A 71,366-nucleotide genomic window follows, 5' to 3' on the forward strand; every position below is an offset into this window, starting at 1 on the left:
CATACTGAGAATCCCCGGGGAAGGCCCAAGACCGAGTGTGGAACACAACTAAGGGGGAAAGAGGAGGAGAGAACGGGAGGTAAATCAAGGAGTCGGGACTGAGGGACACCAGGCTTCAGTTTTAGAGCCTGTAGACTTCAGGAGGGGAAGAGTGAGTTCAGTAGTTTTAGGACCCAGGGAGAGAACAAGGAGCAGATGGGGAGACTGGTGTGGATTCCAGCACAGTGAGGATGTCGGGGGAGGGAGATTGTGTCGGGCCGTGTAGTAGGGACAAGAGAGGAAAGGTCAGAGGAGCAATTACTGCAGCAGTGCCCATAAATAGAGAGAGAGAGAAGGTGGGGGTTCGAGTGGACCAGGGACAGTCTGTTAAACTCTCGGTTTGCTGTGACCAGTTTTCCTTCGGTTAAAAATGGCCTCCTGTAGCCCAGTGACACAAACAGCCCATTAAACTCCACCAATGGCCTTTGGTCTGGTGAGGTCTCCCTTTGTGAAACATCGGCTGTTGTTAAAGCTTTTCATTCTGACACGCTCACACTGAGAAATGAGCTGCAGAACTGCCGACATCGTCAGCTTTAAGGAGACGTTTCCCTTTGGAGATCGGATTGCCCATTGAGTTTGATTAAACTGATGTTAAAGTAACAAGGCTGCTTTGCCCCGTGACAATAACAGATTATCAGAATATTTCCCATAGGTTAAAATCCAATGTTACAGGGACTCACTGCCCTGGAGGGTTGAAGTGGACCCTGTGATATAATAGAATTTTCTGTCCTGTCAGACTTGGACATCTTGTAGATCCATCTTTTAACAAGTTGTGGGATCTCAGTTCTCAGGTGGATTCCATTCAGTTTGTAACTAGTCCTCAATCAGCTCGTCGTATTGTCGAGATATCAAGGACCCGACACACCGCGTGTGTGAAACAAAGCTCATTTATTTGACATTGATACAGATTAAACACCAGCCCAGTTATAAGGGTTATTAACATCAGCTGAAACAAATCCCAACTGTCCGAATGAACACGGTTCAATCCTGGATGTGATTAACAGCAGCAATAACAGCAGAATCCAACCACCGCAGTCACTTGTGAACTCGCTGGTGTCTCAGCAGGTGGGAAGAACCATTGAACCCCTTCACACACACAAAGCAGGTAAACGGGATCTCCCCGGTGTGAGTGCATCAGTGAATTTCTTCCCGCAGACCCAACATATACACCGTTTCTCTGTGGTGCGGGTGTCCTTGGGTCTCTCCAGGTTGGATGATCAGTTGAAGCCTCATCCACAAACAGAACACATGTACGGTTTCTCCCCGCTGTGAACGGTGCGATGTTTTTTCAGGCTCTATAACGAGTTAAAGCTCTTTCCACAGTCAGTGCACTGGAACACTCTCACTCGGGTGTGTGTGTCTCGGTGCTTTTCCAGTCACATTGATGCTTGAAATCTTTTTCCACAAACATTCCTCCTTCCACGTTCAAAGGGTTGATGATACTCAGCCTGTTAATTGAATTGGACTTGTCTCCCTTCCCGTGGCGAGGGGATTGCTGTACCAGATGGGAGGGGCAACATTTGGGGACTCTCGATTCTCCACCAATTCCCATTCCCCTTCTTTCTGGTGGATAATGGAGGTGCCACTGTGTGTAATGTGCAAGTCAGTAAGAATTGTCAGCGAGGATTAATCAGCACTTTCTAATTGAAGATGTTAATCAGCGGAACTTTTCAAACACTGAATTGTACCAAAGATTATTAAAGGGTTGAAGTAAAATGTCTAATTTTATTGTAAACAAATTTCTGATGAGAGTCCCTGAATTAAGGGGAAAGATCACAGACAGCGGTTCTTAAAGAGACACTGCAGCCCGGAGAACACAATCAGTTATATCTAGAATATTAAACTCCAGCCCAGTTATAGGGTTATTAACATCAGTAGAAACAAACCCCAACTGTCAGAATAAATATGGTTCAGTCCTGGATGTGATTAACAGCAGCAAGAACAGCAGAATCCAACCCCTGCAGTCACTTGTGAACTCGCTGGTGTGTCAGCAAGTGGGATGACTGAGTGAATCCCTTCCCACACACGGAGCAGGTGAACGGCCTCTCCCCAGTGTGAACTCGCTGGTGTGTCAGCAGGTTTGATGATTTAGTGAATCCCTTCCCACACAAAGAGCAGGTGAACGGCCTCTCCCCAGTGTGAACTCGCTGGTGTGTCAGCAGGTTGTACGACTTAGTGAATCTCTTCCCACACATACAGCAAGTGAATGGCCTCTCCCCAGTGTGAGTGCGTTGGTGTACAATGAGATTGGATGACAGTTTGAATCTCTTCCCACAGTGAGAGCAACTGAATGGTTTATCGTCAGTGTGAACTCGCTGGTGTTGAATGAGTTCCTCAGAGCTTTTAAAACAGTTCGCACAGTTGGAGCATTGAAAAGGTCTCTCGTCAGTGTGAACTCGCTGGTGTCTCAGCAGGTGAGATGAATTAGTGAATCCCTTCTCACATACGGAGCAGGTGAATGGCCTCGCCCCAGTGTGACTGCGCCGATGAGTTTCCAGCTGGGACGGGTAATTGAATCCCTTCCCACAGTCGCCACATTTCCACGGTTTCTCCATGGTGCGGGTGTCCTTGTGTCTGTCCAGGTTGGATGATCAGTTGAAGCCTCGTCCACACACAGAACACGTGGACGGTTTCTCCCTGCTGTGAACAGTGCGATGTTTTTTCAGGCTGTGTAACTGGTTAAAGCTCTTTCCAGTCAGTGCACTGGAACACTCTCACTGGGGTGTGTGTATCGCGGTGCTTTTCCAGTCACACTGATGTTTGAAATCTTTTCCCACATACAGAACTGGCAAACATTTCTCCTTCCACATTCAAAGGCCGATGATATTCAGGTCCAGATGAATTGAGTGACTGTCAGATCTTGACCTGATGATTGGTTTGAGTTTCCCGTCTGCAAATCCTCCCCTTCTAATACCCTGTAAAAGGAGTTTGCTAAAGTCATCACTGTAAGTACAGGATAGAAATTCAGAACAGACAATTCTAGTTTCTATGGAACATCTTTCCTCTCTTGTTCCCCTAAAGCTGTAAATCCCCATCCCACACACTCTCCCTCCTCCCTGTGCTGAAATCCAAATCCATCGCACCATCTCCAACATTTTTCCTTTCGGTCAACTTCTCTCCCTCTCCTCCCCTGAAGGTGCTGACTCTGGCTGGGTTCAGTTCTACACTCACTGGTTCCCCTCCCTCTCCTCCCCTGAAGGTGCTGACTCTGGCTGGGTTCAATTCTACACTCACTGGTTCCCCTCTCTCTCTTATCCTGAAGGTGCTGACTCTGGCTGGGTTTAGTTCCACACTTAGTAGTTGCTCTGCCTCTCCTCCCCTGAAGGTGCTGACTCTGGCTGGGTTCAGTTCTACACTCACTGGTTCCCTTCTCTTTCTCTTCCCCTGAAGGTGCTGACTCTGGCTGGGTTCAGTTCTACACTCACTGGTTCCCCTCCCTCTCCTCCCCTGAAGGTGCTGACTCTGGCTGGGTTCAGTTCTACACTCACTGGTTGCCCTCCCTCTCCTCCCCTGAAGGTGCTGACTCTGACTGGGTTCAGTTCTACACTCACTGATTCCCCACCTTATGTGGGAGAAATGGGTTTTGCTTCCTGGGACACTGGCACCAGTACTGGGGCAGGAGGGAGCTGTTCCGTTGGGACGGGCTTCACTTGGCCAGTGCTGGGACTAGAGTCCTGGCGGATCATATAACTAAGGCTGTAGAGAGGGCTTTAAACTAACTAACTAGTGGGGGGGAGGTTCCTAGAGAGCAAATAATAAAAATGACAACAGAGAAGGTCATAGACTTAGGTAACAGTGGGGAAATTAAAAACCAGAGCGTGTCAGGAAGGGGCAGAAGGTATGGAGTAAAAGGTAAAATAATAAAAAGGGCAAAAGCAGGAACTAAGTGTCACAAAACATCTTTCAAAGTTCTCTATCTGAATGCACATAGCATTCGTAACAAAATAGATGAGTTAATGGCACAAATCACTACATATGGGTATGATCTTATGGCCATTACAGAAACATGGCTGCAGGGTGACAATGCCTGGGAATTAAACATACCAGGTTATTTAACGATCAGGAAGGCCAGGCAGGAAGGAAGGGGAGGTGGGGTGGCTATGTTAATAAAGGAAGGAATCACTGTAATACAGAGAAATGATATTGGGTCAAAAGATCAGGATAATGAAACAGTTTGGGTGGAGGTAAGGAATAATAAGGGGAAAAAAACACTAGTGGGCGTAGTCTATAGGCCTCCGAACAGTGACAACTCTGTTGGACGGAGTATCAATCAGGAAATAGTTGAGGCTTGTAATAAGGGAACATCTATAATTATGGGGGATTTTTACTATCATATTAATTGGACAAATCAAATTGGGCAGGGCTGCCTTGAGGATGAGTTCATTGAGTGTATTAGGGATGGGTTTCTTGAGCAGTATGTAACTGAACCGACCAGGGGGCAAGCAACCTTAGATCTGGTCCTGTGTAATGAGACAGGATTAATTAAAAATGTCCTAGTAAAGGATCCCCTTGGAATGAGTGACCATAACATGGTTGAATTCCATATTCAATTAGAGGGTGAGAAGGTTGGATCTCAAACAAGCGTGCTAAGCTTGAATAAAGGAGACTATGAAGGTATGAGAGCGGAATTGAGTAGAGTGGATTGGGAAAATAGATTAAAGGGTAAGACGATACATGATCAGTGGTGCACATTTAAGGAGTTATTTTACAACTTCCAAAAAATATATATTCCACTGAGAAGAAAAGGGTGTAAAAGAAAAGACAGCCATCCGTGGCTAAGTAAAGAAATTAAGGATAGTATTCGACTAAAAACAAGGGCATATAAGGTAGCCAAATCTAGTGGGAGGATAGAGGATTGGGAAAACTTTAAAAGACAGCAAAAAATAACAAAAAGATTGATTAAGAAAGGGAAGATAGATTATGAAAGTAAATTAGCAAAAAATATAAAAACAGATAGTAAGAGTTTTTATAGTTATATAAAAAGAAAAAGGGTGGCTAAAGTAAATGTTGGTCCCTTAGAGGATGAGACCGGGAAATTAATGGTGGGAAATATGGAGATGGAAAAAGCACTGAATGAATATTTTATATCAGTCTTTACAGTAGAAGACACTAAGAATATCCCAACACTGGACAAACAGGGGGCTAAAGGGGGGGAGGAGCTAAACATGATCAAAATCACGAAGGAAGTGGTACTCGGTAAAATAATGGGACTCAAGACGGATAAATCACCTGGACCTGATGGCTTACATCCTAGGGTCTTGAGGGAAGTGGCGGTAGGGATTGTGGATGCATTGGTAATAATTTTCCAAAACTCCCTGGACTCGGCAAAGGTCCCGGCAGACTGGAAAACTGCTAATGTAACACCCTTATTTAAAAAGGGCAGTAGACAGAAGGCTGGAAACTATAGACCGGTTAGCCTAACATCTGTGGTAGGTAAAATTTTGGAGTCCATTATTAAGGAGACAGTAACAGGACATTTGGATAATCATAATTTAATAGGACAAAGTCAGCATGGTTTTATGAAGGGGAAGTCATGTTTGACAAATTTGCTGGAGTTCTTTGAGGAAGTAACACATAGGGTGGATTAAGGGGAACCAGTGGACGTAGTGTATTTAGACTTCCAAAAGGCATTTGACAAGGTGCCACACAAAAGATTATTGCTTAAGGTAAAAAATCACAGGATTGGGGGTAATATTCTGGCATGGATAGAGGATTGGCTATCTAACAGAAGGCAGAGAGTTGGGATAAATGGTTCATTCTCAGACTGGCAATCAGTAACTAGTGGTGTTCCGCAGGGGTCGGTGCTGGGTCCCCAACTCTTTACAATCTATATTAACGATTTGGAGGAGGGGACCGAGTGTAACATATCAATGTTTGCAGATGATACTAAGATGGGAGGGAAAGTAGTGAATGAGGACATAAAAAACCTGCAAGGGGACATAGACAGGCTAAGTAAGTGGGCAGAGATTTGGCAGATGGAATACAATACTGGAAAGTGTGAGGTTATGCACTTTGGCAGGAAAAATCGTACAGCAAGTTATTATCTGAATAGCAAGAAACTGGAAAGTACTGAAGTACAAAGGGATCTGGGGGTGCTGGTGCACGAAACTCAAAAGGTTAGTATGCAGGTGCAGCAAGTGATTAAGAAGGTCAATGGAATGTTGGCTTTCATTGCTAGGGGGAATAGAATATAAAAATAGGGAGGTATTGCTTCAGTTGTACAAGGTATTGGTGAGACCGCACCTGGAATACTGCGTACAGTTTTGGTGTCCATACTTAAGAAAGGACATACTTGCTCTCGAGTCAGTACAAAGAAGGTTCACTCGGTTAATCCCGGGGATGAGGGGATGGACATATGAGGAGAGGTTGAGTAGATTGGGACTCTACTCATTGGAGTTCAGAAGAATGAGAGGCGATCTTATTGAAACATATAAAATTGTGAAGGGGTTGGATCGGGTGGATGCGGGGAAGATGTTCCCGATGATGGGTGAAACTAGAACTAGGGGGCATAGTCTTAGAATAAGGGGCTGCTCTTTCAAAACTGAGATGAGGAGGAACTACTTCACTCAGAGGGTGGTAGGTCCATGGAATATGCTGCCCCAAAAAGCTGTAGAAGCTACATCATTACATAAATTTAAAACAGAAATAGACAGTTTCCTAGAAGTAAAGGGAATTAAGGGTTACGGGGAGCGGGCAGGAATTTGGACATGAGTCTAGGTTCGGAATGGTCATGGCCCTGTGGGTAGCGGAGCGGGCCCAGGGGCCGTGTAGCCTGATCCTGCTCCTATTTTGTGTGTCTAATTCTGTTAGATTCAGGAGATGGTTCTGTGATAGTGGATTGGCGGTTATGATCAGATCAGCCATGATCTTATTGAATGGCGGAGCAGGCTCGAGGGGCCGATTGGCCTACTCCTGCTCCTATTGCTTATGTTCTTATGCTCTGCCTCTCCTCCCCTGAAGGTGCTAACTCTGGCTGGGTTCAGTTCTACACTCACTGGTTGCCCTCCCTCTCCTCCCCTGAAGGTGCTGACTCTGACTGGGTTCAGTTCTACACTCACTGATTCCCCACCTTATGAACTGCTTCGGGCACTTTGTTAAAAACACACACAGCAGATGCACATTAATCTGATGGGAGATCACTGACAGATAAGCCGCCAGCGGTGTGGAGCCTCCTGAGAGTCTGGCCCCTTTCCAGCCAGTATTTACAGGAGCTGGGGCACGGAAAAGAGTCCAATTGAAATTAGTGATATATTTATTCACACAAACCAAGCCCCAAAATAAGGAATAATTTATCCTTTATTTAGAGATTCTCCCTGACCAGTCACTATTTCTCCTCCATTTACAGACGCTCCCTGACCAGTCACCATTTCACCTGCATTTAAAGACGCTCCCTGACCAGTCACCATTTCTCCTCCATTAAGAGACATTCCCTGACCAGTCTCCATTTCTCCTCCTTTACAGACGCTCCCTGACCAGCTCCATTTCTCCTTCATTTACAGGCGTTCCCTGACCAGTCACCATTTCTCCTCCATTTACAGACGCTCCCTGACCTGTCACCATTTCTCCTCCATTTACAGACGTTCCCTGACCAGGCACCATTTCTCCTCCATTTACAGACGCTCCCTGACTCACTTCCTGTCTCTCCCGGAGTTTGGCGCTTTGTTGAGATTCGGGCCGGAGCGAAACGGAAACCCGCGGGTGGGGGCGGATAATGTTCACTGCTCTTATAATCGGGCCTGGGGCCGCACTCGGGGTGTGTGAAGCCCGCGTCCCCCCGGGGTTCATTAACCCGCCGCCCTCTGACCGGCTGCAGCCTCGCCACCCGCGCATGCTCAGCTCACACTGCCCAACAATCAGCCTCTCCCGCGCATGCCCAGCTCACTTCCGTTGTTCCGGTTTAAAGGTCAGGCCCCGCCCCTCACACACTCCGATTCGTTGGAGGACCCGCCGCCCGCTCGGTCCACCAGTCCCGCCCCTTTCTTCCTATTGGTCAGAAGCTCACGTCAATCACCCGGGCAGTTTGAGCTGAGCCTGCGCGGAGTTCGTCAGCAGCTGCTGACACATCAGGTGAGAGAACTCAGGGAGTGGGTTCATGAACCCCGGGGGGCCGCGGGCCGCTCACACCCCGAGCTCAGGGAGCGGGTTCATGAACCCCGGGGGGACGCGGGACGCTCACACCCCGAGCTCAGGGAGCGGGTTCATGAACCCCGGGGGGACGCGGGCCGCTCACACCCCGAGCTCAGGGAGCGGGTTCATGAACCACGGGGGGACGCGGGCCGCTCACACCCCGAGCTCAGGGAGCGGGTTCATGAACCCCGGGGGGACGCGGGACGCTCACACCCCGAGCTCAGGGAGCTGGTTCGTGAACCCCGGGGGGACGCGGGACGCTCACACCCCGAGCTCAGGGAGCGGGTTCGTGAACCCCGGGGGGACGCGGGACGCTCACACCCCGAGCTCAGGGAGCGGGTTCATGAACCCGGGGGAACGTGGGCTGCAGACACCCCGAGTGCAGCCCCAGGCCCCATTCTTAAAACACTCAACATGATCTGCTCCACAAACACCCGGGGTGGGCCTCAGGCCGCGAACAAGAGCCTCCGGGCCGGGTGTTTGCCCCGAGCGGGGCGGCAGCTGCGGGGCTTTCTCCCGGTTACAGGCCCGGGGTAACGGCCGCCATCTTGAGAGGCTCAGGGGGCAGCAGGGCGCATGTGCGGCCCCCTTGGCCAGGAACCAGGAGGAGAGAATCTTGTCAATTTCTATCCTGGACTCACAGTGATGGCTTTTGTAAACTCCTTTTACAGGCTGTGAGAAGGGCAGCATTTACACACCGCAAACTCCAACCAACAACAACAACTTAACTTTATATAACACCTTTAAAATATCACAGTAGCGCAGCCAGACAATAATTGACACACATACTTTGTTTGTGGTCCAGTGCACTGACACAAAGTTCCTTCACAACTGTAACAATTTTATTACGGTTGCTGTGAAGGCTGCGCTCACTCTGCTTGTACACCTGGTCTCCAAAGGAGGCAAAACAGGACTAATGCTGCCGAGCCCAGCTCCTTTTGATCAGAAAATATCAACTGTTTAGCCTCACCAGGAAATGCACAAAAGAGGCAGCAGTGCTCATTGGCTGCCCAGGAAAGTCCTATTTAGATTAAACTCCTTCACCCAGAGAGTGCTGAGAATGTGGAACTTGCTGCCACAGGGAGTAGTTGAGGCGAAGAGCAGGGATGCATTTAAGGGGAAGCTGGATAAACACATGAGAGAGAGGAATAGAAGCAGATGCTGATAGGGTGAGATTCAGAGAGATGGGAGGAGGCTCGTGTGGAGCATAAACACTGCATGGGCCAGTTGGGCCGATTGGCCTGTTTCTGTGCTGTACAATCTATGTAATTCTATGTAATAAGAGAGGAAAGAATGTTTTAGAGAAACTGGAATTATCTGTTCTGCATTTTAATCCTGAACTTAGTGATGACTTTTGTAAACTGCTTTTACAGGTAAAAACATCAGCCTTTGAATGTGGAAGGAGAAATGTTTGTCTGTTCTGTCGGTGGGACACACACACCCAAGTGAGAGTATTCCAGTGCACTGACTGTGGAAAGAGCTTTAACCAGTTACACAACCTGAAAAAACATCACACCATTCACAGCGGGGAGAAACCGTACATGTGTTCTGTGTGTGAACGAGGCTTCAACTGATCGTCCAACCTGGAGAGACACAAGGACACCCGCACCATGGAGAAACCCTGGAAATGTGGGGACTGTGGGAAGGAATTCAATTACCCGTCCTGGCTGGAAACTCATCAACGCAGTCACACCGGGGAGAGGCCGTTCACCTGCTCCACGTGTGGGAAGGGATTCACTATCTCCTCCAGCCTCACTGCGCACCAACTTATTCACTCTAATAAGAGACCATTTAAATGTTCTGACTGTGAGAAGAGCTTTAAAAGCAGAAAGCATCTGATGAAGCACCAACGCACTCACACCGGGGAGAGGCCGTTCACCTGCTCAGTGTGTGGGAACAGATTCACAAATTCATCCAACCTGCTGACACACCAGCGAGTTCACACTGGGGAGAGGTCGTTCACCTGCTCCATGTGTGGGAAGGGATTCACTCTGTCATCCAACCTGCTGACACACAAGCGAGTTCACACCGGGGAGAGGCCGTTCACCTGCTCAGTGTGTGGGATGGGATTCACTCGGTCATCCTAACTGCTGAGACACCAGCGGGTTCACACCGGGGGAGGATGTTCACCTGCTCAGTGTGTTGGATGGGATTCATTCAGTCATCCGACCTGCTGAAACACCAGCGAGTTCACACTGGGGAGAGGCCGTTCACCTGCTCCGTGTGTGGGAAGCGATTCACTCAGTCATCTCACCTACTGACACACCAGCGAGTTCACAAGTGACTGCAGGGCTTGGATTCTGCTGTTGCTGCTGTTCATCACATCCAGGACTGAACCATGTTCATTCTGACAGTTTGACGTTGTTTCTGCTGATGTTAATGAACCCTATAACTGGGCTGGAGTTTAATATTCTGGATATATGTCAAATCAATCAGCTTTGTTTTAAACATATTGTTGTAGATTTTCTTCTTTCCCACCTGAGTGTTTAGCATCACCTGGCTGGAGCTCAGAAAGGACAATCTGGGGGAGGATCGTACGGCGGGAACAGAACTTCAGCCTGGACACAGTCCTTCAGGGCCACACTGAGAGGGGCAAACGGCACTTTGGTCTTTCTCGTCTCTCTTCACCGACAGCAAAGTCACCGTGCGGGTTAATCTCGAGGCGTGTGAGAAACGTGTTCCAGCCGCTGTCTGCCATGGTTCAGATTCCTAGGCACGGAACAGAAGGTTCCTTTAGGAATGTGCCCCAGTGCTTTTCTTTTTAATGGCCTTATTAACCTGTGTCGCTACTTTTAGTGATTTGTGTATCTGTATCCCTGGATCCCTCTGCTCCTCCAGCCCATTTTGACTCGTGGGGGGTGGGGGGAATTCGTTGGCGCCCCCTTTGGGTCGCTAACGTCGCCGGGGCTAATTTTAGCCCCCCGAAAAAGTTAGCTCCCCTGTGCATTAAATTCAGTGGTAGTGCCCCAGGCAGGAGGCGGAGTGCTATTGGAAGCGCTCCCCTCCCTCTTGGGGCGCTACCAGTGAATTTCGTGGCGCTTCGTGTAACAGCGCCACGCCTGTCGACACATAGCACCGCGTCATAGCCGACCTCCCTCCCCGATTAAAGGGAAGGGGCCTAGTACTGCGCACACCGGGGCCCTGCTGGACCACCGGGGAGCGGGGTGTCGGATCAAGAGGAGCGCCGGGCTGAGCGATCGTGGCTGACACCCCGAAGAAGAAAGGGGAAGGGGGCAGGTGCTGGCAGTTGGCCAAAATAAAAAGTTGCCGCCCGACACCTGCCCTTTAAGTGGCACCGCCGCGGCTGCAAGAACGACCCTTGACCCTGTCGGACATATCGTCCGGTGATAGGTCAGGGGTCGCAACCCAAGGTTGCAGCCGGGGTACTGCACATGGCGATGATGTCATTGCCGGCGGTGCAGTGCCACGGGGAGCTACCGGCTATCGCCGCTGCTAACCTCCCACTGAATATCGCGGGAGGCGCAAAGCAACCCAATTTCACCCCCTTGTCCAAGTAGTGTGTGGCCTCCTTATTCTTCCCACCAAAACACACCACCTCACACTGATCTATAGTGAAATTCATTTGCCAATTACACGCCCATTTTGAAATTTATTAATATCTTCTTGCATTTTGTCTACCTCAGTATTAACTCTACCTCCCAATTTGGTGTTATCGACAAACTTTGAAATTGTTCTTCTGATTCCCGAGTCCAAATTGTTTATGAAAAACAGTGATCCCAGCACCAATCCCTGTGGAACACCACTTCCCACCTTTTGCCAGTCTGAGTAGCTACTCCCAACCCCTACTCTCTGTTTTCTGTTTTGTGACCAGCTTGCTATCCAAAAACAGTAAGTAAGATCTAGAAGATGACCCAGGTCAGGCCGTGTGGAGTGAAGGGCCAGGCAGCAGAGTGGATGGAAAGATGGCTACAAAACAGAAATCAGAGGGTTGTAGTTAAGGGAAGTTTGTTGCGACCTTTCCATTTACACTCACTGGTTCCCCTCTCTCTCCTCTGAAGGTGCTGCTCTGGCTGGGTTCAGTTCTACACTCATTGGTTCCCCTCTCCTCCCCTGAAGGTGCTGACTCTGGCTGGGTTCAGTTCTACACTCACTGGTTCCCTCGCCTCCCCTGAAGGTATTGACTCTGGCTGGGTTCAGTTCTACACTCACTGGTTCCCCTCTCCTCCCCTGAAGGTGCTGACTCTGGCTGGGTTCAGTACTACACTCACTGGTTCACCTCTCTCTCCTCCCCTGAAGGTGCTGACTATGGCTGGGTTCAGTTCTACACTCACTGGTTCCCCTCTCTCTCCTCCCCTGAAGGTGCTGACTCTGGCTGGGTTCAGTTCTACACTCATTGGTTCCCCTCTCCTCCCCTGAAGGTGCTGACTCTGGCTGGGTTCAGTTATACACTCACTGGTTCCCTCGCCTCCCCTGAAGGTATTGACTCTGGCTGGGTTCAGTTCTACACTCACTGGTTCCCCTCTCCTCCCCTGAAGGTGCTGACTCTGGCTGGGTTCAGTACTACACTCACTGGTTCACCTCTCTCTCCTCCCCTGAAGGTGCTGACTATGGCTGGGTTCAGTTCTACACTCACTGGTTCCCCTCTCTCTCCTCCCCTGAAGGTGCTGACTATGGCTGGGTTCAGTTCTACACTCATTGGTTCCCCTCTCCTCCCCTGAAGGTGCTGACTCTGGCTGGGTTCAGTTCTACACTCACTGGTTCCCTCGCCTCCCCTGAAGGTATTGACTCTGGCTGGGTTCAGTTCTACACTCACTGGTTCCCCTCTCCTCCCCTGAAGGTGCTGACTCTGGCTGGGTTCAGTACTACACTCACTGGTTCACCTCTCTCTCCTCCCCTGAAGGTGCTGACTATGGCTGGGTTCAGTTCTACACTCACTGGTTCCCCTCTCTCTCCTCCCCTGAAGGTGCTGACTCTGGCTGGGTTCAGTTCTACACTCACTGGTCCCCCTCCCTCTCCTCCCCTGAAGGTGCTGACTCTGGCTGGGTTCAGTTCTACACTCACTGGTTCCCCTCTCTCTCCTCCCCTGAAGGTGCTGACTCTGGCTGGGTTCAGTTCTACACTCACTGGTTCCCTCGCCTCCCCTGAAGGTATTGACTCTGGCTGGGTTCAGTTCTACACTCACTGGTTCCCCTCTCCTCCCCTGAAGGTGCTGACTCTGGCTGGGTTCAGTACTACACTCACTGGTTCACCTCTCTCTCCTCCCCTGAAGGTGCTGACTATGGCTGGGTTCAGTTCTACACTCACTGGTTCCCCTCTCTCTCCTCCCCTGAAGGTGCTGACTCTGGCTGCGTTCAGTTCTACACTCACTGGTCCCCCTCCCTCTCCTCCCCTGAAGGTGCTGACTCTGGCTGGGTTCAGTTCTACACTCACTGGTTCCCCTCTCCTCCCCTGAAGGTGCTGACTCTAGCTGGGTTCAGTTCTACACTCACTGGTTCCCCTCCCTCTCCTCCCCTGAAGGTGCTGACTCTGGCTGGGTTCAGTTCTACACTCACTGGTTCCCCTCTCTCTCCTCCCCTGAAGGTGCTGACTCTGGCTGGGTTCAGTTCTACACTCACTGGTTCCCCTCCCTCTCCACCCCTGAAGGTGCTGACTCTGGCTGGGTTCAGTTCTACACTCACTGGTCCCCCTCCCTCTCCTCCCCTGAAGGTGCTGACTCTGGCTGGGTTCAGTTCTACACTCACCAGTTTCTCTCCAATGTGTGACCCATGTGCCCAATCTCCATGTGTGAACCTCGACAGTGAGTGTCGACAGGCTGTTCCACTGTCCTCACCTGAGGCCTCACACGTGCGTTTTCCAGCAGGGTCACTGGACCCTCCTCCCAATGGCTCAGTGGGTAAATGCACCGCCCAGTGCGACTGAGTCACAGTAACAGGAGGGGCCCAGGTTTAATCCCGTCTGTGTATCCTCCCCGTCTAATTCCCGGTAAAAGCTGTTTACAAAAGTCATCACTGTAAATAGGAACATAGGAGCAGGAGTAGGTCATTCAGCCCCTCGAGCCTGTTCCGTAATTCAATGTGGTCATGGCTGATCTGTATCTTAACTCTTCCCACCTTCATTCTGTAACCCTTACTATCCTCGCCTAACAAAAATCTCACACACATAGTTTTGAAATTTTCAATTGGTTCTCAACCTCAGCAGCTTTTGGGGGGGAAGAATTCCAGATTTCCGCTACCCTTTATGAATATAAGAAATAGGAGCAGGAGTTGGCTATAGGGCCCCTCGAGCCTGCTCTTTCCCGCCCTATCCCCATATCCCTCGATTCCTTCAGTGTCCAAAATTCGATCTCAGTCTTGATTATTCTCAATGACTGAGCACCCACAGCCCTCTGGGTAGAGAATCCCAAAGAGTCACATGCCTCATCTCAGTCCTAAATGGCCGACCCCTTATCCTGGGACTGTGACCCCTGGTTCTAGACTCTCCAGCCAGGGGAAACAGCCTCTCAGCATTTGTGTGAAGTTGTGCTTCCTGACATCACTCCTGAATGGCCTGGGTCTAAATTCAAGGTTGTGTCCCCTTGTTGTGGACTCCCTGATCAGAGGAAACAGTTTCTCTCTATCTACCCTGTCACCTCCTTTAATCATCTTAAACACTGATATACCTATCAATTCCTCCAATAAAAGGCGAAGAGTTACGAAGGTGACTAAAGGTTTTTATTGACTAAATAACAGAGCCCACTCTCGTGGGTGATCCGATCCAAGCAGGAGGAATACCAGCCAGTCGCTCACCTTTATACCTGGCCTGGTGGGTGGAGCCAAGGCGGAGTCGGCAGTGGTCATCCCAGGTATAGCAGTGTGGCAAGAGGCGACCTCGTACCGTGATACAATAGTGGTCAGTGATACAGTTATAACGAACAGTGGTGAACAGTGCTAACTACTAACAGTGATACGATAGTGAACGTGGTTTACCACATTCACCCCTTGTTTAGAATTAAGTCCGGCGGGGTGAAGTGTACTACCAATTCTGGTAGGTCAGTCTGTCCGGAGGCTTCGTAAGCCTCTCCGATCGCCGCAGCGGTGGTGTTGCCTTATCCGGTGCTGGTGCCTTATCCGGTGTTGATGCTGGTGTTTGCGTGGTCGGCGAGGGCTCGTGGGGTTCCGGCATGCCGTCTACCTGGACTGAGGTTGGGGGGGGTGGTGGCGGTGTTTCCGGATCGGCTGAGGGTGCGAGGTCTCGTAGGGAGACAGTGTCCTCCCGCCCGTCTGGGTACGCCACGTAGGCGTACTGGGGGTTGGCGTGCAGGAGGTTCACCCTCTCGACCAGGGGGTCCGTTTTATGGGTCCTCACGTGTTTCCGCAGCCAGACCGGCCCCGGGGCGGTCAGCCAGGTTGGTAGAGTGGTTCCCGTAGTCGACTTCCTGGGGAAAACGAACATTCGTTCATGGGGGGTGGTGTTAGTGGCCGTGCAAAGTAATGACCGGATGGAGTGCAGCGCTGTCGGGAGGACTTCTTGCCAGCGGGAGGTTGGGAGGCCCTTAGACTTTAAGGCTAAGAGGACGGCCTTCCATACCGTCGCGTTCTCTCTTTCCACCTGACCGTTACCTCTGGGGTTGTAGCTGGTGGTCCTGCTTGCTGCAATACCTCTCTCTAGGAGGAATTGCCGGAGTTCCTCGCTCATGAAGGAGGAGCCCCGGTCGCTGTGTATATAGTTCGGGAACCCGAACAAGGCGAAGAGGGCATTCAGGCACTTAATGACCGTGCTACTGGTCATGTCGGGGCAGGGGAAGGCAAAGGGGAAACGGGAGTACTCATCAACGATGTTGAGGAAGTACACATTACGGTCAGAGGACGGGAGGGGCCCCTTAAAGTCGATGCTCAGGCGCTCGAAGGGGCGGGTGGCCTTGATCAGGCTTGCTCGGTCCGGCCTATAGAAGTGCGGTTTGCACTCCGCACAGGTCTGGCAGTTCCTGGTCATGGTCCTGACCTCCTCGATGGAGTAGGTCAGGTTGCGGGCCTTAATGAAATGGTAGAGTCTGGTGACTCCAGGGTGGCAGAGCTGGTCGTGGAGGGTCTGAAGCCTATCGATATGCGCGCTGGCGCATGTCATTCGTGAAAGGGCATCAGGGGATTCGTTCAGCTTGCCTGGCCGGTACAAGATCTCATAATCGTAGGTGGAGAGCTCGATTCTCCATCTCAAAATCTTGTCATTCTTGATTTTGCCCTTCAGCTTGTTATTAAACATGAAAGCCACCGAACGCTGGTCGGTGAGGAGGGTAAATCGTTTGCCTGCCAGGTAGTGCCTCCAGCGCCGTACTGCCTCCACGATCGCCTGGGCCTCTTTCTCGACCGACGAATGTCGGATCTCGGGGCCCTGTAGGGTCCTTGAGAAGAAGGCCACTGGCCTCCCCTCCTGGTTTAGGGTGGCGGCTAAGGCGAAGTCGGATGCGTCGCTCTCCACCTGAAAGGGGATGGACTCGTCCACTGCGTGCATCGTGGCCTTGGCTATGTCTCCCTTAATGAGGGAGAAGGCCGCGCACGCCTCCTCCGTGAGGGGGAAGGAAGTGGCTTTCAGGAGGGGTCTGGCTTTGTCCGCGTAATTGGGTACCCATTGGGCATAGTAGGCGAAAAGCCCCAGGGTTCTCCTAAGTGCTTTAGGGCAGTGGGGGAGGGGTAGCTCCATGAGGGGGCGCATTCTTTCTGGGTCGGGGCCGATGATTCCGTTCTCCACTACGCAGCCGAGGATGGCAAGGCGCGTGGTGTTAAACACGCATTTCTCCTTATTGTAGGTGAGGTTCAGCCGTTGGGCCGTACGGAGGAATTTCTCCAGATTCGCGTCATGTTCCTGCCGGTCGCGGCCGCAGATAGTGACGTTATCTAGGTAGGGGAATGTAGCCTGCAGTTCGTTCTGGTCAACCATCTGGTCCATCTCCCTTTGGAAGACCGAGACCCCATTAGTGACACCGAAGGGGACCCTAAGGAAGTGGTATAGGCGCCCATTCGCCTCGAAGGCGGTATACTGGCGGTCCTCAGGGTGGATAGGGAGTTGGTGGTAGGCCGACTTCAGGTCGATGGTCGAGAATACTTTATACTGTGCAATCTGATTGACCATGTCAGATATGCGGGGGAGGGGGTATGCGTCCAGCTGGGTATATCTGTTTATGGTCTGGCTGTAGTCGATGACCAGGCGGTTTTTATCGCCGGTCTTTACGACTACGACCTGGGCACGCCAGGGGCTGCTGCTCCCCTCGATAATGCCCTCTTTCAGGAGGCGCCGCACCTCAGAGCTAATGAAGGCTCTGTCCCCGGCGCTATACCGCCTGCTCTTGGTAGCGACGGGTTTGCAGTCAGGGGTAAGGTTAGCAAACAGAGAGGGTGGCGGGACCTTGAGGGTGGAGAGGCTGCAGGTGTTACGCGGTGGGCGGTTTAACGTTTGCTGGTTGTTGACTGTGAGTGGGGGGAGGGGTCCACCGTATGCTAGGGTTACGCTTTGGAGGTGGGATTGGAAGTCCAGCCCTAGTAGGACGGCAGCGCAGAGATGGGGGAGGACGAGGAGTTTAAAGTTTTTATACTCCGTGCCCTTAACCGACAGGGTCACGACACAGTAGCCGCTGATGTCCGTGGCGTGGGACCTCGATGCCATCGAGATTCGGCTGCGCGTTGGTAGGACAGAGAGGGAGTAGTGGCTCACCGTGTCTGGGTGGATGAAGCTCTCCGTGCTTCCGCTGTCGAACAGGCAGGTCGTGGCGTGGCCGTTCACTTTGATGTCCATCATTGACTTGGACAGATGGTGCGGGCGGGCTTGGTCCAGGGTGACGGAAGCTAGTGTGTAGCTGAGCGAGTCGTTGTCATCTGCGGGCGAGGCGGTCGGGCGTGGTGAGTAAAATGGCGTCTCCCACGAGGTAGGGCCCCATGAGGCACTATTGGGGTCGGTTGCCTTAATCAAAGATGGCCGCCCCCATGAATCATGTGTGGGGATGCTGGCCTCAGTTGCCCTAAACAAAGATGGCCGCCCCCATGACTCATGTGTGGGGATGCTGGCCTCAGTTGCCCTAAACGAAGATGGCCGCCCCCATAGTTCGCATGCGGCACTGCTGGCCTCTGAGGATCCGCTCCTGCAGGCCTTGGAGAAGTGGCCTTTCTTCAGGCAGGTTTTACATATGGAGTTCTTGGCTGGGCAGCGCGACCTCGGGTGCTTCTCCTGGCCACAAAAAAAACAGCCGGCGGCCCGATCGCGGATGCCCGATGTCGGGGCCGGTGCCGGGGGTGGCGGGGCCGGTCGGGTCCGGGACGCCGACGCAGAGGTAGGTCCCGGGGGCGGCGCTGGGAAGGGTGCTGTGGTAGGGGTCGGGCCCGAGTCCCAGGGTCGCGAGCAGTACCTGGTGAATGCTTCCTGATCTTGGTGGGCCACTTCCAGGGAGATAGCGAGGGCTTCAGCTTTTTCCATGCTGAGGTCTTTAGCTTCCAGCAGTCTTTGCCGTGAGTACTCGGACCGTAGGCCTTTCAGGAATGCGTCGCGGATATTATCTTCAGTATTTTCGGCTGCCGACACCGATTTAAAGTCACAGTTCCTGGCGAGTGCATATAGCGCCTGTGAGAATTCGGCTACTGATTCTCCTGGCTGTTGCGGCCGTGATCTTAGGAGGTGCCTAGCGTACATGTAGTTTACCGGGGTCCGGTACTTCTGTTTCAGCAGGTTGATGGCGGTCTCGTAGGTAGTCATGTCCTCGATGAGAGTGTATACTCTCGGGCTCAGTTGTGCCTGCAGGACACTTAGTTTGGATGCCTGAGGGACGCTGGATTCTCTCAGGTATGATTCGAAGCAGACCAGCCAGTGTTTAAAGTCTGCGGCTGAGTTTGCTGCTCGTGGGTTCAGGTCCAGGTACGGCGGTCTGAGGGCTCGCAGCCAAGCTGGCTGGTGTGGCTGTGCTCCTGGGAGCTGCGCTGGTGGCTCCTCCGCCGGTTGTGACTCGTTGTCGGACATCATTAAATTTAGTCAATAAAATTGATATACCTATCAATTCCTCCAATAAAAGGCGAAGAGTTACGAAGGTGACTAAAGGTTTTTATTGACTAAATAACAGAGCCCACTCTCGTGGGTGATCCGATCCAAGCAGGAGGAATACCAGCCAGTCGCTCACCTTTATACCTGGCCTGGTGGGTGGAGCCAAGGCGGAGTCGGCAGTGGTCATCCCAGGTATAGCAGTGTGGCAAGAGGCGACCTCGTACCGTGATACAATAGTGGTCAGTGATACAGTTATAACGAACAGTGGTGAACAGTGCTAACTACTAACAGTGATACGATAGTGAACGTGGTTTACCACAAACACCTCAATTAGATCACCCGTAATCTTCTATATTCAAGGGAATACAAGCCCAGTCTGTGCAGCCTGTCCTCATAATTTACAAATCTCAGCTCTGGAAGTACAGGATAGAAATTCTCAACAGACAGTTCTAGTTTCTCGGGAACATTCTTTCCTCTCTTGCCCCTCCTAAGCTGCAAACCCCCCGTCCCACACACCCTCCCCCATCCCGCACACTCTCCCCATCCCACACACACCCCCCCGTCCCACACACTCCCCATCCCCCACGCTCTCCCCCGTCCCGCGCGCTCTCCCCGTCCCGCGCGCTCTCCCCCGTCCCGCGCGCCCTCCCCCGTCACACACACTCGCTGTTTCCGCGCGCCCTCCCCCGTCACACACACTCGCTGTTTGAAATCCAGATTCATCGCAGGCTCTGAATTTTCTCCCTTTCCTGACAGTGCTGTGTGATGGTGAGGTTCGGCCCCAGTCACTGTCTGCCCTCCAGTACCTCACTGAGTGGTTATTCTGAGCTGTGAGCCTATACTGAAGGTGCTGTGTGATGGTAGGGTTCGGCCCCAGTCACTGTCTGCCCTCCAGTACCTCACCGAGTGGTAATTCTGAGCTGTGAGCCTATACTGAAGGTGCTGTGTGATGGTAGGGTTCGGCCCCAGTCACTGTCTGCCCTCCAGTACCTCACCAAGTGGTAACTCTGAGCTGTGAGCCTATACTGAAGGTGCTGTGTGATGGTGGGGTTCGGCCCCAGTCACTATCTGCACTCCAGCTCCTTGCCAATTGGTAATTCTGAGCTGTGAGCCTATACTGAAGGTGTTGTGTGATGGTGGGGTTCGGCCCCAGTCACTGTTTGCCCTCCAGTTCCTCGCCAATTGTAAATTCTGAGCTTGTGGGCCTATAGAGTGAGCTGACAGCATTTCGACCATGGGGAGCAGCACAGCCGCCGTCCCTGGTTGATTCTGTCTGGCAAAGTTGAGGCCAATGGTAGCACAGCAACAACAACTTGCATTTACATAGCGCCTTTAACGTAGTAAAACGTTCCAAGGTGCTTCACAAGAGTGGAATCAGTCAAAAATTGACACCGAGCCAGAGAAAGAGACATTAGAACCGGTGACGAAAAGCATGGTCAAAGATCTTAGGGCCTCGGCATCTGAAGGAATGGCCGCCAATGGTGGAGCAAAGGAAGTGGGGTTGCACAAGAGGCCAGAGTTGGAGGAGCGCAGGGGTCTCTTGGGTTGTAAGGTTGTAAGATGAGAATTTAGATGGCTGATGCCACCAAAATAGAAAGCAGTCTCCCCCAGTACAGAATGTGGCTCACTCCTAACAGGAAGGATGTTACTTTAACTACTGTAGGTGCAGAGAGGTGAGCCATTGTCCTGGTGTCAGCAAGTGGCTCAGTTGGTAGCACCCTCGCCTCTGAGTCAGATGGATTGTGGGTTAAAATCCCACTCCAGCGACTTGAACACAAAACATAGAAACATAGAAAAATAGGAGCAGGAGTGGACCTCGGCCCTTCGATCCTGCTCCGCCATTCAATATGATCAAGGCTGATCCTCTATCTCAATACCATATTCCCGCTCTCTCCCCATCCCCCTTGATGCCTTCTGTGTCTACAGATCTATCTATCTCCTTCTTAAATATATTCAGTGACTGAGCCTGCACCGTCTTCTGTGGTAGAGAATTCCACAGGTTCACCACCCTCTGAGTGAAGATATTTCTCCTCATCTCAGTCCTAAATGTCCTACCCCGTATCCTGAGACTGTGACCCCTCGTTCTAGACTCCCTAGCCAGGAGAAACATCCTCCCTGCATCCAGTCTGTCTAGCTGTTAGAATTTTATATGTTTAAATGAGATCCTCTCTCATTCTTCTAAACTCTAGTGAATACAGGCCTAGTCGACCCAATCTCTCCTCATACGACAGTCCTGCCATCCCAGGAATCAGTCTGGTGAACCTTCGCTGCACTCCCTCTGTGGCAAGTACATCCTTTCATTGGTAAAAAGACCAAAACTGCACACAGTACTCCAGGTGTGGTCTCACCAAGGCCCTGTATAACTGTGGTAAGACATCCTTGCTCCTGTACTCAAATCCTCTTGCAATGAAGGCCAACATACCATTTGCCTTCCTAACTGCTTGCTGCACCTGCATGTTTGCAAATCTCGCATGACACTCCAGTGCAGTGCTGAGGGAGTACTGCACTGTCAGAGATGGGATCATTTAGATGAGATACTAAACCGAGGTCCCGTCTGCTCATTCGGTGGACGTAAAAGATCCCAGGGCACTATTTCGAAGATGAGCAGGGGAATTATCCCCAGTGTCCTGGCCAATATTTATCCCTCAATCAACATCACAGAAACATTATCTGGTCATTATCACATTGCTGTTTGTGGGAGCTTGCTGTGTGCAAACTGGCTGCCGCATTTCCTACATTACAACAGTGACTACATTTCAAAAAGTACTTCATAACTGTAAAGAACTTTAGGACGTCCGGTGGTTGTGAAAGATGCTATATAAATGCAAATCTTTCTTTCTCTAAAAATTACGGTGTGGCGATGCCGGTGTTGGACTAGGGTGGACAAATGTAAGAAGTCACACAACACCAGGTTATAGTCCAACAGTTTTATTTGAAATCACAAGCTTTTGGAGCACTGCTCCTACATCAGGTGAAGTGGAGAGATGCCTATAGACACAGATTATATAGTCAGAGAATAATGCCAGATGATTACAGGTAATCTTTCTAACTGCCATTTATCACACCTCGGCAGAGAGATAATCACAGCAATCAAAGGTGTGAATGCTGTCCAAACAGGTCAGTCAGGAAAACATTACATCAAAGAACAATGAGGTGGGGTCACAAGGGGCAAAATGTTGCAGATGCTGGGGTCTGTATGAAAAACAAAAAACAGACAAAAAACATTTTCTTTGCTGGAAATCACAGCAGGTCCGGCCGCATCTGTGTAGAGAGAACAAGCCAATGACGACTCGAGTCTGGATGACCCTACATCAGGTGGGGTTACATGTAGCGTGACATGAACCCAAGATCCCGGTTGAGGCCATCATCATGAGTGTGGAACTTGGCTATCAGTTTCTGCTCTACGATTTTGCACTGTCGTGTGTCTCGAAGGCCGCCTTGGAGAATGCTTACCCGAAGATCGGAGGCTGAATGTCCTTGACTGCTGAAGTGTTCCCCGACTGGGAGGGAACACGCCTGCCTGGCAATTGTTGTGTGGTGTCCATTCATCCGTTGTCGCAGTGTCTGCATGGTCTCCCCGATGTACCATGCTCCAGGGCATCCTTTCCTGCAACGTATGAGGTAGACAACGTTGGCCGAGTCACATGAGTATGTACCATGTACCTGGTGGGTGGTGTCCTCACGTGTGATGATGGTATCTGTGTTGATGATCTGGCATGTCTTGCAGAGGTTGCCGTGGCAGGGTTGTGTGGTGTCGTGGTCGCTGTTCTCCTGAAAGCTGGGTAATTTGCTGCGAATGATGGTCTGTTTGAGGTTAGGCAGCTGTTTGAAGGCGAGTAGTGGAGGTGTGGGGATGGCCTTAGCGAGGTGTTCATCGTCATCGATGACATGTTGAAGGCTGCGAAGAACATGGCGTAGTTTCTATGCTCCGGGGAAGTACTGGACGACGAAGGGTACTCTGTTGGTTGTGTCCCGTGTTTGTCTTCTGAGGAGGTCTATGCGATTTTTTGCTGTGGCCCGTCGGAACTGTCGATCGACGAGTCGAGTGCCATATCCCATTCTTACGAGGGCGTTTTTCAGCATCTGTAGGTGTCCATCGCGTTCCTCCTCATCTGAGCAGATCCTGTGTATTCGCAGGGCTTGTCCATAGGGGATGGCTTCTTTAACGTGGTTAGGGTGGAAGCTGGAGAAGTGGAGCATCCTGAGGTTGTCCGTGGGCTTGCGGTAGAGTGAAGTGCTGAGGTGTCCGTCTTTGATGGAGATTCGTGTGTCCAAGAATGAAACTGATTCGGAGGAGTAGTCCATGGTGAGTTTGATGGTGGGATGGAACTTGTTGATGTTATCATGTAGTCTTTTCAGTGATTCATCGCCGTGGGTCCATAGGAAGAAAATGTCGTCGATGTATCTGGTGTATAGCGTTGGTTGGAGGTCCTGTGCAGTGAATAAGTCTTACTCGAACTTGTGCATGAAATGTTGGCGTATTGGGGTGCGAATTTGGTCCCCATGGATGTTCCGTGTGTTTGGGTAAAGAACTGGTTGTCGAAGATGAAGACATTGTGGTCAAGGATGAAGCAGATGAGTTGTAGGATGGTGCCTGGAGATTGGCTGTTGTTGGTGTTGAGTACTGAGTCTGTCGCAGCGATGCCGTCATCGTGGGGGATACTGGTGTAGAGTGCCGAGATGTCCATCGTGGTGAGGAGTGTTCCTGGTTCAACTGGTCCATGGGTGCTGAGTTTCTGTAAGAAGTCTGTAGTGTCATGACAGAAGCTGGGGGTTCCCTGTACGATGGGTTTCAGGATGCCCTCGACGTATCCAGAGAGGTTCTCACACAGGTTTCCGTTGCCTGATACGATAGGATGTCCGGGTGTGTTGGCTTTGTGTATCTTTGGGAGGCAGTAGACAAGATCCCAAAAGGGCTACAGATCATGAACCCACTCAAGTCGACCTACAACACAGACTACGCTGAGAGACTCTGCTGTCATACCTCTCGCACACTCCTCAACCATCTCGTACACCAGCTCTACAGCAGACGCCGCAACCTCGAAACCGAGGTAGAGTCCATGTTCTCAGCCTGTGCACAGGACACAGCAGACCAGCTATGAGACACTGCCAAACAGATGAGGCAACGGAACTACACTGCCTACATGCACACCAAGAACAGGAAGCTTGAAAAACTCGGCATCACCACCAGCAGCAACCAAGCCTCCCCCGGTACCATGGTTGAAACCACAGGGAAGTCCATCGTCAACTTGTCCGACCACACCCTTCAACCAGACAAAATTGAAGTTCTCAGCCGAAGGCTCAATTTCTGCCCCACCACCAAAATGAACCCCATCGGTCTCGCGGCAGACACAGAGGAATTCATCAGGAGACTGAGGCTCCGGGAATTCTTCCACAAATCCCAAGATGTCAGCAGCGAACCCAATAAGACAACCAATGGTCTGGAACAGCAGACAGAGGGATCCGCAGTGCAGCAACCGAAGAAGAAAGAGTCAAATTGGACCCCTCCGGAGGGTCGCTGCCCTAAGCTTGACATGTATGCTCAAGCTGTCAGGAGATGCATCAACGCCAGATTCATCAGCCGTACTCACAAGACAGTCCAGAAAGTCACCCGAGCACAACGCAATGCCATCCACGCTCTCAAGACCAACCGCAACATCGTCAGCAAACCAGTAGACAAACGAGGAGCCATCATCATACAGAACAGAATGGACTATTGCAAAGAAGCATACCGACAACTGGACAACCAGGAACACTACAGACAGTTACCCGCAGATCCGACCAAAGAACACACCTGCCAACTCAACAGACTGATCAAGACCTTCGATCTAGACCTTCAAAGCATCCTACGCACCCTCATCCCACGTACTCCCTGCGTGGGAGACTTCTACTGCCTCCCAAAGATACACAAAGTCAACACACCCGGACGTCCTATCGTATCAGGCAACGGAAACCTGTGTGAGAACCTCTCTGGATACGTCGAGGGCATCCTGAAACCCATCGTACAGGGAACCCCCAGCTTCTGTCGCGACACTACAGACTTCTTACAGAAACTCAGCACCAACGGACCAGTTGAACCAGGAACACTCCTCGCCATGATGGACGTCTCGGCACTCTACACCAGTATCCCCCACGATGACGGCATCGCTGCGACAGCCTCAGTACTCAACACCAACAACAGCCAATCTCCAGACGCCATCCTACAACTCATCTGCTTCATCCTTGACCACAATGTCTTCATCTTCGACAACCAGTTCTTTACCCAAACACACGGAACAGCCATGGGGACCAAATTTGCACCCAAATAAGCCAACATCTTCATGCACAAGTTCGAGCAAGACTTCTTCGCTGCACAGGACCTCCAACCAATGTGTAAGAATTCGCAATAATTTACAGTTCTGAAGCTCAATTTTTTTGATTAAAGAATCCCTGGGCTTTGTGCTTTTAAATTTCCAGGGATAAAAATGGCTGTCACCACATGGCCAAAGACTAAGGACAATGCTTTGTTTACAAAGCAATTGAATGCTATTAGCATTTGTTTGTATATCGAGTGGATACATCTAAACTGCAGAAGAGACTTTTGTATCTTGAATGGGTCTAAATCACCCAGCACTGGACAATAGGGCTGTTGCATTCTCTTTTGTTTCAGCCCAGGGAGCTCCGGAAGACACATTAACCCAGTCTAACCACTTTGAGTTAGCCAATCACAGCTTTCTCTTGTGTATTGGACCCTTTGGGCGGGGAATTTTGCACACAGCCCTTGCAAGGCAGAATGGCAGGACCTGACCAGGTATAAAGATAGCTGCTGAGAAGCTATCTCGCTCTTTACTTCCTGGGACCACAGGTGAGCCTCTCTCTCTCCCTCTCTCTCTCACTTCGCTGGACCACATGTGAGCAGAGTTTCTGACTCCTCAGCAAAGCAACCTAGAAGGAGTTTGGGGGATGGTAATTTAAGGGGATATTGCTAAGATTGTTTAACCAACATTGTGGTCACTTACCCCTCGTTTTGCCATCTGCCTTACCCCATTTTAAGCAATTTTACTGTAATTACTGTGTTCGTGTGGGATAGTTTGATATTTTGATTATAGTTTCTTTTAGTTAATAAAACTTGATTTTTTTCTCTCATCCAAACTACGTGTCCGTTTTAATATCAATAATTATAAGCCCTGCAGTCAGAACTGGAAGGTGGCGTAGCGATTCGAAACCACTGTTTTAAAATTGGTTTTATTGGAATTGGTCTGAGTGCAGGCAAAGGCTGCAAGACCAGGAAAATTACTTTAAACCAGTTTAAAGAAGCCCCAACCCTTACAAACGCTATACACCAGATACATCGACGACATTTTCTTCCTATGGACCCACGGCGAAGAATCACTGAAAAGACTACACGATAACATCAACAAGTTCCATCCCACCATCAAACTCACCATGGACTACTCCTCCGAATCGGTTTCATTCTTGGACACACGAATCTCCATCAAAGACGGACACCTCAGCACTTCACTCTACCGCAAGCCCACGGACAACCTCAGGATGCTCCACTTCTCCAGCTTCCACCCTAACCACGTTAAAGAAGCCATCCCCTATGGACAAGCCCTGCGAATACACAGGATCTGTTCAGATGAGGAGGAACGCGATGGACACCTACAGACGCTGAAAGACACCCTCGTAAGAATGGGATATGACGCTCGACTCGTCGATCGACAGTTCCGACAGGCCACAGCAAAAAATCGCATAGACCTCCTCAGAAGACAAACATGGGACATAACCAACAGAGTACCCTTCGTCGTCCAGTACTTCCCGGAGTGGAGAAACTATGCCATGTTCTTCGCAGCCTTCAACATGTCATCGATGATGACGAACACCTCGCTAAGGCCATCCCCACGCCTCCACTACTCGCCTTCAAACAGCCGCCTAACCTCAAATACACAATCGTTCGCAGCAAATTACCCAGCTTTCAGGAGAACAGCGACCACGACACCACACAACCCTGCCACGGCAACCTCTGCAAGACATGCCAGATCATCAACACAGATACCATCATCACACGTGAGGACACCACCCACCAGGTACATGGTACATACTCATGTGACTCGGCCAACGTTGTCTACCTCATACGTTGCAGGAAAGGCTGCGCCGGAGCATGGTACATTGGCGAGACCATGCAGACACTGTGACAACGGATGAATGGACACCGCGCAACAATCGCCAGGCAGGAGTGTTCCCTCCCAGTCAGGGAACACTTCAGCAGTCAAGGGCATTCAGCCTCCGATCTTCGGGTAAGCATTCTCCAAGGCGGCCTTCGAGACACACGACAACGCAAAATCATATAGCAGAAACTGATAGCCAAGTTCCACACTCATGAGGACGGCCTCAACCGGGATCTTGTGTTCATGTCATGCTACATGTAACCCCACCTGATGCAGGGTCATCCAGACTCGAGTCGTCATTGGCTTATTCTCTCTACACAGATGCGGCCAGACCTGCTGTGATTTCCAGCAAAGAAAATGTGTTTTGTCTGTTTTTTGTTTTTCATACAGACCCCAGCATCTGCAACATTTGACCCCTTGTGACACCACCTCATTGTTCTTTGATGTAATGTTTTCCTGTCTGACCTGCTTGGACACCATTCACACCTTTGATTGCTGTGATTATCTCTCTGCTGAGGTGTGATAAATGGCAGTTAGAAAGATTACATGTAATCATCTGGCATTATTCTCTGACTATATAATCTGTGTCTATAGGCATCTCTCCACTTCACCCGATGAAGGAGCAGTGCTCTGAAAGCTTGTGATTTCAAATAAAACTGTTGGACTATAACCTGGTGTTACATAAGAGCATAAGAACATAAGAAATAGTCGCAGGAGTAGGCCATACGGCCCGTCGGGCCTGCTCCGCCATTCAATAGGATCATGGCTGCTCTGAACCTAGACTCACGTCCACTTCCCTGCCCTTTCCCCGTAACCCCTAATTCCCTTATCTGCTAGGAAAATGTCTATCTCCATTTTAAATTTATTTAATGTTGCAGCTTCCACAGCTCTCTGGGGTAGCAAATTCCATAGATTTACTACCCTCTGAGTGAAGAAGTTTCTCCTCATCTCACTTTTGAAAGGGCAGCCCCTTATTCTAAGATTATGTCCCCTAGTTCTAATCTCACCCATCAGTGGAAACATCCTCACCGCATCCACCCGATCAAGCCCCCTCACAATCTTATATGTTTCGATAAGATCGCCTCTCATTCTTCTGAACTCCAATGAGTAGAGGCCCAACCTACTCAACCTTTCCTCATATGTCAACCCCCTCATCTCTGGAATCAACCGAGTGAACCTTCTCTGAACTGCCTTGAGAGCAATATATCTTTTCTTAAATATGGAAACCAAAACTGCACGCAGTATTCCAGGTGTGGCCTCACCAATACCCTGTATAACTGCAGCAAGACTTCCCTGTTTTTATACTCCATCCCCCTTGCAATAAAAGCCAAGATTCCATTGGCCTTCCTGATCACCTGCTGCACCTGCATACTAACTTTTTGTGTTTCATGCACCAGGACCCCCAGATCCCTTTGTACTGCAGCACTTTGCAGTTTCTCTCCATTTAGATAATAACTTGCTCTTTGATTTTTTCTGCCAAAGTGCATAACCTCACACTTTCCAACATTATATTGCATCTGCCAACTCTCTGCCCACTCACTTAGCCTGTCTATGTCCCTTTGCAGGTTTTTTATGTCCTCCTCACTCACTGCTTTCCCTCCCATCTTTGTATCATCGGCAAACTTGGATATGTTGCACTGGGTCCTTTCCTCCAAATCGTTAATATAGATTGTAAATGTGTTGTGTGACTTCTTACATCTAAAAATTACAAACAGATGCACAATGAGGGGAAATCAATCTCTGTACCTTTAACTAACAGCGACATGGAGCGAGGGAAATGAATGAGCTTTCAACACCTGGTCCACTTGTCACTGAAGTGTCTGAAACTCAGAACCTGAACTCCAGGGAAACACAATGCCGAACATGGCGGATGCTCTTACCCAGAGTGCCCCGCGCGGGTGAATACGGCCTATCTCCATCAGCAGGGGTGCAGCGCACAGGCACGGGAAGGGCTGGTCCCCGGAGACCGCCTTCCTGTGCGGGGCATGCGTGGTGCGGCTCCAGGACACTGAGGGGGGGCGAGCACAGCCTCAGCAACACCGAGTGCACGCCTCAGGCCCTGAATCAGAGCGGCCGGGCCCGGCGGACGTGCGGCCAGGGCCCCGACACCAGGAAACCCAGGGTGCAGTGCCTCCCCCAGACAGGAGAAACCACAACTGGATCGACACAGCAGAGCCGCCAATCCAGAGCCGGCTTGTATCAGGGCGGGTGCTGGATGCGGAAGTCGCTCCCTGGCCGCCTGTGTAGGTCTTTTTGTTGCTTCAGTTTGAGCTGGAGTGGAGATGGAGGAGAAGCTGCTGGGTTTAACCCCCAGTACTTCTGAGCCCAGGAGGACCCAACAATTTCCAATGTGAGACTGTCAGGGGAGGTGGATTCTGGAGGAGATTAGGTTGTTAAACAGACACTGTCCCTACAATGTGAAAGAGTATTGTTTTAGGAACAAGTATTTCTGTAGAGGCTTTTAATCTATTTTACATATGCAGATTTTTTAATTAATTCTTGAGATGTGGATGTCGCTGGTAAGGCCATCATTTATTACCCATCCCGAGTTGCCCGTTGAGAAGGGGGTGGTGAGCCTTCTTCTTGAACCCCTGCAGTCCGTGTGGTGATGGTCCTCCCACAGTGTTGTTAGGTAAGGAGTTCCTGGATTTTCACCCAGCGACGATGAAGGAACGGCGATATATGTCCAAGTCAGGATGGTGTGTGACTTGGTGGGGAATTTGGAGGTGATGGGGGAGGTGAGACCAGTTCAAACCGGACGGTTTGCACCAGGGCAGGGCTGGAACCGATGTCCTAGGGGGAGTGTTTGCTAGTGCTGTGGGGGAGGGTTTAAACTAAAATAGCAGGTGGTTGGGAACCTGAGCAGGGAGACAGAGGAAAGGGAAACAAGGATAAAAGCAAAAGATAGGAAGGGGAAAAACAAAAGTTGCAGTCAGAGAAATCAACGGTTTGAATCAAACATGGCCACAGAAAATAATAATTCTAATAGGTTTAAGAGTGTTAAAAAAACAAGCCTGAAGGCTTTGTGTCTTAATGCGAGGAGCATTTTTAATAAGGTGGATGAATTGGCTGCGTAAATAGAGGTAAACGAATATGATTTAGTTGGGATTACTGAAACGTGGCTCAAGGATGGCCAAGACTGGGAACTCAACATTCAGGGGTATTCGATATTCAGGAAAGATAGGCAAAAAGGAAAGGGAGGTGGGGTAGCATTACTGGTTAAAGAAGGGATTAGCACAATTGTAATGAAGGATATTAGCTCTGATGATGTGGAATCTGTATGGGTAGAATTGAGGAATACCAAGGGGAAAAAAACGTTAGTGGGAGTGGTATATAGACCTCCAAACAGTAAGGCGGAGGTTGGGGATGGCATCAAAAGGGAAATTAAAGAAGCGTGCAATAAGGGCACAACAGTCATCATGGGTGACTTTAATCTACATATAGATTGGGCCAACCAAATTAGTAACAATACTGTGGAGGAGGAATTCCTGGAGTGTTTACGGGATGGTTTCCTGGACCAATCTGTCGAGGAACCAACCAGAGATCAGGCCATCTTAGACTGGGTATTATGTAATGAGAAAGGATAAATTAGCAATCTTGTTGTACGAGGCCCCCTGGGTCGGAGCGATCATAATATGATCAAATTCTTCATTAAGATGGAGAATGAAGTAGTTGAATCAGAGACTAGGGTCCTCAATTTAAATAAAGGAAACTATGATGGTCTGAGGAGCGAGTTGGGTAGGATTGATTGGGGAATGGCACTCAAAGGGTTGACGGTGGATAGGCAATGGCAAACATTCAAAGACCGAATGGATGAGCTACAGAATTTGTTCATCCCATTTTGGCATAAAAGTAAAACAAAAAAGGTGACTCAACCGTGGCTAACAAGGGAAATTAGGGATAGCATAAGATCCAAAGAGAGGACATATAAATTGGCCAGAAAAAGCAATAATCCTGAGGATTGGGAGCAGTTTAGGATTCAACAAAGGAGGACAAAGGGATTAATTAAGAAAGGGAAAATAGAATATGAGAGTAAGCTTGCAGGGACCATAAAAACTGACTGTAAAAGCTTATATAGATATGTGAAGAGAAAAAGATTGGTGAAGTCAAGCGTAGATCCCTTGCAGTCAGAATCAGGGGAATTTATAATGGGGAACAAAGAAATGGCAGACCAATTAAATACATACTTTGGTTCTGTCTTCACAAAGGAGGACACAAATAACCTCCCAGAGATGCCGGGGAACATAGGGTCTGATGAAAGGGTGGAACTGAAAGAAATCAGTATTTGTAGGGAAATGGTGTTAGGAAAATTGATGGGACTGAAGGCCGATAAATCCCCAGGGCCTGATAATCTACATCCCAGGGTACTTAAGAAAGTGGCCCTAGAAATAGTAGATGCATTGCTGGTCATCTTCCAGAACTCGATAGACTCTGGAACAGTACCCATGGATTGGAGGGTAGCAAATGTTGCCCCACTATTCAAAAAAGGTGGTAGAGGAAAAAGCGGGGAATTATAGACCGGTAAGCCTGACATCGGTAGTGGGGAAAATGCTAGAGTCCATTATAAAAGATGTAATAGCAGAGCACTTGGAAAGCAGTGACAGGATCAGACAAAGTCAACATGGATTTACAAAAGGTAAATCATGCTTGACTAATCTACTGGAATTTTTTGAGGATGTAACTGGTAAAATAGATAAGGGAGAACCAGTGGATGTGGTGTATTTGGACTTCCAGAAGGCTTTCGATAAGGTCCCACATAAGAGGTTAGCGTGCAAAATTAAGGCACATGGGATTGGGGGCAAGGTATTGACTTGGATAGAGAACTGGTTGGCGGACAGAAAGCAAAGAGTTGGAATAAACGGGTCATTTTCCGAGTGGCAGGCAGTGACTAGTGGGGTACTGCAAGGATCGGTCCTAGGACCCCAGCTGTTCACAGTATATATTAATGTTCTGGATGAGGGATTTGGATATAATATCTCCAAATTTGCAGATGACACAAAGCTGGGTGGGAGGGTATGCTGTGAGGAGGATGTCGTGAAACTCCAGTACGATTTGGACAGGTTGGGTGATTGGGCAGAAACATGGCAAATGCACTACAATGTGGATAAATGTGAGGTTATCCACTGTGGTGGCAAAAACAGGAGGGCAGATTATTATTTGAATGGCAATAGATTGGGAGAAGGGGAAGTGCAAAGCGACCTGGGTGTTCTTGTGCACCAGTCACTGAAGGTAAGCATGCAGGTGCAGCAGGCGGTTAAGAAGGCAAATGGTATGTTGGCCTTCATAGCAAGAGGGTTCGAGTACAGGAACAAGGATGTCTTGCTACAGTTGTACAGGGCCTTGGTGAGACTGCACCTTGAGTATTGTGTGCAGTTTTGGTCGCCTTACCTGAGGAAGGACGTTCTTGCTATGGAAGGAGTGCAGCGAAGATTCACCAGGCTGATACCTGGGATGGCAGGAATGATGTATGAGAGATTGTGTCGATTGGGCTTATACTCACTGGAGTTTAAAAGATTGAGAGGGGATCTCATCGAAACCTATAAAATTCTGTCAGGCCTGGACAGACTAGATGCAGGAAGGATGTTTCTGATGGCTGGGGAGTCCAGAACCAGGGGTCATAGTCTAAGGATAAGGGGTAAGCCATTTAGGACTGAAATGAGGAGGAATTTCTTCACCCAGAGAGTGGTGAACCTGTGGAATTCTCTGCCACAGAGGGCGGTGGAGGCCAGTTCATTAAATATATCCAAGAAAGAGTTGGATATATTTCTTGAGGCTAAAGGGATCAAGGGATATGGGGAGAAGGAAGGGACAGGGTACTGAATTTGGGTGATCAGCCATGATCTCATTGAATGGCGGAGCAGGCTCGAGTGGCCGAATGGCCTACTCCTGCTCCTATCTTCTATGTTTCTATGTAGGTCGTGGGTTTGGGAGCTTCTGTCAAAGTTCTTATCCAGTTGCAGATGTATAAAATCCTTCACCTTCACCCCCGCCCACTTCTGTCTCTCCTCCCATAAAGGCCAGAGTCTTGTGTAGGCCCAGACCAGGTGGCGGGTTCCCGTCCCTGAAGGACATTAGTGAACCAGTTCAGTTTTTACAACAATCTGACAGCTTTCAGTCACTTTTTTCTAGTGCAGTCCCCACAAATGACCAGATTCATTAAGCTCAATTTCACAACCTGTCCCTGCTTTTTTCTGGGTTCTCTCTCATGCTCCCTTTTTCTTGTTTGTAATTAATTTTACAGGGTATTAGAAAGGGAGGATTTGAAGACGGGAAGCTCAAATCAAACAGCACAGCAAGATCTGACCGAGTCACTCAATTAACTGGGACTTGAATATCATCCGCCTTTGAACATGGAAGCAAGAAGCAACCTTCACAGCGGGGAGAAACCGTACACGTGTTCTTTATATGGACAAGGCTTCAGCTGACCCTCTGGCCTGTCAAAACACAAGCAAGTTCACAATGGGGAGAGCCCGTTCACCTGCTCTGAGTGTGGGAAGGGATTCACTCAGTCATCCTGCCTACTGATACACCAGCGAGTTCACACCGGGGAGAGGCTGTTCACATGCTCTGAGTGTGGAAAGGGATTCACTCAGTCATCCGACCTTGTGAAACACCAGCGAGTTCACACTGGGGAGAGGCCATTCACCTGCCCTGTGAGTGGGAAGGGATTCAATCGTTCATCCCACCTACTGACTCATCAGCGAGTTCACACATACGAGAGACCTTTTAAATGCCCAGATTGTGGGAAGTGCTTTAAAAGTTCTGGGGGACTGACATGCCATCAACTTGTTCACACTGGGGAGAGACCGTTCAGGTGCTGTCACTGTGGGACTGGGCTCAGGCGATCATCTGAACTCACTGTACACCAGTGAGTTCACACTGGGGAGAGACCGTTCACCTGCTCCGTGTGTGGGAAGGGATTGACTCAATCATCCAACCTGCTGACACTCCAGCACATTCACACTGATAAGAGACCTTTTAAATGTTCTTACTGTGAGAAGAGATTAATAAGCAAAAAGGATCTGCTGAGACACCAGCGAGTTCACACTGGGGAGAGACCGTTCACCTGCTCTGAGTGTGGGAAGGGATTCACTCGGTCATCCGACCTTCTGAAACACCAGCAAGTTCACACCGGGGAGAAACCGTTCACCTGCTCTAAGTGTGGGAAGGGATTCACTCAGTCAGCCAACCTGCTGACACACCAGTGAGTTCACACTGGGGAGAGGTCTTTCACCTGCTCTGTCTGTGGGATGGGATTCAGTCAAACATCAAACCGGCTGGCACACCAGCGAGTTCACACTGGGGAGAGGCCGTTCACCTGCTCTGTCTGTGGGAAGGGATTCACTCGGTCATCCCACCTGCTGAAACACCGGCGAGTTCACATGTGACTGCAGGGGTTGGATTCTGCTGTTATTGCTGCTGTTAATCACATCCAGGACTGAACCATGTTCATTCTGACAGTTGGAGTTTGTTTCTGCTGATGTTAATAACCCCTATAACAGGGCTGGAGTTTAATATTGTGGATATATATGCAAATAAATGAGCTTTGTTTTAAACATTGTTGTAGATTTTTGTCTTTCCCACCTGAGTGTTTAGCATCACCTGGCTGGAGCTCAGAAAGAACAATCTGGGGGAGGATCATACGGCGGGAACAGAACTTCAGCCTGGACACAGTCCTTCAGGGCCACACTGAGAGGGGCAAACGGCACTTTGGTCTTTCTCGTCTGTCTGCACTGACAGCAAAGTCTCCATGTGGGTTAATCTTGAGGCACTCCAGGTCCAGATGATATCCACTCATGGGTGTTTAAAGAGATGGGACGGTGCTCTGTGAGCCCCTTGCTCGTATCATCAACAGCTCCATAGAGTCAGGGATTGTTCCCTGACATTGGAAGGTAGCTCACATAGTTCCCATTTTCCAAATCGGGGAGAGATCAGAGCCGGGGAGCTACAGGCCCATCAGTATGACCTCGATTACAGGGAAGATGTTTGAAGGGATCCTGAGAGATGCTGTTTATGATCACCGGGGAAAGGGAAGGGGCTGTTAGAGAGACTCAACGCGGCTTCTGGAAAACAAGGTCACGACTTACAAACTAGCTGGAGTTTTGTGAAGAAGTTGCTTGGTTGGTGGATGAGGGGAATCCGGTTGACATTGTCGACCTCGGGTGTCAAACTCATTTTCTATGGTGGGTCTGATCCGATATCCTGGCCCTTGGCGTGGGCCACATTCAGCAAAAGTTATTAAAATAGGAATAAATGAAGATAAACTATATCAGTGATTATTTACAGTTAGATTTTATTTACAACTGCTGCAGCTCTCGATCCCTGGCACCTCTCGGCTTAAACCATTGCATCAACATTTGGAGCAAGTGACTGGGCTGAGGCCTGTCCTGGATAAAAACACGAGGACCACTTGTCACCACAGAACCTTGTTACCCAACCACTGACCCTGGAAGTGAATTCCACAGCATCGTCGGTGACATCACAATGACTATCGTTAATGCGGCCGACCTGCATCATTGGTGACATCACAATGACTATTGACAACACGACCAACCTGCATTGCTGGTGACATCACAATGACTTGACAACATGGATAACCTACATCAGCACTGACATCACAATGACTTTTGTTAATGCGACCGACCTGCATCATCGGTGACATCACAATGACTTTTGACACTGAACAATTTAGAGTTAGTGGTTAGTGTTAGGACTAGAGGTTAGTGTTAGGATTAGAGGTTGGTGGTTATCATTATGGGTTAAGATTAGACGTTAGTGGTTTGGGGTTAGGGATAGAAACCACTATTGACAATGCCAGTGTCACTGGACGTATCCTTTTTCATTTCATTTTTTTTTAACCTCACGCAGATGAGTCACAAAACAGCCTTATGAATTGTTCATTCTTTCTGGCCCGAGCCTGATTTCCTTTCTTCTTTCACATCTCGACATTTCCCACAGAAAAAGACATCAGGGACATTAGACTTTGGGATTTGGGGACAAGAACAGGTGGATCCAGGTGTTGCTCTGGTTACATCCAATCATCGGCCTGCCTGAAAAGGGCTTCAGACAATAACCTGTCACCAGGCCCCACCAGTAGCCATCTGAATGCACCGTCATATCTTCATCCATTACCCGCCTTTCACCCTCACTAGAGCTGGTTTCACCACCATGACCATTCCCCATACTGAGGCCCTTTGATTCCCATTTGAGAAATGAGAAAGCAATAGAGCAGGATAGAGATGGGGGAAATAATAACCAGAGTGTGACAGGAAGGGACAGAATGTTTAAAAATAAGAGTGCAACAAAAAATGGGGCCAAAACAAGGAGGAATGGTAAAAAGACAAAGTTAAAAGCTCTATATCTGAATGCATGCAGCATTCGTAACAAGATAGATGAGGTAATGGCACAAATAGATACAAATGGGTATGATCTAATCGCCATTACAGAGACGTGGTTGCAAGGTGACCTGGGCTGGGAACTGAATATTCCAGGGTACTTGACAATTCGGAAGGATAGACAGAAAGGAAAGGGAGGTGGGCTGGCTTTGTTGCTAAAGGATGGGATCAGTGCAGTGGTGAGAAGTGATACTGGCTCAGAAGATCAAGATGTAGAATCGGTTTGGGTGGAGATAAAAAATAATAAAGGGAAAATGTCTCTGGTGGGCGTAGTCTACAGCCCCCCAAACAGTAGCATTACTATTGGACAAAGTATAAATCAACAAATAATGGAGGCCTGTAAAAAAGGTACGGTAATAATCATGGGTGATTTTAATCTCCATATTGATTGGACAAATCAAATTGGCCATGGTAGCCTTGAGGAGGAGTTCATAGAGTGCATCCGGCATGGTTTCCTAGAACAGTATGTAATGGAACCAAACAGGGAGCAGGCTATCTTGGATCTGGTACTATGTAATGAGACAGAATTAATAAATGATCTCATAGTAAAGGATCCTCTAGGAAAGAGTGATCATAGCATGGTTGAATTTCAAATTCAGTTGGAGGGTGAGAAAGTTGTTTCTCAAACAAGTGTCCTGATCTTAAAACAAAGGCAATTACATGAGGCAGAACTGGCTAAAGTGGACTGGAAAAATAAATTAAAGAGTAAAATAGTTGAAATGCAGTGGTGAACATTTAAGGAGATATTTCATAAGTCTCAACAAAAATAAATAAATTAAAGAGTAAAATAGTTGAAATGCAGTGGTGAACATTTAAGGAGATATTTCATAAGTCTCAACAAAAATAAATAAATTAAAGAGTAAAATAGTTGAAATGCAGTGGTGAACATTTAAGGAGATATTTCATAAGTCTCAACAAAAATATATTCCAGTGAGAAAGAAAGATTTTAAGAGAAGGGAGCACCATCCGTGGCTAACTAAGGAAGTAAAGGATGGTATCAAATTGAAAACAGGCATACAATGTTGCCAAGATTAGTGGGAGACCAGAGGATTGGGAAATTTTTAAAAACCAGCAAAGGATGACTGAAAATATAATAAAGAGAGAGAAGATGAATTATGAGAGTAAACTGGCAAGAAACATTAAAACAGATAGTAAGAGCTCCTACAGGTATATAAAAAGGAAGAGGATAGCTAAAGTAAATGTTGGTCCCTTAGAGGATGAGACTGGGAATTAATAATGGGGAACGGGGAAATGGCAGAGACTCTGAACAAATATTTTGTATCTGTCTTCACGGTAGAAGACACTAAACATCCCAATAATGGATAATCAAGGGGCCACAGGGAGGGGGAACTAAGGACAATCACTATCACTAAGGAAATAGTACTTGGTAAAATAATGGGACTAAAAGATGACAAGTCCCCTGGACCAGATGGCCTGCATCCCAGAGTCTTAAAAGAAGTGGCTGCAGGGATAGTGGATGCATTGGTTGCAATGTACCAAAATTCCCTGGACTCTGGAGAAATCCCAGAGGATTGGAAAACTGCAAATGTAATACCCCTATTTGAGAAAGGAGGGAGACAGAAAGCAGGAAACTATAGACCAGTTGGCCTAACATCTGTCATTGGGAAAATGCTGGAGTCCTTCATTAAGGAAGCAGCAGCAGGGCATTTGGAAAATCATAATGCAGTCAAGCAGAGCAAGCATGGTTTTATGAAAGGGCAAACATGTTTAACAAACTTGCTGGAGTTCTTTGAGGAGGTAACAAGCAGGTTGGACAAAGATGAACCAGTGGATGTGTATTATTTGGATTTCCAGAAGGCATTCGATAAGGTGCCACATAAAAGGTTACTGCATAAGATAAGAGCTCACAGAATTGGGGGTAATATATTAGCATGGATAGAGATTTGGCTAACTAACAGAAAACAGAGAGTCGGGATAAATGGGTCATTTTCCGGTTGGCAAAAGGTAGCTAGCGGGCTGCCACAGGGATCGGTGCTGGGGCCTCAACTATTTACAATCTACATTAATGACTTGGATGAAGGGACAGAGTGTAATGTAGCCAAGTTGCAGATGATACAAAGATGGGTGGGAAAGCAAGTTGTGCAGAGGACTCAAAGAATCTGCAAAGGGATAGAGACCGGCTAAGTGAGTGGGCAAACATTTGGCAGATGGAGTATATTGTGGGAAAGTGCGAGGTTATACACATTGGCAGGAAAAATAAAAAAGCAAATTATTATTTAAATGGAGAGAGATTATTTGGATGAGCACTTGAAATGCCATAGCATACAAGGCTACGGACCAAATGCTGGAAAATGGGATTAGGTTAGACAGGGCCTGATGGCCAGTGTGAATGCGATGGGCCAAAGGGCCTCTTTCTGTGCTGTATAACTCTATGACTCTATGACTCTAAAATGCTACAGTACAGAGGAACCCGGGGGTCCTTGTGCATGAAACACAAAAAGTTACCATGCAGATACATCAAGTAATCAAAATGGCAAATGGAATGTTGGCCTTTATTTTAAAGGGGTTGGAGTATAAAAGCAAGGAAGTCCTGCTACATCTGTACAGGGTATTGGTGAGACCACACCTTGAGTACTGTGTACAGTTTTGGTCTCCTTATTTAAGGAAGGATATATTTGCATTGGAGGCAGTTCAGAGACGATTCACTAGGTTAATTCCTGAGATGAGTGGTTTGACTTATGAAGAAAGGTTGAGCAGGCTGGGCTTATACTCATTGGAGTTTAGAAGAATGAGAGGGGATCTTATTGAAACATATAAGATACTGAGGGGGCTCGACAAGTCCAGAGCAGATGTTTCCCCTTGTGGGGAAATCTAGAACTCGGGGGCACAGTTTCAGAATAAAGGGTCGCCTTTTTAGAACTGTGATGAGGAGGAATTTCTTCTCTCAGAGGGTTGTAAACCTGTGGAGTTCTCTGCCCCAGAGAGCTGTGGAGGCAGAGTCATTAAATACATTTAAGGTGGAGATAGACAGATTTTTGCAAGATAAGGGAGTGATGGGTTATGGGGAGCGGGCGGGGAAGTGGCTTTGAGCCCAAGATCAGCCATGATCTTATTGAATAACGGAGCAGGCTCGAGGGGCCAAGTGGCCGATTCCAGCTCCTATTTCTTATCTTCTTATGTTCTCAGTGTAAGTGGTCCCTGGATTTGGTGTCTCAGTGTAAGTGGTCCCTGGATTTGGTGTCTCAGTGTAAGTGGTCCCTGGATTTGGTGTCTCAGTGTAAGTGGTCCCTGGATTTGTTGTCTCAGTGTAAGTGGTCCCTGGATTTGGTGTCTCAGTGTAAGTGGTCCCTGGATTTGATGTCTCAGTGTAAGTGGTCCCTGGATTTGGTGTCTCAGTGTAAGTGGTCCCTGGATTTGGTGTCTCAGTGTAAGTGGTCCCTGGATTTGGTGTCTCAGTGTAAGTGGACCCTGGATTTGGTGTCACAGTGTAAGTGGTCCCTGGATTTGGTGTCACAGTGTAAGTGGTCCCTGGATTTGGTGTCTCAGTGTAAGTGGTCCCTGGATTTGGTGTCTCAGTGTAAGTGGTCCCTGGATTTGGTGTCTCAGTGTAAGTGGTCCCTGGATTTGGTGTCACAGTGTAAGTGGTCCCTGGATTTGGTGTCACAGTGTAAGTGGTCCCTGGATTTGGTGTCACAGTGTAAGTGGTCCCTGGATTTGTTGTCTCAGTGTAAGTGGTCCCTGGATTTGTTGTCTCAGTGTAAGTGGTCCCTGGATTTGGTGCCACAGTGTAAGTGTTCCCTGGATTTGATGTCTCAGTGTAAGTGGTCCCTGGATTTGATGTCTCAGTGTAAGTGGTCCCTGGATTTGGTGTCTCAGTGTAAGTGGTCCCTGGATTTGGTGTCTCAGAGTAAGTGGTCCCTGGATTTGGTGTCTCAGTGTATGTGGTCCCTGGATTTTTTGTCTCAGTGTAAGTGGTCCCTGGATTTGGTGTCTCAGTGTAAATGGTCCCTGGACTTGGTGTCTCAGTGTAAATGGTCCCTGGATTTGGTGTCTCAGTGTAAGTGGTCCCTGGCTTTGGTGTCTCAGTGTAAGTGGTCCCTGGATTTGGTGACACAATGTAAGTGTTCCCTGGATTTGGTGTCACAGTGTAAGTGGTCCCTGGATTTAGTCTCAGGGAGGAAGCTTGCTGTCTCCACCTCCCAATCCCAGTCCTTCACTCAGCAGCTTCTGATCTTTTTCTGGGCTCTCTCTTTCCAGCCTTGGACTTTTGCTCCCTTTAACGCAGGGTGAAGCAGGACCTCTCCCCGCCGAGCCCCCTTTGCTGCTCCATTTCCCTGCTGCACCTTTTGTGCTCGGATATTTCCCATTTAAAAGGGGGTTGAGCTGCAGATCAGAGGAGCCGAGGACCCGCTGCAGAGTGAGTGAAGGGGGCTGAAGGACAGGGGCGGGCTGAGCACTCAAACCCCCAAAATGAAGCAGTCGATAACAGGACATCAATTAGTCTCCTCCTATCTTGGAGGAATCAAGGACTCGACACCTTGTGTTTGAAACAAAGCTGATTTATTTTGCATTGACCCAGAATATTAATCTCCAGCCCAGTTATAGGGTTATTAGCATCAACAGAAACAAACCCCAACTGTCAGAATGAACATGGTTCAGTCCTGGATGTGATTAACAGCAGCAAGAACAGCAGAATCCAACCCCTGCAGTCACATGTGAACTCGCTGGTGTGTCAGCAGGTTGGGTGACTGAGTGAATCCCTTCCCACACATGGAGCAGGTGAACTGCCTCTCTCCCCAGTGTGAACTAACTGGTGTCTCAGTAGGTGGGATGAATCGGTGAATCCCTTCTGACACACAAAGCAAGTGAATGGTTTCTCTCCAGTGTGAGTGCGGTGATGTTTCAGCAGCTCATTACTTCCTTTAAAGGTATTCTCACAGTCAGAACATTTACAAGGTCTTTTTTCAGAGTGAACACATTGGTGTTCATGGAAGTGGGATGACTGAGCGAATCTCTTCCCACACACAGAGCAGGTGAATGGCCTCTCTGCGGTGTGAACAGGCTGGTGTATCAAAAGGTGGTGTAAACAAGTAAATCCCTTCCCACACACGGAGGAGGTGAATGGCCTCTCACTGGTATGAACTCGCTGGTGTATCAAAAGGTGGGATGAACGAGGGAAACTCTTCCCACACATGGAGCAGGTGAACAGCTTCTCCCCAGTGTGAACTCACTGGTGTGTAAAGAGGTGGGATGATTGAATGGATCCCTTACCACAGACAGAGCAAGTGAATGGCCTCTCCCCAGAGTGAGCTCGCTTGTGTGCCAAAAGGTGGCTTGAACGAGTGAATCCCTTCCCACACACTGAACAGGTGAATGGCCTCTCCCCTGTGTGAACTCACTTGTGTGTCAAAAGGTGGACAGAACGAGTGAATCCTTTTGCACACACAGAGCAGCAGAACCGACTGTCCTCCGTGTGAATACCCTCATGTTTTAAAAGGTGGGCTGAACGAGTGAATCCCTTCCCACACTCGGAGCAGTTGAACGGTCTCTCCCTGGTGTGAACCTGCTGGTGTTCAGCGAGTTGCAATGATTGGCTGAACCTCTGCCCACAGTGAAAGCAACTGAATGGACTCTCATGAGTGTGAAGGAGCTGGTGTTCAGCCAGACGGAATGACAGTCGGAACCTCTTCCCACAGTGAAAGCAACAGAACAGTCTCTCGGCAGTGTGAACTCGCTGGTGTTCAATCAGCTCCTCAGAGGTTTTAAAGCTGTCCCTACAGTCAGAGGATTTATAATGTCTCTCATCAGCGTGATCAAGTTGGTGTGCAGTGAGGTGGGATGAACAAGTGAATCCCTTCCCACACACGGAGCAGGTGAATGGCCTCTCCCTATTGCGAGCTCGCTGGCATGTCAGCATGCTAGACAACTGAGTAAATCCCTTCCAACATAAGGAGCAGGTGAACAGACTCTCCCCAGTTTCCAGTTGGGACGGATAATTGAATCCCTTCCCACAGGCCCCACATTTCCATGGTTTCTCCGTGGTGCAGGAGTCCTTGTGTCTCCAGGTTGGACGATCAGCTGAAGCCTCGTCCACACACAGAACACGTGTATGGTTTCTCCCCGCTGTGAATGGTGCGATGTTTTTTCAGACTGTGTAACTGGTTAAAGCTCTTTCCACAGTCAGTGCACTGGAACACTCTCACTTGGGTGTGTGGGTCTCGGTGCTTTTCCAGTCACAATGATGTTTGAAATCTTTTCCCACAGACAGAACAGACAAACATTTCTCCTTCCACATTCAAAGGCTGATGATATTACCTGTAAAAGCAGTTTACAAAAGACATCACTGTACGTTCAGGAAAAAAATGCAGAACAGATAATTTTAGTTTCTATGGAACATTCTTTCCTCTCTTATTACATAGATTGTACAGCACAGAAACAGGCCATTCGGCCCAACTGGTCCATGCGGTGTTTATGCTCCACACGAGCCTCCTCCCATCTCTCTTCATCTCACCCTATCAGCATCTCCTTCTATTCCTTTCTCCCATGTGTTTATCCAGCTTCCCCTTAAACACATCCATGCTCTTCGCCTCAACTACTCCCTGTGGCAGTAAGTTCCACATTCTCAGCACTCTCTGGATGAAGGAGTTTAATCTAAATAGGACTTTCCTGGGCAGCCAATCAGCACTGCTGCCTCTTTTGTGCATTTCCTGGTGAGGCTAAACAGTTGATATTTTCTGATCAAAAAGAGCTGAGCTTGGCAGCAATAGTCCTGTTTTGCCTCCTTTGAAGACCAGGTGTACGAGCAGAGTGAGCGCAGCCTTCACAGCAACCGCAATAAAATTGTTACAGTTGTGAAGGAACTTTGTGTCAATGCACTGGACAACAAACAAAGTATGTGTGTCAATTATTGTCTGACTGCGTTACTGTGACGTTTTAAAGGTGCTATATAAAGGTAAGTTGTTGCTGTTGGTCTGAGTTTGCGGTGTGTAAATATAGAAACATAGAAACATAGAAGATAGGAGCAGGAGTAGGCCATTCGGCCCTTCGAGCCTGCTCCGCCATTCAATGAGATCCTGTAAAAGGAGTTTACAAAAGCCATCACTGTGAGTCCAGGATAGAAATTGACAAGATTCTCTCCTCCTGGTTCCTGGCCAAGGGGGGCGTGCATGCACCCTGCTGCCCACTGAGCCTCTCAAGATGGTGGCCATTACCCCGGGCCTGTCACCAGGAGAAAGCCCCGCTCAGGGCAAATGCCCCGCCCGGAGGCTCTTGTTCGGGGGCCTGAGGCCCACCCCGGGTGTGTGTGAAACGGATAATGTTGAGTGTTTTAATAATGGGGCCTGGGGCCGCACTCGGGGTGTGTGCAGCCCACGTCCCCATGGGGTTTATTTTTAAACATATTTATTTAAATATGGTAGTACTTGTTACAATTCATCAATTACATAATAAATCCATTACATTCATTAGCCACAATTAAACAAAGCCTTAGAAACAGCTTTAGGATTAACAGTATAAATGCAGTGGTAAATTTTACAGATAAACCAACAATATTAACAGTACAGGTACCCATAGTGAAAAACAATTTTACGCCAGTCCTATTGGCAATCTAGTGACTCTTCATTTTTGCTTGGTATTACCTGTTGTCCTTTTTTTTTAACATTCAAGTACAACAGTACTTATACAACTCATCAATTACATAGTAAATCCATTACATTCATTGACCACAATAAAAAGGATAAAGCCTCAAAACAGCTTTATGGTCAACAATATATATACAATAATACATTTTTACAGGTAAATCAATAATGTTTACAGTACAAACTGCCACTATTTAATAAACCAAGAAAAGAAAGAACCCGTATACGCCAGTCCTACTGGCATTGCTCAATCAGTCATTCATTCCTCTGTTCATTCGCTCAAGTGTAAATTCCATTGTGCATGTCTGTGTGCGTGCGTGTCATTTGTCTACCTGTGTGCATGCGTGCGTTCGTTCATCCATCCAGACAGGCCTCACGCTCACCCAATAGGGTGCCGGCTTTCATCTTGGGGAGTGAAGGCCCTTCATTCGGTCGAATGTAAGTTCCATTGTGTATGTGTGTGTGCGTGCGTATTATTTGTGTCCGCATGCGTGTGTTCACTTGAGTGTTCGTTCATTCGTTCGCACATTAAGGAAGGCTTTAACACTAATTAACACCACAATATACAAAGTCCCACAACCATATGAAAGTGGTCCTTGGATTTGGTCTCAAAGTTTAAGTGGTCACTGGATTTGGTGTCACAGACAACAACAACAACTTGCATTTATATAGTGCCTTTAATGTAGTAAAACATCCCAAGTTGCTTCACAGGAATGTTTTCAAACAAAATTTGACAGTGAGTCATATAAGGAGATATTAGGGCAGGTAACCAAAATCTTGGTCATAGAGGTAAGTTTTAAGGAGCATCTTAGAGGAGGAAAGAGAGGCGGAGAGGTTTAGGGAGGGAATTCCAGAGCTTGACAACATAGGAACATGAGTAGACCATTTAGCCTCTCGAGCCTGCTCCGCCATTCAATGAGGTTATGGCTGATCTGTGACCTAGCTCCATATACCCGCCATTGCCCCATATCCCTTAATACCTTTGGTTAACAAAAATCTATCAATCTCCGATTTAAAATTAACCATTGATCTAGCATCTGCCCCCTAGTCCTAGATTCCCCAGCCAGCAGAAATAGTTTCTCTCTATCAGTTCTCCTTAATATCTTGAAAACTTCAATCAAATCACCCCTTAACCTTCTAAATTCCAGGAAATACAACCCTAATTTGTTTAATCTCTCCTTGTAATTTAACCCCTGAAGTCCGGGTATCATTCTGGTAAACCTACGCTGCACTCCTCCCAAGGCCAACATATCCTTCCCAAGGTGTGGTGCCCAGAACTGCTCTCAGTACTCCAGGTGTGGCCTAACCAGGGCTTTGTATAGCTGTAGTGTAACCTCTACCCACTTGTATTCTAGTCCTCGAGATATAAAGGCCAGCATTCCATTAGCCTTTTTGTTTATTTTCTGTACCTGTTCATGACACTTTAATGATCTATGTACCTGGATCCCCAAGTCTCGTTGGACCTCCACTGTTTCTAGCTTTTCACCATTTAGAAAGTGCTCTGTTTTATCCTTTTTAGGTCCAAAGTGGATGACCTCACATTTGCCTACATTGAAATCCATTTGCCACAGTTTTGCCCATTCAATTAATGTATTAATATCTCTCTAATTTTATGCTTCCATCTACACTGCCTACAATGCCACCTATCTTTGTGTCATCAGCAACTTGGATATGTGACTTTCTATCCCATCATCTAAGTCATTAATAAATACGGTGATTAGTTGAGGCCCCAACACAGACCCTTGCTGGACAGCGTTAGTCACATCCTGCCAATTAGAGTCCCTGCCCATTATCCCCACTCTCTGTCTCCCGCTACTCAGCCAATTCCATGGGCTTCAACTTTAGCTAACAGACTCTTATAAGTGACTTTATTAAATGCCTTCTGGAAGTCCATATAAATAACATCCATAGACATTCCCCTGTCTACTTCAATCACCTCTTCAAAATATTCAATCAGGTTTGTCAGACATGACCGACCTTTCACAAATCCATGCTGGCTCTCTCTAATCTGCTGAAAATGTTCAAGGTGTTCAGTCACCCTATCGTTAATTATAGACTCTAGTAATTTCCCCACAACAGATGTTAGGCTAACTGGTCTCTAATTCCCTGGTTGCCCTCTCTCACCATTCTGAAATAGCGGAGTGACATGCGCAATTTTCAAATCTGATGAAATGGTTACCTGATCGAGAGAACTTTGGAAGATTATAGTTTGGGCATCTGCAATGTTCTCACCTACTTCCTTTAAAACCCTGGCTTGGAAACCATCTGGTCCTGGGGATTTGTTACTCTTTAGTGCCATTATTTTCTTCATTACTGTTATTTTGGTGAGTCCCTGTCCCTGATTCAATATTAGTGTCCTTGGGATGTCCGGCCTGCTATCCTCTTCCACTCTGTCAATACTGACACAAAATAATTATTCAACATGTCCACCTTTTTATTATCATTTACAATGTCACCATTATCAGTTTTCAAGGGGCCCACATTGCTCCTGACCACCCTCTTTTTCCTCAGATAATTGTAATAAAAATTGTGTTGATTTTGATAATCCTTACAAGTTTCTTTTCATACTCCCTTTTTGTAGCTCTTACTGTCTGTTTTGTCACCCTTTGTTGTTCTTTGTATTTCTCCCAATCACCAGGATTTGTGCTATTTATTGTATTTCTGTGTACTTGTTCTTTTAGTTTGATGTTGTCCCTTCTCTCTTTAGTCGTCCATGGCTGGGGTTTTTTGGTAAGTAGAGCTCTTGCCCCTCGGGGGTAGAAGCTGCTTCTGTATCACCGTAAATTATTTTTTGAACATCTCCCTCTGATCATCTGTTGTTTTACCCATTAACAGATTTCCCCAGTTTACTGTGGACAGTCTCGGTCTCATCCTGTTGAAGTTGCCCTGAACTAACACTAGAATCTTAGTAGCTGTTTCGCATTTCTCCCTTTCAAACATAATGTGGAACTCGATCACGTTATGATCGCTGTTAGATAAATGTTCACTCATAGTGAGGCTGTTCACTAAATCTGGTACATTCCTAAATCTAATATGGCCTGCCCCCTTGTTGGTTCTAGGACATATTGTTGCAGAAAATTATCCTGAACACGTGAGAAATTCACCCGAGAAGACGACAGAGACCAAAGTACCGTTTGCCCCTCTCAGTGTGGCCCTGAAGGACTGTGTCCAGGCTGAAGTTCTGTTCCCACCGTACGATCCTCCCCCAGATTGTCCTTTCTGAGCTCCAGCCAGGTGGTGCTAAACACTCAGGTGGGAAAGAGAAAAATCTACAACAACATGTTTAAAACAAAGCTGATTTATTTGACATCCATCCAGAATTCAAACTCCAGCCTAGTTATTCGGGTTATTAAGATCAGCAGAAACAAACCCCAACTGTCAGAATGAACATGGTTCAGGCCTGGATGTCGAATTCCAAATTCAGTTTGAGGGTGAGAAACTTGGCGCTGAAACTAGTGTCCTGAACTTAAATAAAGGCAATTACAATGGTATGAGGGCAGAGTTGGCTAAAGTGGACTGGGAAAATAGATTAAAGGGTAATACGGTAGATCAGCAGTGGCAGACATTTAAGGAGATATTTCATAAATCTCAGCAAAAGTATATTCCAGTGAGAAAGAAAGGCTCTACGAGAAGGATGCACCACTAAGGAAGTTAAGGATGGTATCAAATTGAAAGAAAAGGCATACAATGTTGGGAAGATTAGTGGTAGGCCAGAGGATTGGGACATTTTTACAAACCAGCAAAGGATGACTAAAAAAATTATAAAGAAAGAGAAGATAGAGTATGAGAGCAAAGTAGCAAATAATATAAAAACAGACAGTAAGAGCTTCTACAGGTATATAAAAAGGAAGAGAGTAGCTAAAGTTAACGTTGGTCCCTTAGAGGATGAGACTGTGGAATTAATAATGGGAAATAGAGAAAAGGCAGAGACTCTAAACAATTATTTTGGATCGGTCTTCGTGGTAGAAGAAACTAAAAACATCCCAACAATAATAGATAATCGAGGGGCTATAGGGAGGGAGGAACTTAAAACAATCTCTATCACTAGAGAAAAAGTACTAGGCAAACTAATGGGGCTAAAGGCCGACAAGCCCCCTGGACCTGATGGCCTGCATCCTAGGGTCTTAAAAGAAGTGGCTGCCGAGATAGTGGATGCGTTGGTTGTAGTCTAACAAAATTCCCTAGAATCTGGAGAGATCCCAGTGGATTGGAAACCTGCAAATGTAACGCCACTATTGAAGAAAGGAGGGAGACAGAAAGCAGGAAACTATAGGCCAGTTAGCCTAACATCTGTCATTGGGAAAATGCTGGAGTCCTTCATTAAGGAGGTAATAGCAGGACATTTAGAAAATCATAAGGCAATTAAACAGAGTCAACATGGTTTTATGAAAGGGAAATCGTGTTTGATAAATTTGCTAGAGTTCTTTGAGGATGTAACAGGGTGGATAAAGGGGAATCAGTAGATGTGGTGTATTTGGATTTCCAGAAGGCAATCAATAAGGTGCCACATAAAAGGTTACTGCACAAGTTAAGAGCGCATGGGGTTGGGGGTACTATATTGGCAGGAATAGGGGATTGGCTAACTAACAGAAAACAGAGATAAATGGGTCATTTTCCGGTTGGCAATCAGTAACTAGTGGGGCACCACAGGGATCAGTGCTGGGGCCTCAACTATTTACAATCTATATTACTGACTTGGATGAAGGGACCGAGTGCACTGTAGCCAGATTTGCTGATGATACAAAGATAGGTGGGTTAGCAAGTTGTGAGGAGGACACAAGGAGTCTGCAAAGGGGTATAGAGAGGTTAAGTGAGTGGGCAAACATTTGGCAGATGGAGTATAATGTGGAAAAATGTGAGGTTATCCAATTTGGAAGGAAAAATGAAAAAGCAAATTATTATTTAAATGGAGTGAGACTACAAAATGCTGCGGTACAAAGGGATCTGGGGGTCCGAGTACAGGAAACACAAAAAGTTAGCATGAATGTACAGCAAGTAATTAGGAAGGCTAATGGAATGTTGGCCTTTATTGCAAGGGGGCAGGAGTATAAATGTAGAGAAGTTTTGATGCAACTTTACAGGGCGCTGGTGAGACCGCACCTGGAGGCAGTGCAGAGAAGTTTCACTAGGTTGATTCCTGGGATGAGGGGGTTGACATATGATGAAAGGTTGAGCAGGTTGGGCCTATACCCATTGGAGATTAGCAGAATGAGAGGTGATCTTATTGAAACATATAAGATTCTGAGGGGGATTGACAGGATGGATGCTGAGAGGATGTTTCCCCTGGTGGGGGTATCAAGAACTAGGGGGCATAGTTTCAGAATAAGGGCTCAACTATTTAAGACAGAGATGAGGAGGAATTTCTTCTCTCAGAGGGTCGGGAATCTTTGGAATTCTCTGCCCCAGAGAGCTGTGGAGGCGGAGTCATTGAATATATTCAAGGTGGAGATTGACAGATAGTTAAACTACAAAGGAATGAAGAGGTGTGGGGAGAGCGGGAAAGTGGTGTTGAGGCCTAGATTGGATCAGCCATGATCTTATTGAATGGCGAAGCAGGTTCAAGGAGCCAATTGGCCCACTCCTGCTCCTGTTTCTTATGTTCTTATATTAACAGCAGCAATAACAGCAGAATCCAACCCCTGTAGTCATATCTGAACTCGCTGGTGTGCCAGCAGGTTGGATGACTGAGTGAATCCCTTCCCACACACGGAGTAGGTGAATGGCTGCTCCCCAGTGTGAACTCATTGGTGTGTCCGCAGGCTAGATTGCTGAGTGAATCCCTTCCCACACACGGAGCAGATGAACGGCCTCTCCCCAGTGTGAACTCGCTGGTGTGTCCACAGGTGGCATGACTGAGTGAATCCCTTCCCACACACTGAGCAGGTGAATGGCCTCTCCCCAGTGTGAAGTCGCTGGTGTGTCCGCAGGTTGGATGACTGAGTGAATCCCTTCCCACACACTGAGCAGGTGCATGGCCTCTCCCCGGTGTGAACTCGCTGGTGTGGCAAAAGGTCGGATGACTGAGTGAATCTCTTCCCACACACGGAGCAGGTGAACAGCTTCTCCCTGGTGTGAACTCACTGGTGTGTCAAAAGGTGGGATGAGCGAGTGAATCCCTTCCCACACACAGAGCAGGTGAAAGGCCTCTCCCCAGTGTCAACTCGCTGGTGTGTCAAAAGGTCGGATGACTGAGTGAATCCCTTCCCACACACAGAGCAGTTGAACGGCATCTCCCCAGTGTGAACTCACTGATGTGCCAGCAGGTGGGATGACAGAGTGAATCCCTTCCCACACACGGAGCAGGTGAATGGCCTCTCCCCGGTGTGACTGTGTCGATGAATTTCCAGCTGGGATGGGTAATTGAATCCCATCTCACAGTCCCCACATTTCCAGGGTTTCTCTGTGGTGCAGGTGTCCTTGTGTCTCTCCAGGTTGGATGATTGGTTGAAGCCTCGACCACACACAGAACACGTGTACGGTTTCTCCCCGCTGTGAATGGTGTGATGTTTTTTCAGGCTGTGTATCTGGTTAAAGCTCTTTCCACAGTCAGTGCACTGGAACACTCTCACTCGGGTCGGAAGCTCCCGTCAATCACCCGGGCAGTGTGAGCTGAGCCTGCGCGGACCTTGGCAGCAGCCGCTGACACATTTGGTGCGAGAGCTCAGGGAGCAGGTTAATGAACCCCGGGGGGACGCAGCCTGCACACACCCCGAATGTGGCCCCAGGCCCCATTATTAAAACACTCAACATTATCCGCCTCACAAACACCTGGGATGGGCCTCAGGCCCCAAACAAGAGTCTCCGGGCTGGGCGTTTGCCCCGAGCGGGGCGGCAGCTGCGGGGCTTTCTCCCGGTGACAGGCCCAGGTTAACGGCCACCATCTTGAGAGGCTCAGGGGGCAGCAGGGCGCATGCGCGGCCCCCTTGGCCAGGAACCAGGAGGAGGGAATCTTGTCAATTTCTATCCTGGACTCACAGTGATGGCTTTTGCAAACTCCTTTTACAGGATGTGAGAAGGGCAGCATTTACACACCGCAAACTAAAACCAAACATCACATCAAGATATGACAGAGTCACTCCATTCATCAGGACCTGAATATCATTGGCCTGTGAATGTGGAAGGAGAAATGTTTGTCTGTTCTGTCTGTGGGAAAAGATTTCAAACATCAGTGTGACTGGAAAAGCACCGAAACACACACACCCGAGTGAGAGAGTACAATGCCAACATGTTCCTGTAAAGGTCAAGGGTGGGACCAACAAGCAAAGGGAACCTTGGATGACAAGGGATATACAAAAATGCATTAGGTAAAAAAGGGGGGCTTTTGGCAGTTACAAAAGACTAAAGACGGAGGAAGCCCTAGAGGAGTATAAAAAGTGCAGGGGCATATTTAAAAAAGAAATTAGGAGGGCGAGGAGGGGCCATGAAATAACACTGGCGAGCAAAATAAAGGAAAATCCGAAGATGTTTTATAAGTATATTAAGGGCAAGAGGATAACCAGGGAAAGGGTAGGGCCCATTAGGGACCAAAGTGGCAATCTGTGTGTAGAGCCAGATGATGTAGGCGGGGTTTTAAATGAATTTTTTGCATCTGTGTTCACTATGGAGAAAGACGATGTAGACATAGAAATCGGGCAAGGGGACTGTGACATACTTGAACATATTGATATGCCTATCAATTAGTCCAATAAAAGGCGACGAGTTAAGAACGTAACTGAAGGTTTTTATTGGCTAAATAACAGAGCCCACCCTCGTGGGTGATCCGATCCAACAGGGAGGAATACTAGCCAGTCAGCTACCTTTATACCTGGGCAGGTAATGGGCGGAGTCGGAGGTGGTCAGCCCAGGTATAACAGTGCGACAAGAGGCGACCTCGTGTAGTGATGTGACAGTGAGAACAGTGAGAACAATATACAGTGATAACTATAACAGTGGTTTACCACATTCACCCCTTGTTTAGATTAGAGTCCGGCGGGGTGAAGTGTATTACCAGCTCTGGTATGTCAGTCTGTCCGGAGGCTTCGTTAGCCTCTCCGATCGTCGCAGCGGCGGTGTTACATTATCCGGTGTTAAAGCTGGTGTCTGCGTAGTCGGCAAAGGCTCGTGGGGTTCCGGCATGCCGTCTACCTCGGCTGGACTCGGGGGGTTGGGAGGGGGGGGTGAGGGTGCGAGGTCTCGTAAGGAGACAGTGTCCTCCCGTCCGTCTGGGTAAGCCACATAGGCGTACTGGGGGTTGGCGTGCAGGAGGTTCACCTTCTCGACCAGGGGGTCCGTTTTATGGGCCCTCACGTGCTTTCGCAGCAAGACGGGTCCCGGAGAGGTCAGCCAGGTTGGTAGGGTGGTTCCCGTAGTCGACTTCCTGGGGAAGACAAACATTCGGGCATGGGGGGTGGTGTTAATGGCAGTGCAAAGTAGTGACCGGATGGAGTGCAGCGCAATCGGGAGGACCTCTTGCCAGCGGGAGGTTGGGAGGCCCTTAGACTTTAAGGCTAAGAGGGTGGCCTTCCATACCGTCGCGTTCTCTCTTTCCACCTGGCCGTTCCCTCGGGGGTTGTAGCTGGTGGTCCTGCTTGCTGCAATACCCCTCTCCAATAGGAACTGACGGAGTTCCTCGCTCATGAAGGAGGCGCCCCGGTCACTATGTATATAGTTCGGGAACCCGAACAAGGCGAAGAGTTTGTTCAGGCATTTAATGACCGTGTTACTGGTCATGTCTGGGCAGGGGAAGGCAAAGGGGAAACGGGAGTACTCATCAACGATGTTGAGGAAGTACACATTACGGTCGGATGACGGTAGGGGCCCCTTGAAGTCGATGCTCAGACGCTCGAAGGGGCGGGTGGCCTTGATCAGGCTTGCTCTGTCCGGCTTATAGAAGTGCGGTTTGCACTCAGCACAGATCTGGCAGTTCCTGGTCATGGTCCTGACCTCCTCGATGGAGTATGGCAGGTTGCGGGCCTTAATGAAATGGTAGAGTCTGGTGACTCCGGGGTGGCAGAGGTCATTGTGGAGGGTCTGAAGTCTATCACTTTGCGCGCTGGCGCATGTAATGCGTGAAAGAGCATCAGGGGGGTCGTTCAGTTTACCGGGCCGGTACAAGATCTCATAATCATAGGTGGAAAGCTCGATTCTCCACCTCAAGATTTTGTCGTTCTTGATCTTGCCCCTCAGCTTGTTATTAAACATGAAGGCAACCGAGCGTTGGTCGGTGAGGAGGGTAAATCGTTTGCCTGCCAAGTAGTGCCTCCAGCGCCGTACTGCCTCCACAATTGCCTGGGCTTCCTTCTCGACCGACGAGTGTCGGGTCTCGGGGCCCTGTAGGGTCCTTGAGAAGAAGGCTACCGGCCTACCCTCCTGGTTAAGGGTAGCGGCTAGGGCGAAGTCGGATGCATCGCTCTCCACTTGGAAGGGGATTGACTCATCCACTGCGTGCATTGTGGCCTTGGCTATGTCTCCCTTAATGAGGGAGAAGGCCGCGCACGCCTCTTCCGTGAGGGGGAAGGATGTGGTTTTCAGGAGGGGTCTGGCTTTGTCCGCATAATTGGGTACCCATTGGGCATAGTAGGCGAAAAGCCCCAGGGTTCTCCTAAGTGCTTTTGGACAGTGGGGGAGGGGTAGCTCCATGAGGGGGCGCATTCTTTCGGGGTCGGGGCCGATGACTCCGTTCTCTACTACACAGCCAAGGATGGCAAGGCGCGCTGTGTTAAACACGCATTTCTCCTTATTGTAGGTGAGGTTCAGCCGTTGGGCCGTACGGAGGAATTTCTCCAGATTCACGTCGTGGTCCTGCCGGTCGCGGCCGCAGATGGTGACGTTATCTAGGTAGGGGAATGTGGCCTGCAGTCCGTTCTGGTCAACCATCCGGTCCATCTCCCTTTGGAAGACCGAGACCCCGTTGGTGACACCGAAGGGGACCCTAAGGAAGTGGTATAGGCGCCCATTCGCCTCGAAGGCGGTGTACTGGCGGTCCTCGGGGTGGATAGGGAGTTGGTGGTAGGCCGACTTAAGGTCGATGGTCGAGAATACGCGGTATTGTGCAATCTGATTGACCATGTCAGATATGCGGGGAAGGGGGTATGCGTCCAGCTGGGTGTATCTGTTTATGGTCTGGCTGTAGTCGATGACCAGGCGATTTTTATCGCCGGTCTTAACGACCACGACCTGGGCACGCCAGGGGCTGTTGCTCCCCTCGATGATGCCCTCCTTCAGGAGACGCTGCACCTCAGAGCTAATGAAAGCTCTGTCCCCAGCGCTGTACCGCCTGCTCTTGGTAGCGACGGGTTTGCAGTCGGGGGTGAGGTTAGCGAACAGGGAAGGTGGCGGCACCTTGAGGGTGGATAGGCTGCAGGTGTTACGCGGTGGGCGGTTTAACCTTCGCTGGTTGTCGACTGTGAGTGGGGGGAGGGGTCCACCGTATGCTAGGGTTACACTTTGGAGGTGGGATTGGAAGTCCAGCCCTAGTAGGACGGCAGCGCAGAGCTGGGGGAGGACGAGGAGTTTAAAGTTTTTATACTCTGTACCCTTAACCGACAAGGTCACAGCACAGTAGCCGCTAATGTCCGTGGCGTGGGACCTCGATGCCATCGAGATTCGGTTGCGCGTTGGCAGGACAGGGAGGGAGTAGTGGCTCACCGTGTCTGGGTGGATGAAGCTCTCCGTGCTTCCGCTGTCGAACAGGCAGGTCGTGGCGTGGCCGTTTACTTTGATGTCCATCATCGACTTGGACAGGTGGTGTGGGCGGGCTTGATCCAGAGTGACGGAGGCTAGCGTGTAGGTAAGCGAGTCGTTGTCGTCTGCGGGCGAGGCGGTCGTCGGGTCCGGGGGCCCGGTGGCAGTCGGGCGTGGTGTGTAAAATGGCGTCTCCCACGAGGTAGGACAAAATGGCGGAGAAGATGGCTGCCCCCATAACTCACATGAGGCACTATTGGGGTCGGTTGCCTTGATCAAAGATGGCCGCCCCCATGACTCACGTGTGGGGATACTGGCCTCAGTTGCCGTGAAAGAAGATGGCCGCCCCCACAGTTCGCATGAGGCACTGCTGGCCTCTGAAGATCCGCTCCTGCAGGCCTTAGAGAAGTGGCCTTTCTTCCTGCAGGTTGTGCAGGTAGAGTTCCTGGCTGGGCAGCGCGACCTCGGGTGCTTCTCCTGGCCGCAAAAGAAGCAGCCGGCGGCCCGATCGCGGGTGCCCGATGTCGGAGCCGGTACCGGGGGTGGCGGGCCCGGTCGGGTCCGGGACGCCGACGCTGAGGTAGGTCCCGGGGGCGGCGCTGCGAAGGGTATTGCGGTAGGGGTCGGGCCCGAGTCCCAGGGTCGCGAGCAGTACCTGGAAAACGCCTCCTGGTCCTGATGGGCCACCTCCAGGGAGAGAGCGAGGGCTTCAGCTTTGTCCAGGTCGAGGTCTTTAGCTTCAAGCAGTCTTTGACGTGAGTAGTCGGACCGTAGGCCTTTCACAAAGGCATCGCGGATATTATCTTCCGTATTTTCAACAGCCGTCACCGCTTTAAAGTCACAGTTCCTGCCGAGTGCTCTTAGCGCCCGTAAAAATTCAGCTACAGACTCTCCTGGCTGTTGCGGGCGGGATCTTAGGAGGTGCCTGGTGTACATGTAATTTACCGGGCTGCGGTACTGCTGTTTCAGTAGGTTGATAGCGGCCTCGTACGTAGTCGTGTCCTGTATGAGTGCGTATACTCTCGGGCTCGCTTGGGCGTTCAGAAGTCTTAGTTTGGATCTCTGCGGGGCGCCGGATTCTTCCAGGTAGGATTCGAAGCAGTCCAGCCAGTGTTTGAAGTTGAGGGCTGCGTTTGGTGCCTGTGGGTTTAGATCCAGGTATGGTGGTTTCAAGGCTTGCAGCCAAGCCGGCTGGTGTGGCCCGTTGTCTGGAGGCTGCTGTTGCTGTGCTGCTGGGTGAGCTCCTTGCTGTTGCTGTTCATTATCAGACATCTTTAAAATTTAGCCAATAAAATTGATATGCCTATCAATTAGTCCAATAAAAGGCGACGAGTTAAGAACGTAACTGAAGGTTTTTATTGGCTAAATAACAGAGCCCACCCTCGTGGGTGATCCGATCCAACAGGGAGGAATACTAGCCAGTCAGCTACCTTTATACCTGGGCAGGTAATGGGCGGAGTCGGAGGTGGTCAGCCCAGGTATAACAGTGCGACAAGAGGCGACCTCGTGTAGTGATGTGACAGTGAGAACAGTGAGAACAATATACAGTGATAACTATAACAGTGGTTTACCACACATATTAGCATCGAGAGGGAGGAGGTACTAGCGGTTTTAGCAGGCCAAAAAGTGGATAAATCCCCAGGCCCGGACGAGATGTATCCCAGGCTGTTGTGTGAGGCAAAGGAGGAGATTGCAGGGGCTCTGACACAAATTTTCAGAACCTCTCTGGCCACAGGGGATGTACCAGAGGACTGGAGAACAGCTAATGTAGTACCATTATTCAAGAAGGGTAGCAGGGATAAACCAGGGAATCACAGGCCAGTGAGCCTAACATCTGTGGTAGGGAAATTATTGGAAAAAATTCTGAGGGACAAAATTAGTCTCCACTTGGAGAGGCAAGGATTAATCGGGGATAGTCAGCATGGCTTTGTCAAGGGTAAATCATGTCTGACCAATCTGATTGACTTTTTCGAGGGGTGACTAGGTGTGTGGATGAGGGAAATGCTGTGGATGTGGTTTACATGGATTTCAGTAAAGCTTTTGACAAAGTCCCGCATAGGAGACTGGTCAAGAAGGTAAGAGCCCATGGGATCCAGGGTGCCTTGGCGCGTTGGATCCTAAACTGGCTGAGTGGCAGGAGGCAGAGGGTGATGGTCGAAGGTTGCTTTTGTGACTGGAAGCCTGTGTCCAGTGGGGTACCTCAGGGATCGGTGCTGGGTCCCTTGCTGTTTGTGATCTACATAAATGATTTGGATGAGAATGTAAAAGGTATGATCAGTAAGTTCGCAGATGACACGAGAATTGGTGGGGTGGTAAATTGCGAGGAGGAAAGCCTCAGGCTACAGGACGATATAAACGGGTTGATCAGATGGGCGGAAAAGTGGCAAATGGAATTTAACCCTGAAAAGTGCGAGGTGATGCATTTTGGACAGACAAATAAGGCAAGGGAATACACAATGAGTGGTAGGACCCTAGGAAGTACAGAGGGTCAGAGGGACCTTGGTGTACATGTACATAGATCACTGAAGGCAGCGGAACAGGTAGATAAGGTGGTTAAAAAGGCATATGGGATACTTGCCTTCATTAGCCGAGGCATAGAATATAAGAGCAGGGAGGTTATGATGGAGCTGTACAAAACGCTGGTGAGGCCACAGCTGGAGTACTGTGTGCAGTTCTGGTCGCCTCACTATAGGAAGGATGTGATTGCTTTGGAGAGGGTGCAGAGAAGATTCACCAGGATGTTACCTGGGATGGAGCGCCTCAGCTATGAAGAAAGACTAAACAGGCTGGGGTTGTTTTCCTTGGAGCAAAGAAGGCTGAGGGGGGACCTGATTGAGGTGTACAAAATGATGAGGGGCATAGATAGGGTAGATAAAGAGGAACTTTTCCCCTTAGTAGGGGGGTCAATAACAAGGGGGCATAGATTCAAGGTAAGGGGCAGGAGGTTTAGAGGGGATTTGAGGAGGAAATTTTTCACCCAGAGGGTGGTTGGAATCTGGAACTCACTGCCTGAAAGGGTGGTAGAGGCAGGAACCCTCACAACATTCAAGAAGCATTTGGATGAGCACTTGAAATGCCATTGCATACAAGGCTATGGGCCAAATGCTGGAAAATGGGATTAGACTGGACAGGGATTGATGGACGGTGCAGACACGATGGGCCGAAGGGCCTCTTTCTGTGCTGTATAACTCTATGACTCTATGACTCTCTCTCTCTCACTCCCAATCTCTCTCTCTCACTCCCAGTCTCTCTCTATCTCACACTCCCAATCTCCCTCTCTCTCACACTCCCAATCTCTCTCTCTCTCACACTCCCAATCTTTCTCTCACACTCCCAATCTCTCTCTCTCTCACACTCCCAGTCTCTCTCTCTCTCACACTCCCAGTCTCTCTCTCTCTCACACACTCCCAGTCTCTCTCTCTCACACACTCCCAATCTCTCTCTCTCACACTCCCAATTTCTCTCTCTCACACTCCCAATCTCTCTCTCTCACACTCCCAATCTCTCTCTTACACACTCCCAGTCTCGCTCTCTCTCACACACTCCCAGTCTCTCTCTCTCTCTCTCTCTCTCTCTCACTCTCTCTCTCTCTCTCTCTGTCACACTCCCAATCTCTCTCTCTCACACTCCTAATCTCTCTCTCTCTCACACTTCCAATCTCTCTCTCTCTCACACTCCCAATCTCTCTCAATTTCAATTCAATTCAAGTCAAATCGCTTTATTGGCATGATAAGGTACATCTTATGTTGCCAAAGCATCAAAATACATTTATGGTTGAACACATAAACGCAGTTCTATTCATACAATGTATAAACAGGTATATCTCTGAGTGTATAAATATACATTCGCATTATTTATATATACTCTTTTCTTAGGTTTACTGGTTGTCCCTCTGTTCATGGCAAGCTGTAACATAGTGTGTCGCCAGTGCTACACAGCTTCTCTCCTCCCCCAGTAGGTACGGGAGTTTTTGGTCGTCATTCAGATTTCTGAATTCAGGGCATATTTGTGAGAATTTTTGGTAGAAATTCTCCCTGATGCCCTGATATTTTCCACAGGCTGTGAGGAAGTGCATCTCTGTCTCCACTACTCCCTGACTGCAGTGAGAGCATATCCTGTCCTCTCTTGGCAGCCTGGTCTGCCTGTGTCTGCCTTTTTCGTTCGCTAGGCTATGTTCGCTAAGTCTGTACCTTGTCAAGGTTTTTCTCAGTTTGTTATCCTTTACCATGGTCAGGTACGCAGCCATGTTGTATTGTCTGTTTAGGGTCAAGTAGCAATTGAGTTTGCTTTGGGTTTTTATTGTTTCTGCCCAATATGACAGGTATTTTTCCTTTTGTTTAGTGACAATTGTGTTGGGTCGAATTCTCTCTGCTACGATGTCACTGTCCTGGGGCTGGTTATTGTTAGTAGTGTTAGTGGTTGCTTCACTGCGTCCCAGGACTAGTTGACTGAGGGAGTTATTCTTTATGGTCCTCTCTTGGCATTTCAAGGCTTCGTAATGATAGCAGTGGGGGTTGCTCATTTTTAGGTGTTTCCAAAATTTGGTGGCTCTTTTTTGGATAGTAATTATTAGTGGAAATTGGCCTAGTTCTGCCCTGCATGCATTGTTTACGGTTTTCCTTTGAGTCCGGAGGATACTATTACAGAATTCTGCATGTAGGATCTCAATTGGGTGCTTGTCCCATTTTGCAAAATCTTGTTGTGTTAGCGGTCCCCACACTTCACTGCCATAGAGTGCAATTGGTTCAATTACTGATTTGAAAATTTTGAGCCAAATGCTAATTGGGATTTCTATTTGGATTGATCTTTTAATGGCGTAGAAAGCCCTTCTTGCTTTCTCTTTCAGTTCATTCACAGCCAGTTTGAAATTTCCCGTAGAGCTGATTTTTATGCCCAAGTATGTGTAGTTAGTGGTTTGTTCGATTTTAGTTGTTCCTAGTGTGAGATTTATTTTGGGTCCCTGATGTCTGGATCTTTGTTGGAACATGAGGACTTTGGTTTTTTGGAGGTTTATTGTCAGGGCCCAGGTCTGACAGACTGATTCCAGCAGATCCTGGTTCTGCTGTAGACCCTCCTTAGTTGGTGACAGCAGAACCAGGTCGTCTGCATAGAGGAGGAATTTAACCTTGGATTCATATAGGGTGAGGCCGGGTGCTGTAGATTGTTCAAGTAGTTTTGCTAATTCATTTATGTAAATATTAAAGAGTGTCGGTGAGATTGGCGAGCCCTGCATCACCCCCCGCCCCTGTGGGAAGTATTTTGTTTGTTTGTCTCCAATTTTAACTGCACATTTGTTGTTTGTATACATTGATTTAATTACATCATATGTTTTTCCCCCTACCCCGCTTTCGATAAGTTTCAGGAATAGACCGTCATGCCAGATGGAATCGAAAGCCTTCTGGAAATCTATAAAGCATGCGTAGATTTTGCTTTTGTTTTGATGGACGTGTTTGTCAATTAGGGTCTGTAGGGTGAAGATATGATCTGATGTTCTATAGTTTGGCAGGAATCCAATTTGGCTTTTACTCAAGACATTGTGCTCCTCAAGGAAGTTTATAAGTCTTTTGTTTATGATACTACAGAAAACCTTTCCCATGTTACTGTTTACACAGATGCCTCGATAGTTATTTGGGTCTCCTTTATCCCCACTTTTGTATATGGGCGTTATGAGTCCTTTGTTCCAGATATCAGGGAAGTAACCGACACTCAGAACCAAGTTGAAGAGTTTCAGTATAGCCAATCTCATTTTAGCGTCCGTGTGTTTAATCATCTCGCTTAGGATGCAGTCTGCCCCACAAGCCTTTCCTGGTCGCAGGTCCTTGAGTTTTTCAATTAGCTCTTTTTCAGATATTATGGTGTCTATCGGGTTTTGGTTATCTTTTATGGCAGATTCTAGCTTTGCCAGTTTTTCGCATATTTGGTATTGCTCTGTGCTTAGTGTGTTTTTCTGGTATAATTTTTCAAAATGGTTTTCCCATGTGTCACCGTTTTGAATGGCCAATTCATCGTGTTGTTTTTTGTGTAATGTATTCCAGTTGTCCCAGAAACAATTGGAATCAATGGATTCCTCAATGGAGATGAGTGTATTCTTAATATACTGCTCTTTCTTGGTTCTGAGTGTGCGTTTGTATTGTGTTAGTGCCTGACAATAAGCAAGGCGTAATTCCTCGTTTTCTGGTTGTCTGTGTTTTTGGTTTGATATTTTTCTGAGTTTTTTCCTCATGTTCTGGCAATCGGAGTCAAACCATTTTTCGTAGTTTTTTGTTTTGGGTTTGTTCTTTCGAACTTTCAAGTTTGACATTGATGCCAGATTATCAAAAATATTATTTAGGTTATTCACTGCCCGGTTTACGCCTTCTTTATTGTGTGTGTATGTATTTTCCAGAAAGGTGTCCAAGAGAGCTTGAGTTGTTTGGTTGCTAATTGATTTCTGGTATATTTCCGTGCTGTTTTTGGCCCATCTGCAGGATTTTTTAATGTTGTACAGTTTACTGGGTTGTGTTTCTGTGTTGGTTGTTTCTGTCCTTTCAAGATATGCAGTAATTTGACTGTGGTCTGACAATGTTGTTTGCGGTTTGATGGTGAATGTTCTGAAAGAGGATGGGTCTAGATCTGTAATCATATAGTCTATGGTGCTGAAGCCAAGAGGTGAGCAATAGGTGGGTCTTCCTAGGAAGTCTCCCAATAATCTACCATTGACAATGTACAGACCCAGGCTTCGACAGAGCTGCAGTAGCTGTTTTCCGTTAGTATTTGTCTGTTTGTCGCAGTTATGCCTGTGTGGATGGGAAGGGAGATCAAAATGGTTATTCCCAAATATGTAATTATTCCCGTGATTATTGGTGAAGCCTGGTTCTTCTCCCGTTCTTGAGTTGATGTCCACACATATCAACACATTTCCCTTGGACTGGAATTGGATAATCTCCCTCTCCATGTTGGAGAAGGTGTCCTCTTTGAAGAACGGGGAATCTGTCGGGGGGATATAGAGTGTGCAAATGAAAACATCTTTCATGCTAGAGATGATGCCCCTCTTAATTTTTAGCCACAGGTGGTTTTCGCAATTTTCCACAAATTCAAGGCAACTCCTCAGTTCTGCTTTGATCCAAATCAGTATGCCTCCAGATTCTCTGCCCTGGGTTACTCCTGGCAATTTATTGGAGGGGACCACCAGCTCTGTGTACACACTGGGACAGCCAGTGTGTCCTTCTCCTCTACAGCAGGTTTCCTGTAGAAAGATAATGTCTAGATTTTTAATCTCATCTACGAAATCTGGGGTCACACTCCCAATCTCTCTCTCTCTCACACTCCCAATCTCTCTCTCACACTCCCAAACTCTCTCTCTCTCACAATCCCAATCATTCTCTCTCACACTCCCAAGCTCTCTCTCTCTCTCACACTCCCAGTCTCTCTCTCTCACACTCCCAATCTCTCTCTCACTCACACTCCCAGTCTCTCTCTCTCTCAAACTCCCAATCTCTCTCTCACACTCCAAATCTCTCTCTCTCTCAGTCCCAATCTCTCTCGCTCTCACTCCCAGTCTCTCTCTCTCTCACACTCCCAATCTCCCTCTCTCTCACACTCCCAATCTCTCTCTCTCTCACACACCCAATCTCTCTCTCACACTCCGAATCTCTCTCTCTCTCACTCCCAATCTCTCTCTCTCACACTCCCAATCTCTCTCTCCAACACTCCCAATCTCTCTCTCTCACACTCCCAATCTCTCTCTCACACGCCCAATCTCTCTTTCTCACACTCCCAGTCTCTCTCTCTCTCACACACTCCCAGTCTCTCTCTCACACACTCCCAATCTCTCTCTCTCACACTCCCAATCTCTCTCTCTCACACTCCCAGTCTCTCTCTCTCACACTCCCAGTCTCTCTCTCTCACACTCCCAGTCTCTCTCTCTCACACTCCCAGTCTCTCTCTCACTCTCACACTCCCAGTCTCTCTCTCTCACACACTCCCAGTCTCTCTCTCTCTCTCACACACACTCCCACTCTCTCCCTCTCTCTCACACACTCCCAGTCTCTCTCTCTCTCTCTCTCACACTCCCAGTCTCTCTCTCTCTCTCTCTCTCTCTCACTCTCTCTCTCTCTCTCTCTCACACTCCCAATCTCTCTCTCTCTCACACTCCTAATCTCTTTCTCTCTCACACTTCAAATCTCTCTCTCTCTCACACTCCCAATCTCTCTCTCTCTCACACTCCCAATCTCTCTCTCTCTCACACTCCCAATCTCTCGCTCACACTCCCAATCTCTCTCTCTCTCACACTCCCAATCTCTCTCTCACACACTCCAAATCTCTCTCTCTCTCTCACTCCCAATCTCTCTCTCTCTCACTCCCAGTCTCTCTCTCTCTCACACTCCCAATCTCCCTCTCACTCTCTCTCACACTCCCAATCTCTCTCTCTCTCTCTCACTCCCAGTCTCTCACTCTCTCACTCCGTCTCTCCCAGTCTCTCTCTCTCTGTCACTCCCAATCTCTCTCTCTCTCACACTCCCAATCTCTCTCTCTCTCACTCCCAATCTCACCCTCTCACTCCCAGTCTCTCTCTCTCACACTCCCAATCTCTCTCTCTCTCACACTCCCAACCTCTCTCTCTCTCACACTCCCAATATCCCTCTCTCCCACACTACCAATCTCTCTCTCTCTCACTCTCCCAATCTCTCTCTCTCACACTCCCAATCTCTCTCTCTCTCACACTCCCAATCTCTCTCTCTCTCTCTCACACTCCCAGTCTCTCTCACTCTCTCACTCGCAGTCTCTCTCTCTCTCTCACTCCCAGTCTCTCTCTCTCACTCCCAGTCCCTCTCTCTCTCACACTCCCAATCTCTCTCTCTCTCACACTCCCAATCTCTCTCTCTCACACTCCCAATCTCTCTCTCTCACACAGTCCCAATCTCTCTCTCTCTCACTCCCAATCTCTCTCTCTCACACTCCCAATCTCTCTCTCTCTCACTCCCAAGCTCTCTCTCTCTCACACTCCCAATCTCTCTCTCTCACACTCCCAAGCTCTCTCTCTCTCACACTCCCAATCTCTCTCTCACACTCCCAGTCTCTCTCTCTCTCACAATCCAAATCTCTCTCTCTCACACTCCCAATCTCTCTCTCTCTCACTCCCAGTCTCTCTGTCTCACACACTCCCAATCTCTCTCTCTCTCTCACTCCCAGTCTCTCTCTCTCACACTCCCAGTCTCTCTCTCACTCACACTCCCAATCTCTCTCTCACACTCCCAATCTCTCTGTCTCTCACACTCCCAATCTCTCTCTCTCTCTCACTCCCAGTCTCTCTCTCTCACACTCCCAGTCTCTCTCTCTCTCACACTCCCAATCCCTCTCTCTCTCACACTCCCAATCTCTCTCTCTCTCACACTCACAATCTCTCTCTCTCTCTCACTCTCAATCTCTCTCTCTCTCACTACCAGTCTCTCTCACTCACTCCCAATCTCTCTCTCTCTCACAGTCCCAATCTCTCTCTCTCACACACTCCCAGTCTCTCTCTCTCACACTCCCAATCTCTCTCTCTCACACTCCCAATCTCTCTCTCTCACACTCCCAATCTTTCTCTCGCTCACACTCCCTATCTCTCTCTCTCACACTCCCAATCTCTCTCTCTCTCACACTCCCAATCTCTCTCTCTCTCACACTCCCACTCTCTCTCTCTCTCAGACTCCAAATCTTTCTCTCTCTCACACTCCCAATCTCTCTCTCTCTCACACTCCCAATCTCTCTCTCTCTCACACTCCCAATCTCTCTCTCTCACTCCCAGTCTCTCTCTCACACTCCCAATCTCTCTCTCTCTCACACTCCCAATCTCTCAATTTCTCACACTCCCAATCTCTCTCTCTCTCACACTCCCAATCTCTCTCTCTCTCACACTCCCAATCTCTCTCTCTCACTCCCAATCTCTCTCTCACACTCCCAATCTCTCTCTCACACTCCCAGTCTCTCTCTCACACTCCCAGTCTCTCTCTCTCACACTCCCAATCTCTCTCTCTCACTCACTCCCAATCTCTCTCTCTCTCACACTCCCAATCTATCTCTCACACTCCCAATCTCTCTCTCCCTCACACTCCCAATCTCTCTTTCTCTCACACTCCCAATCTCTCTCTCTCTCACACTCCCAATCTCTCTCTCACACTCCCAATCTCTCTCTCACACTCCCAATCTCTCTCTCACACTCCCTGTCTCTCTCTCACATTCCCAATCTCTCTTTCTCTCACACTCCCAATCTCTCTCTCTCTCACACTCCCAATCTCTCTCTCTCACACTCCCAATCTCTCTCTCACACTCCCATTCTCTCTCTCACACTCCCAGTCTCTCTCTCGCACTCCCAGTCTCTCTCTCACACTCCCAATCTCCCTCTCTCTCACACTCCCAATCTCTCTCTCTCTCACACTCCCAAACTCTCTCTCTCACACTCCCAATCTCTCTCTCTCACACTCCCAATCTCTCTCTCTCTCACACTCGCAATCACTCTCTCTCTCACACTCCCAATCTTTCTCTCTCTCACACTCCCAATCTCTCTCTCTCACACAATCCCAGTCTCTCTCTCTCTCACACACTCCCAGTCTCTCTCTCTCTCACACTCCCAATCTCTCTCTCTCTCACTCCCAAGCTCTCTCTCTCTCACACTCCCAATCTCTCTCTCTCACACTCCCAAGCTCTCTCTCTCTCACACTCCCAATCTCTCTCTCACACTCCCAGTCTCTCTCTCTCTCACAATCCAAATCTCTCTCTCTCACACTCCCAATCTCTCTCTCTCTCACTCCCAGTCTCTCTGTCTCACACTCCCAATCTCCCTCTCTCTCACACTCCCAATCTCTCTCTCACACTCCCAAACTCTCTCTCTCACACACTCCCAATCTCTCTCTCTCTCTCACTCCCAGTCTCTCTCTCTCACACTCCCAGTCTCTCTCTCTCTCACACTCCCAATCTCTCTCTCACACTCCCAATCTCTCTGTCTCTCACACTCCCAATCTCTCTCTCTCTCTCACTCCCAGTCTCTCTCTCTCACACTCCCAGTCTCTCTCTCTCTCACACTCCCAATCCCTCTCTCTCTCACACTCCCAATCTCTCTCTCTCTCACACTCACAATCTCTCTCTCTCTCACTACCAGTCTCTCTCACTCACTCCCAATCTCTCTCTCTCTCACAGTCCCAATCTCTCTCTCTCACACACTCCCAGTCTCTCTCTCTCACACTCCCAATCTCTCTCTCTCACACTCCCAATCTCTCTCTCTCACACTCCCAATCTTTCTCTCGCTCACACTCCCAATCTCTCTCTCTCACACTCCCAATCTCTCTCTCTCTCAGACTCCCAATCTCTCTCTCTCTCACACTCCCACTCTCTCTCTCTCTCAGACTCCAAATCTTTCTCTCTCTCACACTCCCAATCTCTCTCTCTCTCACACTCCCAATCTCTCTCTCTCTCACACTCCCAATCTCTCTCTCTCACTCCCAGTCTCTCTCTCACACTCCCAATCTCTCTCTCTCTCACACTCCCAATCTCTCAATTTCTCACACTCCCAATCTCTCTCTCTCTCACACTCCCAATCTCTCTCTCACACTCCCAATCTCTCTCTCACACTCCCAGTCTCTCTCTCACACTCCCAGTCTCTCTCTCTCACACTCCCAATCTCTCTCTCTCACTCACTCCCAATCTCTCTTTCTCTCACACTCCCAATCTCTCTCTCTCTCACACTCCCAATCTCTCTCTCACACTCCCAATCTCTCTCTCACACTCCCAATCTCTCTCTCACACTCCCTGTCTCTCTCTCACATTCCCAATCTCTCTTTCTCTCACACTCCCAATCTCTCTCTCTCTCACACTCCCAATCTCTCTCTCTCACACTCCCAATCTCTCTCTCACACTCCCATTCTCTCTCTCACACTCCCAGTCTCTCTCTCGCACTCCCAGTCTCTCTCTCACACTCCCAATCTCCCTCTCTCTCACACTCCCAATCTCTCTCTCTCTCACACTCCCAAACTCTCTCTCTCACACTCCCAATCTCTCTCTCTCACACTCCCAATCTCTCTCTCTCTCACACTCGCAATCACTCTCTCTCTCACACTCCCAATCTTTCTCTCTCTCACACTCCCAATCTCTCTCTCTCACACAATCCCAGTCTCTCTCTCTCTCACACACTCCCAGTCTCTCTCTCTCTCGCACTCCCAATCTTTCTCTCTCACACTCACAATCTCTCTCTCACACTCCCAATCTCTCTCTCTCACACTCCTAATCTCTCTCTCTCTCACACTCCCAATCTCTCTCTCTCACACTCCCAATCTCTCTCTCTCTCTCACACTCCCAATCTCTCTCTCTCACACTCCCAATCTATCTCTCTCTCCCACTCCCAATCTCTCGCTCACACTCCCAATCTCTCTCTCTCTCACACTCCCAATCTCTCTCTCTCACATTCCAAATCTCTCTCTCTCTCTCACTCCCAATCTCTCTCTCTCTCACTCCCAGTCTCTCTCTCTCTCACACTCCCAATCTCCCTCTCACTCTCTCTCACACTCCCAATCTCTCTCTCTCTCTCTCACTCCCAGTCTCTCACTCTCTCACTCCGTCTCTCCCAGTCTCTCTCTCTTTCACTCCCAGTCTCTCTCTCTCCCACTCCCAGTCTCTCTCTCTCTGTCACTCCCAATCTCTCTCTCTCTCACACTCCCAATCTCTCTCTCTCTCACTCCCAATCTCTCTCTCTCACTCCCAGTCTCTCTCTCTCACACTCCCAATCTCTCTCTCTCTCACACTCCCAATCTCTCTCTCTCTCACACTCCCAATATCCCTCTCTCCCACACTACCAATCTCTCTCTCTCTCACTCTCCCAATCTCTCTCCCTCACACTCCCAATCTCTCTCTCTCTCGCACTCCCAATCTCTCTCTCTCTCTCTCACACTCCCAGTCTCTCTCACTCTCTCACTCGCAGTCTCTCTCTCTCTCTCACTCCCAATCTCTCTCTCTCTCTCTCACACTCCCAATCTCTCTCTCTCTCACACTCCCAATCTCTCTCTCTCTCACACTCCCAATCTCTCTCTCTCACACTCCCAATCTCTCTCTCTCACACAGTCCCAATCTCTCTCTCTCACTCCCAATCTCTCTCTCTCACACTCCCAATCTCTCTCTCTCACTCCCAGTCTCTCTCTCTCTCACACTCCCAATCTCTCTCTCTCTCACTCCCATGCTCTCTCTCTCTCACATTCCCAATCTCTCTCTCTCACACTCCCAAGCTCTCTCTCTCTCACACTCCCAATCTCTCTCTCACACTCCCAGTCTCTCTCTCTCTCTCACTCCCAGTCTCTCTGTCTCACACTCCCAATCTCCCTCTCTCTCACACTCCCAATCTCTCTCTCACACTCCCAAACTCTCTCTCTCACACACTCCCAATCTCTCTCTCTCTCTCACTCCCAGTCTCTCTCTCTCACACTCCCAGTCTCTCTCTCTCTCACACTCCCAATCTCTCTCTCACACTCACAATCTCTCTCTCTCTCACACTCCCAATCTCTCTCGCTCTCACACTCACAATCTCTCTCTCTCTCACTCTCAATCTCTCTCTCTCTCACTCCCAGTCTCTCTCACTCACTCCCAATCTCTCTCTCTCTCACAGTCCCAATCTCTCTCTCTCGCACACTCCCAGTCTCTCACTCTCACACTCCCAATCTCTCTCTCTCACACTCCCAATCTCTCTCTCTCACACTCCCAATCTTTCTCTCGCTCACATTCCCAATCTCTTTCTCTCACACTCCCAATCTCTCTCTCTCTCACAATCCCAATCTCTCTCTCTCTCACACTCCCAGTCTCTCTCTCTCTCAGACTCCAAATCTTTCTCTCCCTCACACTCCCAATCTCTCTCTCTCTCACACTCCCAGTCTCTCTCTCTTTCTCACACTCCCAGGCTCTCTCTCACACTCCCAGTCTCTCTCTCTCACTCACTCCCAATCTCTCTCTCTCTCACACTCCCAATCTCTCTCTCTGTCACACTCCCAATCAGTTCAGTTCAGTTCAGTTCAGTTCAAATGCTTTATTGGCATGAAAGTTTACAGAGAACCATATTGCCAAAGCTTACATAGCAAAAAGGTACAGTTTTCCAACATTCTGTAGGTGTCAATCGATTTGACATTTGTTCGTATATACAATATTACTTTTAAACAATATTAATTTTAAACAGTCTTTCTACTTCATTTGGTACGTTCAATATTAATTTTAAACAGTCTTACTTTTAAACAGTCCTCAGGTTGTGACATGTTGTTACATATTTAGCCCCAAGGTATGGTCTGTCTCCTTCTCCTAGGACTAATCTCAATTTTGACAGATCATCCAATTCCTTGAAATCTGGGGTTGTTTGGCTTAGCTTGTTGAATAATATGTTTCTTGATGTGTTGAATTTTTCGCATTTTAGGAGGAAATGCATTTCTGTTTCAACCTCGCCAGCCAGACATTGATCGCATATTCTATTCTCTCTAGGCTGCCAGGATTTCTTGTATCTGCCTTTTTCAATTTCCAGTTGGTGGTCGCTTAGTCTGTACCTGGTGAGGGTCTGTCTCTGTTTTGTGTCTCTGATGGTCGTGAGGTAGTCTGCCAGTTTATATTCTCTTTTTAGGGCCCGGTAACATTCTAATCTGCTTTGGCTTTCGGTTATTTTGTTCCAATGTTCCAGGTAGGTTTCTTTGCATTTTTTAATGATTTGGTTCACTCGGATTGGTGTTTGGACGGCTGTGTTGGTCTGGGGCTGGTCAGGGTCCGGCTGAGTACTTAGTTTCAGTAGCAGCTGACTCAGGGGACTCTTTTCTGGGTTTAGCTCTTGGGTCTGAAAGGCTTTGAAATGAAGGGTGTCTGGGGAGCTAGATTTGAGGTGATTTAGGAAGTTTAGTGCTCGTTTTTGGATGTTTATTATCAGTGGGTATCTGCCTAGTTCGGCTCTGCATGCATTTGTTGGCGTTTTTCTTTGGGTGCGAAGGATGCTTCGGCAGAATTCTGCATGTAGGGCTTCTATTGTGTGTTTTTCCCATTTAGTGTAGCTTTGGTGATTTAGCGGGCCCCATACTTCACTACCGTACAGTGCAATGGGCAGGATTATGCTGTCAAAAATTTTGAGCCAGATTTTGATTGGGATTTGGATGTTGTAGAATTTTCTTTTTATTGCATATAGGGCTCTCACTCCCAGTCTCTCTGTCTCTCACTCCCAGTCTCTCTCTCACACTCCCAATCTCTCTCTCTCTCACACTTCCAATCTCTCAATCTCTCACACTCCCAATCTCTCTCTCTCTCACACTCCCAATCTCTCTCTCACACTCCCAATCTCTCTCTCACACTCCCAGCCTCTCTCTCACACTCCCAGTCTCTCTCTCTCACACTCCCAATCTCTCTCTCTCACTCACTCCCAATCTCTCTCTCTCTCACACTCCCAATCTCTCTCTCACACTCCCAATCTCTCTCTCTCTCACACTCCCAATCTCTCTTTCTCTCACACTCCCAATCTCTCTCTCTCTCACACTCCCAATCTGTCTCTCACACTCCCAATCTCTCTCTCACACTCCCAATCTCTCTCTCACACTCCCTGTCTCTCTCTCACATTCCCAATCTCGCTTTCTCTCACACTCCCAATCTCTCTCTCTCTCACACTCCGAATCTCTCTCTCTCTCACACTCCCAAACTCTCTCTCTCACACTCCCAATCTCTCTCTCTCACACTCCCAATCTCTCTCTCTCTCACACTCACAATGACTCTCTCTCTCACACTCCCAATCTTTCTCTCTCTCACACTCCCAATCTCTATCTCTCTCACAATCCCAGTCTCTCTCTCTCTCACACACTCCCAGTCTCTCTCTCTCTCGCACTCCCAGTCTCTCTCTCTCACACTCACAATCTCTCTCTCACACTCCCAATCTCTCTCTCACACTCCTAATCTCTCTCTCCAATTCCAATTCAATTCCAATTCAAAAGCTTTATTGGCTTGAAAGTTGATGGAGAACCATATTGCCAAAGCTTACATAGCAAAAAGGTACAGTTTTCCAACATTCTGTAGGTGTCAATCGATTTGACATTTGTTGGGTACATACAATATTACTTTTAAACAATATTAATTTTAAACAGTCTTTCTACTTCATTTGGTAAGTTCAATACTAATTTTAAACAGTCTTAATTTTAAACTGTCCTCAGGTTGTGACATGTTGTTACATATTTGGCCCCAAGGTATGGTCTGTCTCCTTCTCCCAGGACTAATCTCAATTTTGACAGGTCATCCAATTCCTTGAAATCTGGGGTTGTTTGACTTAGCTTGTTGAATAATATGTTTCTTGATGTGTTGAATTTTTCGCATTTTAGGAGGAAATGCATTTCTGTTTCAACCTCGCCGGCCAGACATTGATCGCATATTCTATTCTCTCTAGGCTGCCAGGATTTCATGTATCTGCCTTTTTCAATTTCCAGTTGGTGGTC

General features: G+C 48.5%; 2 protein-coding genes and 3 pseudogenes across 3 annotated transcripts; 2 read left to right on the forward strand and 3 right to left on the reverse strand.

The window, feature by feature from the left end:
• Positions 1 to 845: 845 nt before the first annotated feature.
• Positions 846 to 7,897, reverse strand: LOC147081726 (uncharacterized). The gene is made up of 2 exons (XM_085980741.1): positions 7,672 to 7,897; positions 846 to 2,954 (listed from the first exon to the last, which is right to left on the reverse strand). Exon 2 carries the CDS (start codon positions 2,592 to 2,594, stop codon positions 2,004 to 2,006), a length of 591 nt encoding a protein of 196 aa, XP_085836867.1. The 5' UTR covers positions 2,595 to 2,954; positions 7,672 to 7,897; the 3' UTR covers positions 846 to 2,003.
• Positions 7,898 to 8,007: 110 nt separating this feature from the next.
• Positions 8,008 to 10,614, forward strand: LOC147081727 (uncharacterized). Its single transcript, XM_085980742.1, has 2 exons — positions 8,008 to 8,106; positions 9,540 to 10,614. The coding sequence occupies exon 2, from the start codon at positions 9,777 to 9,779 to the stop codon at positions 10,251 to 10,253; it is 477 nt and encodes a 158-aa protein (XP_085836868.1). The 5' UTR covers positions 8,008 to 8,106; positions 9,540 to 9,776; the 3' UTR covers positions 10,254 to 10,614.
• An 18,907-nt stretch (positions 10,615 to 29,521) lies between these two features.
• LOC147081728 (uncharacterized) lies at positions 29,522 to 34,828 on the forward strand (annotated as a pseudogene). The gene is made up of 2 exons (XR_015076461.1): positions 29,522 to 29,904; positions 33,514 to 34,828. The product of XR_015076461.1 is annotated as an uncharacterized LOC147081728 (transcript).
• A 6,271-nt stretch (positions 34,829 to 41,099) lies between these two features.
• Positions 41,100 to 42,927, reverse strand: LOC147081729 (uncharacterized; annotated as a pseudogene).
• Positions 42,928 to 49,910: 6,983 nt separating this feature from the next.
• Positions 49,911 to 50,846, reverse strand: LOC147081730 (uncharacterized; annotated as a pseudogene).
• Positions 50,847 to 71,366: the final 20,520 nt, after the last annotated feature.

This window comes from Somniosus microcephalus, unplaced genomic scaffold (assembly GCF_052327205.1).
Source record: "Somniosus microcephalus isolate GS21.2 unplaced genomic scaffold, FLI_Smic_1.0 scaffold491, whole genome shotgun sequence".
Taxonomy (NCBI): domain Eukaryota; kingdom Metazoa; phylum Chordata; class Chondrichthyes; order Squaliformes; family Somniosidae; genus Somniosus; species Somniosus microcephalus.

Coding starts and splice junctions, on each gene's coding strand:
- LOC147081727 (XM_085980742.1), top strand. CDS start 9,777: ATGGAGAAACCCTGGAAATGTGGGGACTGTGGGAAGGAATTCAATTAC.
- LOC147081726 (XM_085980741.1), bottom strand. CDS start 2,594: ATGGAGAAACCGTGGAAATGTGGCGACTGTGGGAAGGGATTCAATTAC.